The sequence below is a fragment of the Cervus elaphus genome, chromosome X, assembly GCF_910594005.1.
Source record: "Cervus elaphus chromosome X, mCerEla1.1, whole genome shotgun sequence".
Lineage (NCBI taxonomy): Eukaryota > Metazoa > Chordata > Mammalia > Artiodactyla > Cervidae > Cervus > Cervus elaphus.
The window spans coordinates 68592210-68664298 of record NC_057848.1 but is presented as its reverse complement, the minus strand read 5'-3'; the positions used below and the strand labels follow the sequence as shown (position 1 = coordinate 68664298).

The 72089-nt window shown below is 38.0% G+C and overlaps 1 protein-coding gene across 1 annotated transcript; it reads right to left on the bottom strand.

Moving 5' to 3' along the window:
* Positions 1-17014: 17014 nt before the first annotated feature.
* On the bottom strand, positions 17015-64506 carry LOC122690337 (RNA polymerase II elongation factor ELL2-like). Its single transcript, XM_043897384.1, has 4 exons — positions 64401-64506; positions 28512-28678; positions 24138-24238; positions 17015-18902 (listed from the first exon to the last, which is right to left on the bottom strand). Exons 1-4 carry the CDS (start codon positions 64504-64506, stop codon positions 17015-17017), a joined length of 2262 nt encoding a protein of 753 aa, XP_043753319.1.
* Between the last annotated feature and the right edge of the window lie 7583 nt (positions 64507-72089).

Genomic DNA, 72089 nt, shown 5'->3' with positions numbered 1-72089 from the left:
TGTATAGTCCATGGGGTCACAAAGAGTCGGACACAACTGAGCCACTTTCACTTTTCCTGATGCTCATCTTTACTTTCTTAAAGCAACTTGCTTCATTGCTTGGCCAGTTCCTGTTGGCATCACATACTAGGACTTAAAATCACGTCTTTACTCACTATACTTGTCATTTGTTACTTTTCTTAGTTCGTTTTCAGCTGTCATCTGAATGCACTTGAAGGCAAACCCTAGTATCCTTGTTTTCTATGTATTTTTTGAGGCTGCTTCTCTATCCCACAGTCAATTCTGTGGGATAACTGATCTTTTTGCTTAAGTCAACTAGAATTAGTTTCTGTTGTTTGCCATCAAGAACACCAACTGAGACTGAGAGCAGAACAGATACCATGCCACAGGTACCCAGGGATATACTAAAAGCTAGGATTATTCGGTGTAGACTGAATGCCCTGATAGAGCCTATGAATATTTACAGATAACATCCAGTTATCATGGCATAGCCCATGGCATGCCAGTAGCCCATGGCATACAATGACAAAGCGGATTATTAAATTAGGCATCTAGGCATCCAGAATGTGGTAATCAATGAAGGTAAAATTTGGGGGGAGTGGTGTCACTTTTTAGGACACAGGCAGACATTCAAGGACCCTGGGACAGAGGTGGCTGCTTCCAACAACTCTGGACACCTTATGGAAAAAGAACAAGATTTTCAAACCCCTACATCTAGAATCAAGGCAAGGGTTTATAAGACCATGATGCTAAACAAATCTATTGTCTCTCGCATTTATGGGGTTAAGAAGAAAACCCAATACTTAATGTGATCTTGTGAGTTGCCAAATCACAACTGCAGTTAAATACACAGCCTCACCCATTCCATACTAGAAACGTTATGGCAATGAACAGAAACAAGTTGGTCATAGATAATAGAAAGGATAATATCAGTGGATACAGAGGTCTCAGAGTATCCCCAAACTCAAATACCCACAACCAAAAATACCCCTGCCTCTCTTAGAAAATAAAAGTATGTAATCCATGGATACATAATCAAGCTTTTAAGATGATTAATTTCAAATGCTTAACCTAACACACAGTGTGGTGAACTGCACAGAGAGTTCACCACAATCAAGTATCATTGAGATTTATAGTTAGTCTTCAAACTTAAATTGGTTATGAAACTCTGTGAAAGGCACTCAGTCATATCCAACTCTATGAGACCCTATGGACTATACAGTCGATGGAATTCTCCAGGCCAGAAGACCAGAGTGGGTAGCCTTTCCATTCTCCAGGGGATCTTCCCAACCCAGGTATTGAATCCAGGTCTCCTGCATTGCAGGCAGATTCTTTACCAGCTAAGCCACAAGGGAAGCCTTGTGTCAATGTAAAAATAATTGTTAAAGAAGAGACATATAATGGTAAAACATGGTTCTTTGAAAGTAATGAATACTGATAGCATTAATATGGTTTATGAAATCCAGAGGTTGATGGGAGGAGAAAGAATTACATACAGTTTCTTTCACATGTTAAGAAAAAATTAGACAAAAAAATACAGAAACAAAACACCTTGAAACAGAGCAGTTGAAATCTCTGTTCAAGTCTTTAGCCTCCCAGTTGCTAACTGCTGCTTGCTTCTTTAGAATGTCGCCCTGCTTTTGTGCAGGTCTGGAGCAAGCTAATTGTATGTTTAATGGGAAACATATTGGAAGATTTCTCATTCTATAGTTCTTGCCTCTCTGAAGATTTTCCCCTTGGTATCCATTCACTCTAATAGTCACAAACTGGCTTCTAGAGGATCAGTCTAGTAAGGTCGCCACTTGTTTTCAGCCAAGTGGGAAGTGTTTTCAGCTGCTCATGCAAGCTCCCCTTTTTCTAGGGACCACATCCCTTAAAAGAGTTTCCTTTTCTCATCTTTTCCAGAACAATTCAGTCCTCAAAATAGTAAACGACCCAAGCAAGGCAGCTTCCCATGCCTGGAATCTGGAAGAAGCTATGGTGGCACAAGGAAAGGTGTCCAAGCCTGACTAATGTGAGGTGGATGTCACCATGGAAGGGAAGCCCAACCTGGGGAAGCAGAAAGCAAGTGGAAGAATGAGGGTATGTGCAAAAGGATGGCCAGTGCAGTCTGTCAGAACACAAGCAGAGTGGGTGTGGCATCCAAAGGTCATGATCAACAAGGTGTAGTATAAGACCTTAGAAATGGGAGCTCTGGATCTGACCCCTGGCTCTGTTGCATTGTCTATGACTTTGCCACCATCACTTAATATCTTGGCTACTTTTTTAGACATTGAGCCATATATATGCTGACCTTATCTAGCTCTGATGGTTGACAAGAGTTTAAAATGAAATTGAAGTAGCATCAGTACTTATACTCTATACATAATGTATGTACATATATCCTACATGTACCATATACATGTGATCATATAAATAAAATTATTTTGAGAATGGTAGTGCATTATACAAATGAGTTACTGTCTATTGGTAATAATGATTTTTCTCAGAAAAATCAGAAAACATCTTGCAAAACGCATCACCTATTACTATTGAGTTCTTTTTCAAAGGTTTGTGTAACTCCACAGGAGACAGATCACAAGCTTTGGAATTTGTATCCCAGCTCTACCAGCTACATGATATTGAGCAAGTTACTTAACTTTCTGAGCTTTGATTTTTATATCCAAAATAATTGCACAGCTTCATTATAAGAAATATGTTACAATATATGCACCCAGAAGTTAAGGGAAAATTATTACCAACTTAGGAAAGCTAATACCAATTTCTGAAAACTTAACTTACTACCATTGGGAAATTTAGGTACTAATTCATTTTTATGGAGGTTTTCAACATACTAATTAACATTGAATATTTCCCTATGTGACATTTTCTTCTATTTGTAAATGATCACTGTTTTTAAAACATCTTAAAAAAACAAAACATTATCTCATGTCCTTAAAGATCAAGAATTTGTGGAAGAATGTTAGAAAAATAATGCCTAATAATTGATTAATCCCAATTCAAATTAAGTAGAACATATGAGCAGAGCCAAACTAATAGCAAGAAAATAATGCTTTTCATATCTATTTTTAAAATGCCATTTGTGGATAATAACAAGAGACCAACCACTATTTGTTTGGCCACCTCATCATTTTGATAACTGCATGTCTGTTCATTTAAAATGTGAAAGGCTGACATTTTTAGTCAATAGTTTGAAATGTTAATGTTGTGTTAATCTGGGAGCAAATCATTTCCTATTTAAATGGATCGATTTTGTCCAGGAAAGAGTTGTAATCACTAATGATGTGGTAAGTCATTTAGAAATAATTTGAATGGCTGTGGAACCAAAGGGTCTGTCACTGAAAGAGAACAGGCGATAGTTTCAGAAAAAGGTTTAATAGAAAATACATGTCAATAAATGGTGAACATTTATTGTCCTTAGTAATAAATAATATTTATGTATACTAATAATGTGGTATTAAATAAATACAAACAATCATGGCAAGGAAAATGGTAAAGACTAGTACACTTGACTGACCTTCCAATAAAATTTCTCTTTTTCCCAGAAATTGCAATTATTCTTGGCAGGAAGCTCTTAAATTGCAAGAATATCAGAAGGAGAAACTAGCAGCAGTGCTTGTAAGAGATACATATTTAGTCTGAAGATGAAGCCTTTAAACAAAGACTTCACCTGCCACAACATCTGTTTGGCTCATCTGATTTTTTATTCTAATTGCCTCTAACTCTCATAAAACATCATGAAGTTATCATACTTAAGCACAAAGGAAACACAAATGCTTCTTATATGGATATTAGAACAACCATCCCTCACACATGGGGTTTCCCAGGTGGTGCTAGTGGTAAAGAACCTGCCTGCCAATGCAAGAGACTCAGGAGAGTGGGTTTGATCCCTGGGTCAGGAAGATTCCATGGAGGGAGGGCAGGGCACTCCAGTATTCTTGCCTGGAGAAAACCATGGATGGAGTAGCCTGGTGGGCTACAGTCCAAGGGGGTCACAAAGAGTCAGACATGACTGAAGTGACTTAGCACACACTTACGAACCCCCACATAACCTATACAAGTTCATCTATCTAGTACCAGGGACAGAGGTGGAGAAAGCAAGTGAACTGACTCAGGACCTTGTTGCCAACACATGAATATGAGAACATTCCATGGCAATATGTGAGACATACTATTCCTTTCAAAAAAAAAAAAAATCACTGTTTACGTGGAACCAAAATTTAACAGGTCATCCAGTTTTCCTTTTGAATTATTGTTGCTGCTGTTGTTGCTTTTGTTTTATTTTGCTTTTTGGCTGAATCTTCTAACCTTAAATCAGAAACTTTTGTTCTATACTTGACTCTGCTGCTTGTTAACAGTATGATCTTGGTTGAATTGCTTTCCCTTGGATTTCCAAGTTCTTCAGCTAGACTAATGATATGCAATTTCCAGTTTTATATTTTTACTCTGACGAAAATCTCTACACTTAGTGAATCATTTCCAGATCACTTATGGATGACTGCTGAACAATCTATTGATTATCTGAAGAAATGTTACAATTTGGTGGCTGAGAATAAAATTAACCCTGGTGGCTTTAGTTATTCAGAGGAGGAGATGACATCAGATTAACAGTCAATATTCTGTCTTTGTAATGACCTTGGAAATGGCCAAGCCTGCTCCCACTCAAACTATAAAATATTTTAATTCTATTATCCTCCTTCCCTCCCTAAATCTCCTTGCTTTGAATATCATGTTATCAGGTTAAATTACTCCCTGTTGCAACCATTTGTAGACATCAGTGTCACTCTCTATCATTACTGGAGATTTTATCTCTTGGCTGTCACTCTCTCCGTTACTACTCCAACCATAATTCTTCATAATTTCATTATCCACACGGATGATGCTTCAAATACCCTGAAAGTTCATTTCTTTGATTTCTTCTTCCCAAATGTTTTTGTCTTCCACCCTGTGTTATCCCCTTACTCCCATGGGTATACCCAAGATCTCATTAGAACTAAAGATGCAACCACTCCATAATCTCAGTTTCAAACACTCCATCCTGTCTACAGGATACATCCTATATTTGCAGTTCACTTCTTCCAGTACCCCAGCTCCAATTATTTCCTTCCAACCCAGGCCCAGTATCCTTAGTAACTTCTCACTATACCTTGCCCTTTTATGTCTTCATTTCCCTCTAGTTTAAATTTCACAGTCCATCAGTATGTTAGACATTACAACTATCTATTAATATCTGGTTTTCTTCCACTTCTGGAAACTGAGAAAGATTATCATTCTATACCTCTTGAAGTTAGTCAAGGTCCTTAATGCTGCTAGACACTTTAAAGGTATTTCTGTAATTCACTCCTTCCCAGACTCTCATATAAACTTATTTTGTGCATTATCCTTGTACTTCAAATATCCAACAGTTTCTTCTGAACCTTTTCTCAGATGATGGCATTGCTTGAAAAAAATAAAAGGGGGGACAGACAGATGAGTCCAGAAAAGAACCTCACAAGTTATGACAACCCAGATTATATATACCCAATAAATACGCACATAAGTTCTGCCTTTCTTCTTGTTAATACTAGCACATTGCCCACGTCCCACTGAAAGGTCATATCCTCCTCTTTGCCTCAAGACCCAAACTCAGGAAGAGAACAACACTCTTCCAATCCTCCTTCTTTCCAAAATCATAATTTTCTTCTCTGTTGGATTTATCCCATCAGCACACAAATGTGCTATAATTTCTCCTATCATTTCAAACTGTTTCTGACCTTACATCTACTTGTAGCTACACCTTTCTTCTCTGCTCCTCTTAAACCTCAAATTTCCTCAAATGGCTTGCCTACACTCCAAGTCTCCAGTTCCTCTCCTCCCATGCTATCTTGGGCCAATTTCAGTCAGGCCTTCAACCCTCACCTTTACACCAAAACCATACTTGCCAATGTAACAGATAACCTCCATGGATTTAAACCTGGTCATTGTCTCACTCCTTCTCTTATCTACCCTATCAGCAGCATTTGACACACTTGATCTATGAAACCTTTGCATAATCTCTTAACTTTGCTTCCTTGACACCATACTCTCCTAATATCCTTTCTATGGCTGTGGTCATTTCTCCTCAGTTTCCATAGCAAATTCCTCCTCATCTCACTAAACTTCCAAGGGTAGGAGGACCTCAGGGCTCATTCTTAGAATGTTTTATCACTTATTTGGTGATCTTGTCCATCCTTGCAGCTTTAAATGTAACTATCCACAGACAACTCCAAAATATATATCTTCATTCTGAACCTCTCCTGTGAAGTAAAAACTCATATATACTCTTGGATAAATAATGGCATCTCAAACATAACCTATACCAATCATGCTCCTTCTTTTTCCCAAGCCTGTTTCTCACATAGGTTTCCCAGTCTTAGCTCCATCCTTTACATTTCTCAAGCCAAAAACTTAAGAGTTATTATTAACTTTCTCATATCCCATATGCAATCCATTTGGAAAAATGTATTTGCTATACCTTGAAAATATCCAGAATTGAATTATTTTCCCCACTTCTTTCACTGTTTTTCAACCTAGCTGTCACTGTGCTTTGTCTGGGTTATTTTAGTATCATCCTAACTGCTGTCCCTCTTTTGATTATTGTCCCTTATAGTATATACTGAACACAGCAGCTAGAGAAATGCTTCTAAAACTAAGTAGATCCTAGCATTTCTCCTAGACAGCATATTACAAACCAGAGACATTGCTTTGCTGACAAAAGTCCATCTAGTCAAAGCTATGGTTTTTCCAGTAGTCATGTGCGGATATGAGAGTTGGACCATAAAGAAAGATGAGCACCAAAGAATTGATGCTTTTGAACTGTGGTGTTGGGGAAAACTCTTGAGAATCCCTTGGACTTCAAGGAGTTCAAACTAGTCAATTCTAAAGGAAATCAGTCCTGAATATTCATTTGAAGGACTGATTCTGAAGCTGAAGCTCCAATATTTTGTCCACCTGATGCAAAGAACTGACTCCTTGGAAAAGCCCCTGATGCTGGAAAAGATTGAAGTCAGGAGGAGAAGGGGATGACAGAGGATGAGATGGTTGCATGGCATCACCAACTTGATGGACATGAGTTTGAGCAAGCTCCGCGAGTTGGTGATGAACAGGGAAACCTGGCGTGTTGCAGTCCATGGGGTTACAAAGAGTCGGACATGACAGAGTGATTGAACTGAACTGAGCATTTCTCCATTAAAACCTTCCAGTATCCCTTCATCTCACTCAGAAAAACCAAAGTCCTTGCAATGGCTATAAGGCTTTCTGTGATCTGGCTGTGTTATCTCTTTCACAAGCCAACTACTTACTCTGTTTTCAGAAACACTATTGTTTCTGAAGTCAGTCAAACACTTCAGAAACGTATTTCTCTTCTGTGGCCGTTGCACTGACCCTTCGCTATACCTGAGTACGCTATTTCTCCAGTTAGCTGCATGACACACTCCAATGCTTCCTTGAAGTTTTATTCAAATATCAACTTCTCAGTGAGGTTCTTCCTGGCCACCCTATTTAAAGTTGGAATTTCTGTCCCACTGACTGGCACTCCCCATCCTCCTCTACCCCACTTTAGTTCTCTCCATAGAACCTTATAATATAAAAATAATACAAGTTAGAAAGCATAGATAGAGGGAAAATAATTTTAAAGAGAAGCCACTCTCTTCACCAAGACACGTCCTTACCATCCTGATACTGCTTTCAGATTACACTGTAATACTGTATTAATACCTACTTTTCAGGTAACATATAAAAATCTTTCTGTTGGAATAAATATTAATTTGTCACATCATTCAGTTCTTTTAAATTGTGGTAAATTATGTTTCAGCAAATTGTTGTCCTGCACTGTGTCATAGTCTCATCCCATGCATCCACAGGTCATCTGCCAAACCTTAAAAAGTTTGACACATAAATATAATTTGAATATAAAAATAAATAACATCTTGTAACAATCTTGTAATTATATAATATATAATACAATATAATGTATGACATAAGTATAAATAGAATACAAATATTATTAGAATATCATATGCATTTTATGAAGCTATTTAACCCTTATTCACAGAGATGAAATTTACTACTTGAAGATATGCACAAAGTAGCTATTGAATCTGACTTTTGCATACTGAAAGGCATGTTTACTGCAATGCCTAATTTTGTCAGACATATACTGCTAGGTATACTCATTGTTAATGAGACACACACACTACATTTTAATAATTGTAAACAATTATTCTAGCGAGGGACAATATGACACAGAAATGTGAAGACCCAAATTTCAAGAAGTTTCTTTTGAAAATGTGCAGATAGAAAAAAGCGAAGTTGACAAACGTAAGTGATTTATTGAAAAGAGCCCCGATTGTTTACACCGGGAAGACCCAGAGGGATGGGATGAGGAGGGAGGTGGGAGGGGGGATCGGGATGGGGAACACATGTAAATCCATGGCTGATTCATGTCAATGTATGACAAAAATCACTACAATACTGTAAAGTAATTAGCCTCCAACTAATAAAAATAAAAAAAAAATAAATGGAAAAAAAGAAGTTTCTCTCTTGGCACACTAAAGGTGCTAACTTGATACCTACCCTCACTTAAAGTACCAACACACATGTAAGGTAACGTAGCTGAATAAGAATTACATCAGAGTAGGAGTCAGGAGGCCTTGAACTCCATTCCTAACTCTTGCAGCTATTCTGCTGTGTGACCTGGGGCAGTGGTTTTCAATTGGAACCTATTTTGCCCCCCAGGGGACAGTTAGAAATATCTGAAGACAGTTTTCATAATCACGATTAGGGTGTTGCCACTGGGATCTAATGAATAGAGGCCAGAGGGGCTGCTTGATATTCCACAATGTGCAGGACATACCCACACTTAAGACAAGGAATTACCCAGCTCAAGACGTCAGTAGTGCCAAGATTAAGAAACCCTAAATTAAGCAAATCATTTTCTTTCTCTAGGTTTTGGTTTCCAAAAGATTTTCACCATGTCTCAAAAGTGAAAGTGTGAAAGTGTTAATCGCTCAGTCATGTTCAACTCTTTGTGACCCCATGGACTATAGCCCACCAGTTTCCTCTGTCCATGAAATTCTCCAGGCAAGAATACTGAAATGGGTAGCCATTTCCTTCTCCAGGGGATCTTCCCGACCCAAGGATGGAACCCGGCTCTCCTGCATTGCAGGAAGATTCTTTACCATCTGAGCCATCAGGAAAGCCCATGTCTCAAAAACTCTTCACTAATAAGCTCAATATAATGACTGCACTTGTGGGAGAGTATTATGACATTCAATAGAGTTCAAAATGACTTAGAAACAGCAGTTATTTTCAAACCCATTTCAGAAGCATCTGATACAGAGACAGGATAAATGTGACTTGCTTGAGAAAACCTGGCAAAAGAATAGAATGCTGGTCTCTGGGGTTCCCAGTCAACTGGACTGTCAGTCTCAGCACACAGCTTCCAAGAGACAATGTGACATTGTGAGAAATGCCCGGCCAGAAATATTTGCTAATGTTTTGGTAACAAACTGTTAATACAACACAATACCTGTTTTGATTCTTTGATCTGTATAGAGTGAGTAAAGTTTTCCTTCTCATTTCTGGATTGTCTTCAGAGACCTCAGGCACTTGAGTTTATCCAACAGTCCATTTGATTTTCTTCTGTGTTGCTAATTCAAGTGTTTCTCCATAAACCCCAAGCCACCATACTATTAAATAATTGATCGCACAGATCTACCTTTCAAGTTTTACAGAGCAGTATCAAAAGTTTCATGTCCCATGGAGTTCTTTTATGGAAAATGTTAACATTGGGTAGCATATTTTATTTATCTACTACTGACTTGATTAATCTTTTATTAGGGAATTGACCATATATACAAGATCCTACAAGCTGTATAAATTGTAGTCATTTTAAAAGTACTTTAAGGGGACTTCCCTGGGTGTCCAGTGATTAAGACATGCTTCCATTGCAGGGGGCATGGGTTCGATCCCTGATCCAGGAACCAAGATCCCACATGCCACACCATGCGGCCAAAATAAAGTACTTAAAGAGGAATAGCTCCACACAAACTGACTCTTCCTGTTAAACCATCAGAAGCCCAATAAAAATACAATTTAGAGTGCTTAGCTGTTCAAAATATTTGTACTGTATATATACACTTTTGTTGTGAGAAACAGATGTATAGGTTTCAGAAGTCTATCATATCTAGGTAACCAACTTACTCTGATGGCTTTATGGGAAGCATAGGTTACCAATTATCATCTCTCTATTGTAGCTGAATTACCCTTATTAAATAAAGCTAGAAGATTCAAGACAGTGATAACTAACTGCTCCTGAACTAGTTGTGACAGATTATTTAGTTTCAATTTTAAAGTCACCCATTATTTGACAAAAAGTGTCACTGAAACAGGCAGCTGAGACCATCACTATTTCTATTTTATTTTTAACTGGAGGTTACTTTGAGATGTGAAAAGCAAAGGGAGAAATACACTTTTCAGGTCCAACATCTTTAATGGATAAGGAAAGCCAGCTTTGTATCAAGTAAGCACCCAATTAGACAAATGGCAGACAAGGACATGGATCTGAGAAGGGTGATTTTATTTCACTTTTTAAATTGAATTTATTTCTAAAATTTACTTAAATTGAAGGATAATTGTTTTACAATGTTGTGTTGGTTTCTGCCATACATCAACATGAATAGCCATAGGTATACATGTGTTCCCTCCATCCTGAACCCCCTTACCACCTCTCATCCCATCCCACCCCTCTAAATTGTCACAGAGCACTGGGTTTGCGCTCACTGCACCATGCAGCAAATTCCCGCTGGCTATCTATTTTACATATGGCAATGTATATGTTTCAATACTACTCTTTCAATTCATCCCACCCTCTCCTGCTCCCTCTGGGTCCACAAGTCTGTTTTCTATGTCTGCGTCTCCAGAGAAGGGTGATTTTAAGTTGGGTTTTGATATCTCATCTTCTTGAGAGAAGGACAGACATTCCATTAAAGGGATAGCTTGCTGGGCTAACAAAGAGGTGCCACTTGAAACTTCAGCTATACCTGGGAAAGACTCATGCATGTGCAAAGAGAAAAAAAAAATCACATTTATGATGAAAAACTACCCCAAATGTAATTACAAATAATTAACTTCTAAATTCTAATGTTATATTTTAAACAGGAAGTGTTGCATGCATGTGGCTAAGCAGATTCAGTCATTTCTGACTCTGTTTCCTATGAACTGTAGCCTGCCAGACTCTTCTGTCCATTGGATACTCCAGGCAAGAATACTGGCATGGCCAGGCTGGATGCATGAGACAAGTGCTTGGGCCTGGTGCACTGGGAAGACCCAGAGGAATTGGGTGGAGAGGGAGGTGGGAGGGGGGTTCGGGATGGGGAATACGTGTAAATCCATGGCTGATTCATGTCAATGTATGACAAAAACCACTACAATATTGTAAAATAATTAACTTCAACTAATAAAAATAAATTGAAAAAAAAACCTAAAACAAAAACAAAAACAAAAAAAGAATACTGGCATGGGTTGCCATTTTCTTCTCTAGGGGATCTTCTTGACCCAGGGATCAAACCCAGGTCTCCTGCATTGCAGGCAGATTCTTTACCCCTGTGCCATCAAATTAATTATTGAAAATTTCATGCGAAATTCAGATATTTAATTTTTTTTGCCTTTTTTTTCTTTTAAAATTGTTATTTTGTATTGGGGTATAGTTGATTAATAATGTTGTGATACTCTCAGGTGAACAGCGAAGGGATTCAGCCATACAAATACCATTCTCCACATACAAAATCCATTCTCCCTCAAATGAGACAAAATAGTTTCAATCCTCAACTGCCTGTGAAATACATTCAGGGATAGCCTATTTAGAGATGATAACACTGAATTTAAGCTGATTAGTATAAGAAACTTTGTAATCTGAAATGATATAATGCCATCATTATAATTAACACACTTAATTTAACCTTTTTTCAGCAAGATGAAGAAGTGGGGGAGGGGTATTGGGGAATCATGGGCCTTTTTATGCATTAAGTTTTCTATATAATGCTTCCAGAGCAGTAACTGAGCAGTCCACCCAGTGCTTTTACTTTTGTGTTTGTTTTTGTTTAGTCAGTAAGTCGTGTCCAACACTTTTACAACCCCTGTGGACTGTAGCCCGCCAGGCTTCTCTGTAAATGGGATTTCACATGCAAGAAAACTGGAGCAGGTTGCCATTTCCTTCTCCAGGTAGATATTTCATATCTTTTTAATTAGGTAAATATATTGAAAGTTTCTGAAAGTGAAGTCAATGTAGATTTTTATTTATGTTGGGGAAACATGAGGGATCCTAATAGAGTTGTGTGACATCTCCATGGTTCTGCATCTTCACGCTGCTCTCTGGGGAACTGATCTTAAGTGTCTTGACTTCTTTGTATCAGTTGCAACTGTGGATTACCTTCTCACTTTGGATCCTGGTCACTGAAGTTTTCATTCTCCTTATCTGGCCATTCTGCTCACTTCTGTTCCTCCTCTTATACCCTAAATGTAGGTGCCTTCTTCAGCACAGAACAAGTCACTGACTCTCTTCTCAATATTGTGTTCCTTAGCAGTTATAGTCTCTTATCTCATAGCTTCAACTACCACTACTGTCAGTAGCATATCCCTCATGCTACCTCACACAGCTATGCATCTCTACTAGCTCTTCCATCTAATGTGGTCATCACTACATTGGTACATCGACATAGCCCTGTTAAATGTCTTGTTTGAAAAAACTGAGCAAAATAAAATAGAATGTTGATCACCTGAGTCACCAATCAACTGGACTGTCAGCTTTCTCATATTGCTTCTAAGAGGTGATGTGACATTGTAAGAAAATGCCTGGCTGGTATGCTGTGCTTAGGTTTTGGTATGAACTAGAACAAGATCTGTGGTTTTTTTTTTTTTTTTTCTGTATAGCCTAGGGGAAGCTTTCCTCCACAAATTTATACTGACTTCAGAGACAGCATTCACCTGATTTCATCAAACAGTCCATTTGATATCTTTTCCATGTTGCTAACTCAAGTGTTTTCTGTATGAATCCCAAGCCACAGTAAATATTCCTTGTTTTTCAGATAACTTGGAAGCTAATCCTGCTGCTAACTGATTTGTATTTTTATCTCCCACAGGGAAAAATAATCATATCAAGATCAGCTCTTTTTTTCATTGATTGCTTACCTTGCACTAGACACAATTACTCTGTGAGGTGAGTGGTTTTTTTTTTTTTTTTTTTTTGAGTTGAGTATTATTATTACCAACATACAGATAGGAAAACTAACCTCCAAAGCTATCATGCAACCTCTCCAAAGTTGCATAGAAAGTGGCAGGGTCGGGATTCAATTCGAGTTATGAATTCAAAACCTAGTCCCCTGCCACAATGTATTAGCAGGCAAAGAGTCTTTGTTGTTAATTGTCCTGATTACTTGCTCATTTAGAAGGTCTCTCAGTAGCATGGCTGTTGGATTACCTCATGTAGGAGTTTAAATTATAATGGGGTTTGAATTTTAGGGAAACAAAAAAATTATGTGACTTGCTTTATTGCAATATTCGCTTTGTTGCAATGGCCTAGAGCTGAATCTGCACTATTGCAGAGGCATACTTGTACTGCCAATGAAAATAATCATCAACTTGGAATTCTTCAATTTAATAATTAACATGTTCTTTAAAAGGAACGATCGATTAAAAGGATATACAAACTAAAAAACTGAGAGGATTCACTGCCAGTCGACTCATATAAAAGAATAAAAGGAGCTTTCAAGGAAAAAGAAAATCATATGAGCCAGAAATAAGAAAATAGAGGGAAGCCTGAAAACCAAGGGAAAATTCATGTAAAACTAAATAAATAGTGATCAGACAGAAGCAGTAAGTTCCTATGGGCTATAAAATAAAATTAAATGAAAATAAAAGCACAGATGATGGAAAAGGGTAAATTTGCAAAAAATGTTCACAGCAACATTGTAATAACAACAACAACAACAAAAAAAAAAAAAGAGAGAGAGAGAAAACCCAATCTGTAGTAATAAGAAAATGGGTGGCTAAATAGTACGAAAGGCATATGATGATCCAACATATAAGTGAAAAAATAAATAAGCTACTTATAGACACATCAGCATAAATAAATCCTAGAAATATAAGGTTGGCTGAAAAAACAAGATGACAACTAGCTACAGTATGACATCATTTTCCCAAAGATTAAAAAAGTGAACAATATACTGTTTAAAGATGCTTATAAATATAGTAGATATTAGAGATACCAAGAAATTAGAGATACCAAGGGAACATTTCATTCAAAGATGGGCACAATAAAGGACAGAAATGGTATGGACCTAACAGAAGCCAAACATATTAAGAAGAGGTGGCAAGAATACACCGAAGAACTATACAAAAAGATTTTTATGACCCAGATAACCACAATGGTGTGATCACTCAACCTAGAGCCAGATATCCTGGAATGTGAAGTCAAGTGGGCCTTAGGAAGCATCACTATGAATAAAGCTAGTGGAGGTGATGGAATTCCATTTGAGCTATTTCAAATCCTAAAAAATTATGCTGTGAAAGTGCTGCACTCAATATGCCAGCAAATTTGGAAAACTCAACAGTGGCCACAGGACTAGAAAAAGTCAGCTTTCATTCCAATCCCTAAGAAAAGCAATGCCAAAGAATGTTCAAATTACTGCACAATTGCACTCATCTCACACGCTAGCAAAGAAATGCTCAAAATTCACCAAGCCAGTCTTCAAAAGTACGTGAAACATGAACTTCCAGATGTTCAAGCTGGGTTTGGAAAAGCCTGAGGAACCAGAGATCAACTACCAACACCACTGGATCATAAAAAAAGCAAGACAGTTCTGGAAAAACATTTACTTCTGCTTTATTGACTACACCAAAGTATTTGACTGGGTGCATCATAACAAACTGTGAAAAATTCTTCAAGAGATGTGAATACCAGATCACCTTACCTGCCTCCTGGGAACTCTGTATGCAGGTCAATAAACTACAATTAGTGCCACACATGGACAGACTGGTTCCAAATTGGGAAAGGAGTTTGTCAAGGCTGTATATTGTCACCCTGCTTATTTAATTTATATGCAGAGTACATCATGTGAAATGCCAGATGAAGCACAAGATGGAATCAAGATTTTGGGGGAAATATCAATCATCTCAGATATGCAGATGACACCACCTTAATGGCAGAAAGCTAAGAAGAACTAAAGAGCTTCTTGATGAAAGTGAAAGAGGAGAGTGAAAAAATTGGTTTAAAACTCAACATTCAAAAAACTAAGATCATGGCATCTGGTCCCATCACTTCATGGCAAATAGATGGGGAAACAATGGAAACAGTGAGAGACTTTACTTTCCTGGGCTCCAAAATCACTCCTTATGGTGACTGCAGCCAAGAAATTAAAAGACACTTGATCCTTGGAAGAAAAGCTCTGACCAACCTAGACAGCATGTTAAAAAGCAGAGATGTTACTTTGCCAACAAAGGTCCGTCTAGTCAAAGCTATGGGGTTTTTCCAGTAGTCATGTATGGTTGTGAGAGTTGGATCATAAAGAAAGCTGAGAACTGAAGAATTGATGCTTTTGAACTGTGGTGTTGGAGAAGACTCTTGAGAGTCCCTTGGACTTCAAGGAGTTCAAACTAGTCAATTCTAAAGGAAATCAGTCCTGAATATTCATTGGAAGGACTGATGCTAAAGCTGAAACTCCAATATTTTGTCCACCTGATGCTTAGAACTGACTCAATCGAAAAGAGCCTGATGCTGGAAAAGATTGAAGGCAGGAGGAGAAGGGGACGACAGAGGATGAGATGGTTGGATGGCATCACTGACTCAATGGACATGAGTTTGAGCAAGATCCAGGAGTTGATGATGGACACGGAGGCCTGGTGTGCTGCAGTCCATGGGATCACGAAGAGTCAGACACAACTGAGCGACTGAACTGAACTGACTGATTTAAAAAGAAAATCAAAGGTAAACATAAATTTGGGGGAGTGTTTATCACTTTCAGGGGAGGCGGGACAGGGATACAGGAAAGATAAGAGAATAAAGGTACCTGCAAAGGACTTGGGAATCCTCTGCTTCCTAAATTGGTTTTCAAGTTGTTAAGTGTTCATTTTATTATTAACCTTTCTATTGTACAAAACTGTCATTCTTTGGTATGTACTACCTTTCTATTAGATGATGGAAACAAACATTTACTAAAGACAATATTCATATTTTGGAAAACATTTAAAGACTTAAATTTACAAACATAATATTCCCCTGTTTCAACTGGCAGTACTTTGAAGAGATAACGTAGAATTGTTAAAAGCTTTGCATGTTTGACCACATAAGTTGTGCTCTCTAAGATAAAATCAAGTTTCATGCTTCATCAACAAATAAACTTAATGAAACGAAAATGTGTACTGCTTGAAGAATCATAGTATTTTCTATAATTTTCTAAACATCTGTGTTTTAAGGACAAACTTGCATAAGTGTTAAAAAAGCAAAAGAGGCTATATTTATTCAAAAGCACTTTCCATTGCTCATTATAAGCTTTTATTTTTTAAATGTGTACAAGTTTGTTTCAAAGTCACTGGATCCTCAGAATATTTTGAAAAGAACAAAAGGAATGAAAACAAATTTTGAGGTAGAAGGGAACAGATGAAACAACTTCAGAAGTACATAAAAGAAAGGCAAAAGAAAATAAAAAGTAAATGATACGAATAAATAAAAAGAAACTTAAAAGCAAAAAGAAACATAAATCAACATAAAACAAACGAATCAAATAAAAATAAGAGAAACATAAAGCTAATAAAATAAAAAAAAAACAAAAATTAAAATAAACATAAAAAGAAAAAGGAAAATTACAATAGTACTACTGATTGTTTCAACCGCGAAGCTTCATCCTTTTAGAATCTTAGAGCAAGTAATTTGGAATTTTAAATAAATAAGCTTACATTTATTTACTCTGGTCCTAGAACTATTCTCAGGCTATGACTGTATTCACTGCTGGTCATAATTATTTATCAGCTCTTTAATGTGAGCCAGCTTATTGTAGAGATATTGGCATCTGAGTTTTTCTTCAAAATAATTGTGATTCATCTCTTTCATCTTCTGATATTCTAATGAGATTTTTTTATTAATAGCTTCATATTCTCTTGAATCTGGAGTAAACTGTTCCTTTTTTGAAGTTAGAGAAACAAATATTTTAGAAAAAGGCAGCAACTTTTCATGCAAGGCCTTATATTCCTCATAATCTACTCTAAATTCCTGCTCATAACGCTCACGTTGCTCAGAGGAAATTATAGTTATATAGCTAGTCAGATAATCTGGAAGCTCAGATGTTGAACAAGTCTTCTCAGTGGGAGTGCAAACCTTTGCAACTTCTTCACTTGAATTTGGTTTTGCACCTTCATCTTGTCTTTCACTATCTGTCTGTTGTTTCTCCAAAATCTTAATACTGTGCTCTTTGCTTTTTGCTTTATATTCCATAGATTTGTATTTGAATTTCTCACCAGTCAGTGAATGTTGTTTCTCCATATGCTTCGGATAATTCATTGTAACCGAAATAGAGGCTAATGTTTGCAGAGAGTGTTTACCCTGCTGGCACTCAAAAATTTTACTGCTTTGACTAAACCTGTCAACACGTGGGTCTTGAGTCTCAGGTCCTTCTGTAATGCTAGAATAACTACACTTAGAATAGACAGGCTGAAGAGAATTTGAAGTCGGAATGTGGATGTTGGGCAATGATGGAGAGCTAAGACCAGTGATAGATTCAAAGCATGGTGGGTGACCCAGGGCAGACATTTCACTGGCGTTATTCAAATGACCACTTGATGCTGACTGTTGTTTAGTTGTCAGGTGAGATATTCTAACTTTTTTGTTCTTTGAATAATCAATATCAGCTGAATTGTAAAGCTGTTCCTGAGAAGGAAAAAATATTTCATCTGTACTGGAACCTATAGAAAATTTTGGATGGTCAGTACCAGTAACATTGAGAAATGGATTTACTTTTCTGGCAAGCACTAACTCCAATGCCTGCCTGTCCAGCTCATTGTACCCAGGCCAGTCTCTTTGGAGCTCTTTAAAAACACAATTCTTTAAAGAATATGAAAGATCCTGAGTATTCAGATGAGCTACTTCCTGCAAAATTTTTCCAAGGGAGTCCTTGTCCTCTGCAGTCATGCCGTCTCTCTGAAGTCGAATAAGAAGTTCACGTTTCCTGTAGTCCTTCAGTGCTAATAAGTGAATCACTCTCTCCCGATAGGGCCGAGTGTGAACACTATTGGGCACGCGTGATTTACGAACTGTGTAAGCCAGGTTAACAGGAGCTGTTCTTTTTCTCTCAGGCACTGGATCTGGAATGACTTGAGGTGCTTTCCGAATTGGCATTCTTTTTGCTCCACGTGGTCTTATGTATTTCCACTTGTTGCAGGATTCCTCATCTGCCTGTCTCTTTCTCACCTGCATCAACAGCTCAGAGTAGATTGCTGTACACTCCATGTCTTTATCTTGCAGCAAATGCAAGCAACTGGGCTGTAAAGGACAATAGCTGGAGACATCTTGTTGCATATGGTCTTGATGGTTGTCTTTATCCACATTCGACAACTGAAAGTGAAACCTGTATCCATCAGTAGGTGAAATGTCTGGGGAAATTTTCATAAGCTCTGGGAGTCCTTGGAACTGAAGATAAGACTGAGGCATTACTGTGTTTCCATGGTTGCCACAGGAATCAATTGCCTGAATGGCTGGCCTGGGAAACTGCCTGGATAGCACAAAGTCATGGACTTGCCTTGGCTCTATACAGACTACCTTATCCACTGCCACCTCTCCTTCCTGACGTACCACTTCTCCCACTTCTCTGTCTCTGGAAGCCTTCATATAGTCACATCTGTAAAGATCAAAGTTTACACAGTAAGATACTTTAGAAAAGAATGCCCTTCTTTGGCTGAAAATGTTTCTCCTAGGCTGTTGTTTATAAAACTAAGAGACTTTTCGCCCATGTAACAAAAGCAAGAAGTGCCTGGTTGACATAGAACTTGGAGAGGTAAATGTGGTGGAATGATCTAATCACTTTCCAATGTTCTTCCTTTCACATTTTTCATTCCTCTTCAGGAGGAACTGTTAACCTTAAGTGGAAAGTGTTGAATTATTCTCTGAACTCAGTACATAATCTTTTCCCAGTAAACCTAACATCAAGTAGAAGTACTTAATAGGAGGATTAATAGAGGTCTCAAGCTTATGGAAACTAGAGGAGAGGGCTTCCACATAGTATAATTAACATTTACTTCCCCTTGTATTTACTCTGACATGCATGTGGGCTGTTGAATCCTTCTTGGGATTGGAGCCTGCCCTATCAACAGGCAATCTCACTTGATAGCTAAACATGCTATTTTGTTTAAATAGTGGGTAAAAGCCAACAGTTTAGAGGTGGTCATTTCTCTTTCTCAACTAACCATTACCAATGAGTGGAAGGACTTTTCAGCTCCTTAGCTCGCCCCTTCTGCCCATTATTCTGCTTCTTTACATTCTTCCTAAAGATGATCCTCAACAGATCACAGGATTACCCAGGTAAATTTGCCCATACTGAAAGAAATCTTGCAGCCACTCATGCTAGAGATGTACAGTGGAATTACAGAATGTACACAGATTATAAGAAATTCCAGCCAGTTCCAACAAATTTCACCCTAAACAATATAAGGCACAATTCTCCTTCCTCAACGTCTTCACATTCCTCGCCCATCTTATTCTCAGATTTGTCAACCTTTACTGATGGCAGCATCTTTCACCTTATCACACAACTAGAAAACCTCAACATCATCTTCTGCTACCCCCTCAAATATACTTCTCATTAATTTCCCTCCAAAACAATTATTCAGCCACCAAATATCATTCATCCAATAGATAGTTACCTAATATCTATCATGTGCCAAACAGTATTCTAGATGCTTGGGAATATGGCAATGAACAAAATTGAAGCGAACAAAAATCCTTGTTCTCATATTGCTCATATTCTTATCAAGTCTTTCTGCATAACATTCCAATCAACCCCTTCCTCTCCCACACCACAGCCATTGTTCTAATTTAGGCCAAAAGCATCTTATCCAACATCATGTCCTCTCTTCCTAACTTGATTTCTTGCCTGCCATCTTTTCTTCTTCTTTCTGTCTTCAAAATATCAACTATAATTCCAATCAACTTTACTCGAAAACAAGTCATTGTTCTCATTACTTAAAGAATAAAATTAATGAAAAGGTGCTCAATATCACTAATTATCAGGGGAATGCAAATCAAACCACAATGAGCACCTCAGACCTATCAGAATAGCTATCATCTAAAAGACAAGAGATAACAAGTGTTGGTCAGGATGTGAGGAAAAATGAACATTCATGAACTGTTAGTGGGACCATAAATTGGTACAATTACAATGAAAGACAGTATGGACGTTCCTTAATCAGTTAAAAATAGAACTACCATGTGATTCAGCAATCCCACTTCTGGGTATATAGTCAAAGGAAATGCGAATGAGATCTCAAAGATATATCTCCATTCCCATGTCCATTGCAGCATTGTTCACAAAAGCAAAAAACATAGAAACAACCTAAATGTCCATCACTTGTTGAGCAAATGAGGGCATCATCAATACTCTCTACTTGTCTCATTCATCTTAGGTTCAGCCCATTAAATTTCTACTCAGCCTTAGAAGTCCCCCTCAAATGTCACATTCATCCATAAGACCTTCCTCTACTCAAAACTAATACTTCCCCCTTCATGACAGTCCCAGAGCACAGTGGATCTATGAAAAACACCACACATCTTATCATTTATTACTCATGTGTCTGTCTCCTCTATTAGATTCTGATTCTATACCTGTGGCAACTACATTCTACACAAATTTGTATGACCCTTCCTTTTTGTCCCTAGTACCTCCCTCTAGAATTAGCAGGTGCACAGTAGAAAGTACTCTCTAAAATATTTGTCAAAAGAATGAATAATAGTACATTTGCTTTTCTCCTGGCAAAGATATATTACAGTCACACCAAGAGGTTAGATTGTCTGTTAATGACAGTGAGATGTTCTGTTCCTCTTCAAGAATTTTTTCATATTCTTGTTAATGTCCCAGTATTTTTATATTTTAAAAAACTGAAATCACTGTTGCAGGGAGAATGCAAAATACTTCAGAAAAACCAATGAACTTCTAAAATATATTCAGCAATATAATGCTCTAATGTATGCACACATACTTTTTTTGATTCTTCTTGGAGACCTCTAGTAGGCACAGAAAGTAATCATATATCCTTCACTATCTTTATGCAAAATCTGGAAGAATAAAATACTTCTAGGATAGTTCTATTCCCACTGGAAATAACAACAACAGAATTTTACTTAGTAAGAAACTGGAAAGGGAGGCATAAATATCAAAATAGTACTAACAGACATAAAAGAAGACTTGAAAACATGAAGAAAGATTTCATGATTTCTGAAAAGATAATGGAATATTGTAAGGATGTCAAATATTTCCAAATTATTACATGCATTTAGCAAAATCACAATAAAAACATTAGCAGGATTATTTTCTTTAAATCTATCAAAACTATTATAAAATTCAACTGCAAGAAGAGCTAATAGAATTCCCACAAAGGAGCTGATAACATGAAGCTACAATAATACAGTAAGGAACTAGCATAACACTTTGAAAATGAGTAAAAGTGAACAGATATCTGAGATAGTCCAAGAATTTACTTAATAAACCATTTAAAAGACCATCAGTAATCAATGTAGAAGGGTAGATCATTGCATGAACACTGCTTAGACAAGTTGTCAACATTTTAGGAAAAATACTATATTGGAGTCTTCTTTCAAAACATTGTAAATTCCGATGTATCACAGAGTTTAAAAAAAAAAAAAGCATAAATATACCTGAAATACAACATTGCAAATTAACCATAGTTCAATAAAATAGTTTTAAAATAATAATAAATAAATGTTCATATACACACAAAATAAAACCATAATATAACAAAAAATTAGAAGTTAAGCGTATTGGCAACAATAACATGGAAAAAATGAACATAATTTATTGCATACACAATAATTGTCATATTAAAGTACACTCAAATTCTATCTCATCAAGGTCAAAAATTGGTATCAAAGTAAAGAAAGCTTGAGAAATAAAACCAGATTTCTCTGGAGGCACACAGGACTGTATAATAATTGCTGCTGAAAAGTTATTTGTACAGGCTTTAAGAAAAAGCTAATCAAAATCAAAACCACAATGAGGCACCATTACACGCCAGTCAGGATGGCTGCTATCCAGAAGTCTACAAGCAGTAAATGCTGGAGAGGGTGTGGAGAAAAGGGAACCCTCTTACACTGTTGGTGGGAATGCAAACTAGTACAGCCACTATGGAGAACAGTGTGATTTCTTAAAAAACTGGAAATAGAACTGCCATATGACCCAGCAATCCCACTTCTGGGCATACACACTGAGGAAACCAGATCTGAAAGAGACACGTGCACCCCAATGTTCATCGCAGCACTGTTTATAGTAGCCAGGACATGGAAGCAAACTAGACGCCCGTCAGCAGACGGATTGATAAGGAAGCTGTGGTACATATACACCATGGAATATTACTCAGCCATTAAAAAGAATTCATTTGAATCCGTTCTAATGAGATGGATGAAACTGGAGCCCATTATACAGAGTGAAGTAAGCCAGAAAGATAAAGAACATTACAGCATACTAACACATATATATGGAATTTAGAAAGATGGTAATGATAACCCTATATGCAAAACAGAAAAAGAGACACAGAAGTACAGAACAGACTTTTGGACTCTGTGGGAGAAGGTGAGGGTGGGATGTTTCGAGAGAACAGCACGTATATTATCTATAGTGAAGCAAATCACCAGCCCAGGTTGGATGCATGAGACAAGTGCTCGGGCCTGGTGCACTGGGAAGACCCAGAGGAATCGGGTGGAGAGGAAGGTGGGAGGGGGGATCGGGATGGGGAATACATGTAAATCCATGGCTGATTCATGTCAATGTATGACAAAACCCACTGAAATGTTGTGAAGTAATTAGCCTCCAACTAATAAAAATAAATGAAAAAAAAAAAGATACAGAAGGTAAAAAAAAAAAGAAAAAGCTAATCAATCAAATTATTGAATACTATCCTAACTTTCTTATTAAGTAGGTAGCAGTAATAAATTATATTCTAAAAATTGACTTTCTCTTTCAGAGGTCCCAAGATGGTGGAGGAACAGGATGGAGAGACCACTTTCTCCCCCACAAATTCATCAAAAGATCATTTGAATGTTGAGCAACTTCCACAAAACAACTTCTGAATGCTGATAGAGGACACTAGGCACCTAGAAAGGCAGTCCAATCTCTTCAAAAGGAGGTAGGACAAAATATAAAAGACAAAAACAGAGACAAAAAATTTAGTGACAGAGACTCATCCTGGGGAGTGAGTCGTGAGGAGGAAAAGTTTCCACACAGTAGGAAACCCTCTCACAGATATATGTAGGGGGAGTTTTGGAATTTCAGAGGGCAACATAACCATGAGGAGGAAAAAAAAAAAAAAAGCACAGAATATACACCTAACCACAACCACTAGGGTAGACAGAGAAGTGGCCCAGATGCTTGTGTCCGCACCAGTGAATGGGGACTGGGCAAGGAGGCACACACTGAATCATCAGTCCTTAGGGTAAGGACCAGGTCTGAATGCCCTGAGGACAATCTGAGGGAGTAATGTGAGACAGCAACCCAAACCCTGGGATCACCAGAGAGACAAAAATAAAGAACCATTCCCACAAAACACTCTAAGGCCTCACAATGATCCCTGCTGCACTCACAGAACAAAGGATTGAGCAAACCAGCTGCCATATAGGGCCCTACCTCCTGGAGGCAGAGAGGCAGTTGTGCAAGGGCTAGAAGGCAAGGGGCTGCTACAATCTTCACCCAAGAGACTGCATCTTCCACCAAACTGTGAGCAGGATCCCAGTTGCTAACCATATATTCCTAGGATCCTGGACAGTTGACATCTGCCAGGAGGGTCAGAGCCTGAGATCAGATGCCAGAAGAGACACATGGCACACCTGGGACTGTGCTCTCGTGGCGCACCCAGGAAACTGAGTGGCCAGGACCAGGGAGGTGAATAAGATGCATGGCCCACCTGAGACAGTGTGCTCGCCAAGCACCCGGGTCACCTGAGCTGTACGGACCTGGGAAGGGCACAAAATGCACAGCCCTTAAGGGTCTATGCCCCTGTGGAGCACATGAGAACCTGAGTGCTTAGTCCTGGGAACTGTATGAAATGCAGGGCCCACTTGGGACAGTGCCCCTGCAGAGTACCCTGGAGCCTGAGCAATGTAGACCTGGGAAGTACATGCTGCCTTGGGCTGTGGCAAACCCAGTGTGGTCCATCCACTGCGAACACTCCCCACACATGCCAGTGGTATTTGTTTGCAGTGTTCCTCCCTCCCCACAATACAACTGAACAAGTGAGTCTAAATAAGTGGCCACCTTCGCCCCCTAGTGTCAGGGCAGAAATTAGACACAGAAGAGACTTGCAAACAGAGGAAGCCAAAATAAACAAAGAAGGGAGAACTGCTCTGGAAGTGACAGATGCATCAGATTAAACCCTGCATTTAACACTGGAGACTGTGCATTTGAGGGGCACCTATAGACCTTGAGAACAACTACAAGCTGTAACAAGGGACTGTCTGACACTGAACTGACCCCACACTACCTACAATAGCTCCAGAGAAATTCCTACTATTTTTTACTATTATATTATTATTTACTATTTATTATTTAATTTTACTATTATTATACTATTATTTACTATTATACTATTATTTTCCTATTATTTTTACTATTATCACTTATTAAATTGTTTTAAAAATTAATTATTTATTACTTCTTTAAATTTCATTTTTATAGCCTACTACTACCTTTCAAAAAAACCCCTATTTTTAAAAACAAATTCCACATATTTTAAAAATATTTTTGTGATTGATTATGTTTTGTATTTTTATATTGTATTTTTGAGAGTCTAAAATTTATTCTAGGTTTTCAATCTCTGCTTTTTGACATTTATAAATCTTTTACCTCTAAGAATCTAATCTTCAGTATCAATTTTTCCTGAGGGATTTGATAACCAACTTGATTGCTCTCTCCCCTTTTGACTTTCCCTTTCTAATCCCTGGTGGTGCAAATGGTAAAGTGTCTGTCTGCAGTGCTAGAGACCCAGGTTTGATCCCTGGGTTGGGAAGATCCCCTGGAGAAGGAAATGGCAACCCACTCCAGTACTCTTGCCTGGAAAATTCCATGGACTGAGGAGCCTGGTAGGCTACAGTCCATGGGGTTGCAAAGAGTCGGACACGGCTGAGTGACTTTGCTTTCACTTTTCTAATCCAGGTCACCTCTATCTCCTTCCTTCCTCTTCTCTTCTCTATATAACTCTGTGAATCTCTCTGGGTGTTCCTGGCTGTGGAGAATTGTTTTGCCAATAACCTAAGGGTTTTACCTTCTAGGCTATATGGATGGAGAAGTCTTGAGGCTACTGTAGGAGGAGGACTGAAAGCCAGAGGAAGGAAGCTTAACTACAAAACTTTATAACATCAGAGAACTCCTGACTCCAAGGAACATTAATAGACAAGGGCTTACCCAAAAGTCTCCACACCTACACTGAAACCAAGCTCCAGCCAAGAGCCAACAAGTACCAGTGAAAGACACACCATGTTAATTCTTCAGCAAAACAGGAACACAACCCTGAACATGAAAAAAATGGGCTGCCCAAAGCTGAGCCAAACCTATAGACACTCCAAAACTCACTACTTGACACTTTACTGCACTCCAGAGAGAATACATCCAGCTCCATCCACCAGAACACAGACACAAGCTTCCCCAAACAGAAAGCCCTGACAAGCCATTAGTGCAACCCACACACAGGGAGCAGACTCCACAATTAAGAGGAACAGTGAACTTGCAGCCTGCAAAAATGGAACCCCAAACACAGCAATCCAAATAAAATGAAAAGACAGAGAAATATTCAGCAGGTGAAGGAACATGATAAAAACCCACCAAACCAAAACAAAAAAGTAGGAGATAGGGAGTACACCTGAAAAAGAATTCAGAATAATGATAGTAAAGATGATTCAAAATCTTGAAAGCAAAATGGGGTTACAGATAAATAGACTAGAGACAAGGATTGAGAAGATGCAAGAAATGTTTAGCAAGGACCTAGAAGAAATAATGAAGAATCAATCAATAATGAATAATGCAATAACTGAGATAAAAAGCACTCTGGAGGGAACCAACAGTAGAATAACTGAGGCAGAAGACAAGAAAAGTGAGGTGGAAGATAGAATGATGGAAATAAGTGAAGCAGAGAGGAAAGAATTAAAAGAAAAGAAGACAGCCTCACAGACTTCTGGGAAAATGCTAAACACCACAACATTTGAATCATAGGTGTCCCAGAAGAAAATAAAAACAAAGGGCATGAGAAAATACTTGAGGAGATAATAGTTGAAAACTTCCCTAATATGGGGAAGAAAATAGCCACCCAAGTCCAAGAAACCCAGAGAGTCCCAAACAGGATAATCTGAGGGTAAAACACCCAAAGACACACATTAATCAAACTAACAAAGATCAAACACAAATACTAAAAGCAGCAAGGGAAAAGCAACAGATAACACACAAGGGGATCTCTATGAGGATAACAAGTCCTCTCAATATAAACCCTTCAGGCCAGCAGGGAATGGAAGGACATCCTTAAACTGATGAAAGAGAAAATCCTACAACCAAGATTGATCTACTCAGCAAGAATCTCATTCAGATGTGAAGGAGAAATCAAAAGCTTTACAGACAAGCAAAAGCTGAGAGAATTCAGCAACATCAAACCAGCTTTTCAACAAAAGATAAAGGATTTTCTCTAGACAGGAAACACAGACAAGGTTTACAAAAATGAACCCCAAACAACAAAGTAAATGGTAAAGGGATCATACTTATCAATAATTACCTTAAACGTAAATGGGTTAAATGCTCCAACCAAAAGACAAAGACTGGCTGAACGGATACAAAAACAAGACCCCTATATATGCTGTCTACGAGAGACCCACCTCAAACCTAGAGACACATACAGACTGAAAGTGAAGGGCTGGAAAAATTTATTTCATGAAAATGGGGACCAAAGGAAAGCAGGAGTAGCAATACTCATACCAGATAAAATAGACTTTGAAATAAAGACTGTGATAAGAGACAAAGAAGGACACTACATAATGATCAAAGGATTAATCCAAGAAGAAGATATACCAATTACAAATATATATAAACATCTCATCATGATAATAATGGGGGACCTTAATACCGCAATCACAGCTTTGGACAGTTCAACCAAACAGAAAATTAGCAAGGAAACACAAGCTCTAAATGATACAATGGACCAGTTAGACTTAACTGATATCTATAGGGCATTTCACGCAGAAACAATGGAATTCAACTTTTTCTCACATGCACAAGGAACATTCTCCAGGATAGATCACATCGTGGGCCATAAATCTAGAATTGGTAAATTTTTAAAAACTGAAGTCATTTCAAGCATCTTTTCTAATCATATTGTGGTAAGATTAGATATCAACTACAGGAAAAAGACTATTAAAAATACAAACAGAGGGAGGAGCCAAGATGGCGGAGGACTAGGACAGCGAGACCACTTTCTCCCCTACAAATTCATTGAAAGAACAATTCAACACAGAGCAAACTTCACAAAACAACTTCTGATCACTAGCTGAGGACATCAGGCGCCCAGAAAAGCAGCCCATTGTCTTCGAAAGGAGGTAGGACAAAATACAAAAGATAAAAAGAGAGACAAAAGAGCTAGGGACAGAGACCCATCCCGGGAAGGGAGTCTTAATAGAGGAAGTTTCCAAACACCAGGAAACCCTCTCACTGGCGGGTCTGGGGGAAGTTTTTGAATCTCGGAGGGCAACCTAACTGGGAGGAAAATAAACAAATAAATAAATAAACCCCACAGATTACGTGCCTAAAAGCAACTCCCAGCAGAAAAGTACCCCAGACGCCCGCATCCACCACCAGCAAGTGGGGGCGGAACGGAGAGGAGCGGGTGGCATTGTTTAGGATAAGGACCGGGCCTGAGTGCCCTGAGGGCAATCAGAGGGAGCTTTTGTGAGATACCAACTTAAACTGTGGGACAGCAAAAGAGAGAGAGAAAATTAACCGGCCCGAACACACTGCCGGCCGTTCGTAGAACAAAGGGTCTGAGCAAGTCCAGAGGAGCTAGCCGGCTGTGGACCGGCCCAGCCCCGCCGGAGGCAGGAGGCTGGGGGAGAGGAAAAGGGCAAACTCGGCCCCAAAGACGGAATCCCCTACCACACTACAAACAGGCCTCCAGTTTCTAACCAAAGACTTCCTGAGATTCTGGATGGTCGACATCCGCCAGGAGGGTCACGGCTAGATACAGGGCGCACGCACCTGACCAGCATGGGCAGGGACTGGGGCTGGGGACGCGGAGGGGAGAAGGCACACCGCATCCGGGGAGAGTGCACCCGTCAATCTCCTGGCTGCCTGAGCTGCTCGGGCCAGGGAAGGCAAAAAACGCAGGTGCAACCGAGTCCGCGCTTTTGTGGAGTACCCAAAAACTGCGCACGCAACGCATGCAATGCAGGTCACGCTCCATATAGAGCAGCCGGGAGCCTGAGCAGCATAGACAGGGAAAACAGCACCCTACACTTCCCTGCAGCGCGACGGAACTAGCGAACCTGAACAAGAGACCACCTCCGCCCGCCTGTGTCAGGGCGGAAATTAGGCACTGAAGAGACCGGCAAACAGAAGCCAAATAAACAAAGGGAACCGCTTCAGAAGGGACCCGTGCAACAGATTAAAATCACTGTAGATAACACTGACTACACCGGAAGGGGCCTATAGATATCGAGAAGTGTAAGCTTGAATGAGGAGCTATCTGAAACTGAACTGAACCCACACTGACTGCAACAGCTCCAGAGAAATTCCTAGATATATTTTTACTTTTTTTTCTAAATTAAAAAAAAATTTTTTTCTTTTCTTTTCTTTTTTATTTTTTCTCTTTTATTTTCTTTTAAAATTCCCTATTACTCCCTATTACTCCTTAACTTTCATTTTCATATATTTTTACGATTTTTTTAATCAGGAAAAAAAAATTTTTTTCTTGTTTTTTTCCTTTTTTTTTTTTCTCATATTTCCTTTTAAAGTCCTCTATTACTCCTCTACTACTCCTTAAGTTTCATTTTCATTTCACTATAACCTTGAAAAAAAAAAAAGAGAGAAACCCTATTTTTAAACCAAACTTCATATATATTTCTAAAATTGTTTTGTGTTTTTGTTTTTGTTTTTAACATTGTATTTTTAAGAGTCTAACCTCTACTCTAGATTTTTAATCGTTGTTTTTCAGTATGTGATATAAATTTTGGACATTTAAGAAGTCAATATTCAGTTCCCATTTTTACTCAGGAGGGTGATGATTACTCTCTCCCACTTTTGACTCTGAGTTTTCTACCTCAGAACACCTCTGTTTCCTCCTTTCCCCTTCTCTTCCCAATTCAATTCTGTGAATCTTTGTGGGTGTCTGGGCTACGGAGAACACTTTGGGAACAGACAACTGTGTAGATCTGTCTCTCTCCTCTTGAGTCCCCCTTTTTCTCCTCCTGCTCATCTCTATCTCCCTCCTCCCTCTCCTCTTTTTCATGTAATTCTGTGAACCTCTCTGGGTGTCCCTCATGGTGGAGAATCTTTTCACCATTAACCTAGAAGTTTTATTATCAGTGCTGTATAGTTGGAGAATTCCTGAGACTACTGGAAGAATAAAACTGAAATTCAGAGGCAGGAGACTTAAGCCCAAAACCTGAGAACACCAGAAAACTCCTGACGACATGGAACATTAAGTAATAAGAGACAATTCAAAAGCCTCCATACCTACACTGAAACCAACCACCACCCAAGAGCCAGTAAGTTTCAGAGCAAGACATACCATGCAAATTCTCCAGCAACGCAGGAACATAGCCCTGAGCATCAACTTATAGGCTGCAGTATCACACCTAACACATAGACCGATCTCAAAACTCATTACTGAACACTCCATTGCACTCCAGAGAGAAGAAATCTAGTTCCATGCACCAGAACACCGACGCAAGCTTCCTTAACCAGGAAACCTTGACAAGCCAATCGTCCAACCCCACCCACTGGGTGAAACCTCCACAATTAAAAGGAACCACAGACCTCCAGAATACAGAAAGCCCACTCCAGACACAGCAAACTAAACAAGATGAAAAGGCAGAGAAATACCCAACAGGTAAAGAAACATGAAAAATGCCCAACAAGTCAAACAAAAGAGGAGGAGATAGGGAATCTACCTGAAAAGGAATTTAGAATAATGATAATAAAAATGATCCATAATCTTGAAAACAAAATGGAGTTACAGATAAATAGCCTGGAGACAAAATTGAGAAGATGCAAGAAATGTTTAATAAAGACCTAGAAGAAATAAAAAAAGAGTCAATTAAAAGTGAATAATGCAATAAATGAGATCAAAAACACTCTGGAGGGAACCAAGAGTAGAATAACGGAGACAGAAGATAGGATAAGTGAGGTAGAAGATAAAATGATGGACATAAATGAAGCAGAGAGGAAAAAAGAAAAAAGAATCAAAAGAAATGAGGACAACATCAGGGACCTCTGGGACAATGTGAAACGCCCCAACATTGGAATCATAGGAGTCCCAGAAGAAGAAGACAAAAAGGAAGGCCATGAGAAAATACTCGAGAAGATAATAGCTGAAAATTTCCCTAAAATGGGGAAGGAAATAGCCACCCAAGTCCAAGAAGCCCAGAGAGTCCCAAACAGGATAAACCCAAGGCAAAACACCACAAGACACATATTAATCAAATTAACAAAGATCAAACACAAAGAACAAATATTAAAAGCAGGAAGGGAGAAACAACAAATAACACACAAAGGGATTCCCATAAGGATAACAGCTGATCTATCAACAGAAACCCTCCAGGCCAGAAGGGAATGGCAGGACATACTGAAAGTAATGAAAGAGAATAACCTACAACCTAGATTACTGTACCCAGCAAGGATCTCATTCAGATATGGAGGCGAATTCAAAAGCTTTACAGACAAGCAAAAGCTGAGAGAATTCAGCACCACCAAACCAGCTCTTCAACAAATGCTAAAGGATCTTCTCTAGACAGGAAACACAGAAAGGTTGTATAAACGTGAACCCAAAACAACAAAGTAAATGGCAATGGGGCCATACCTATCAATAATTACCTTAAATGTAAATGGGTTGAATGCCCCAACCAAAAGACAAAGACTGGCTGAATGGATACAAAAACAAGACCCCTATATATGCTGCCTACAAGAGACCCATCTCAAAACAAGAGACACATACAGACTAAAAGTGAAGGGCTGGAAAAAAATATTTCATGCAAACAGAGAACAAAAGAAAGCAGGAGTCGCAATAAACATATCAGATAAAATAGACTTTCAAATAAAGGCTGTGAAAAGAGACAAAGAAGCACACTACATAATGATCAAAGGATCAATCCAAGATGAAGATATAACAATTATAAATATATATGCACCCAACATAGGAGCACCGCAATATGTAAGGCAAACGCTAACAAGTATGAAAGAGGAAATTAATACTAACACAATAATAGTGGGAGACTTTAATACCCCACTCACAACTATGGATAGATCAACTAAACAGAAAATTAACAAGGAAACACAAACTTTAAATGACACAATGGACCAGCTAGACCTGATTGATATCTATAGGACATTTCACCCCAAAACAATCAACTTCACCTTTTCTCAAGTGCACATGGAACCTTGTCCAGAATAGATCACTTCCTGGGCCATAAATCTAGTCTTGGTAAATTCAAAAAAATTCAAATCATTCCAGTCATCTTTTCTGACCACAGTGAGGTAAGTTTAAATCTCAATTACAGGAAAAAAATTGTTGAAAATTCAAAAATATGGAGGCTAAATAACACGCTTCTGAATAACCAACAAATCATAGAAGAAATCAAAAAAGAAATCAAACCATGCATAGAAACGAATGAAAATGAAAACACCAAAACCCAAAACCTATGGGACACTGTAAAAGCAGTGCTAAGGGGAAGGTTCATAGCATTACAGGCTTACATCAAGAAACAAGAAAAAAGTCAAATAAATAACCTAACTCTACACCTAAAGCAATTAGAGAAGGAAGAAATGAAGAACCCCAGGGTTAGTAGAAAGAAAGAAATCTTAAAAATTAGGGCAGAAATAAATGCAAAAGAAACTAAAGAGACCATAGCAAAAATCAACAAAGCCAAAAGCTGGTTCTTTGAAAAAATAAACAAAATTGACAAACCATTAGCAAGACTCATTAAGAAACAAAGGGAGAAGAACAAAATTAACAAAATTAGAAATGAAAATGGAGAGATCACAATAGACAACACTGAAATACAAAGGATCATAAGAGACTACTACCAGCAGCTCTATGCCAATAAAATGGACAACTTGGAAGAAATGGACAAATTCTTAGAAAAGTATAACTTTCCAAAACTGAACCAGGAAGAAATAGAAGATCTTAACAAACCCATCACAAGCAAAGAAATCAAAACTGTAATCAGAAATGTTCCAGCAAACAAAAGCCCAGGACTAGACGGCTTCACAGGTGAATTCTACCAAAAATTTAGAGAAGAGCTAACACCTATCTTACTCAAACTCTTCCAGAAAATTGCAGAAGGTAAACTTCCAAACTCATTCTATGAGGCCACCATCACCCTAATTCCAAAACCAGACAAAGATGCTAAAAAAAAGAAAACTACAGGCCAATATCACTGATGAACATAGATGCAAAAATCCTTAACAAAATTCTAGCAAACAGAATCCAACAACATATTTAAAAAATCATACACCATGACCAAGTGGGCTTTATCCCAGGAATGCAAGGATTCTTTAGTATCTGCAAATCAATCAATGTAATACACCACAGTAACAAATTTAAAGATAAAAACCATATGATTATCTCAATAGATGCAGAGAAAGCCTTTGACAAAATTCAACACCCATTCATGATTAAAACTCTCCAGAAAGCAGGAATAGAAGGAACATACCTCAACATAATAAAAGCTATATATGACAAACCCACAGCAAGCATCACCCTCAATGGTGAAAAATTGGAAGCATTTCCCCTGAAATCAGGAACAAGACAAGGGTGCCCACTCTCACCACTACTATTCAACATAGTTTTGGAAGTTTTGGCCACAGCAATCAGAGCAGAAAAAGAAGTAAAAGGAATCCAGATAGGAAAAGAAGAAGTGAAACTCCTGCTGTTTGCAGATGACATGATCCTCTACATAGAAAACCCTAAAGACTCTACCAGAAAATTACTAGAGCTAATCAACGAATATAGTAAAGTTACAGGATATAAAATTAACACACAGAAATCCCTTGCATTCCTATACACTAACAATGAGAAAACAGAAAGAGAAATTAAGGAAACAACACAATCCACTATTGCAACAAAAAGAATAAAATATTTAGGAGTATATCTACCTAAAGAAACAAAAGACCTATACATAGAAAACTATAAAACACTGATGAAAGAAATCAAAGAGGACACAAATAGATGGAGAAACATACTGTGTTCATGGAATGGAAGAATCAATATTGTTAAAATGGCTATTCTACCCAAAGCAATCTATAGATTCAATGCAATCCCTATTAAGCTACCAACGGTATTTTTCACAGAACTGTAACAAATAATCTCTCAATTTGTATGGAAATACAAAAAAACTTGAATAGCCAAAGTAATCTTGAGAAAGAAGAATGGAACTGGAGGAATCAACCTGCCTGACTTCAGACTCTACTACAAAGCCACAGTCATCAAGACAGTATGGTACTGGCACAAAGACAGAAATATAGATCAATGGAACAGAATAGAAAGCCCAGAGATAAATCCATGAACCTATGGACACCTTATCTTTGACAAAGAAGGCAAGGATATACAATGGAAAAAAGACAACCTCTTTAACAAGTGGTGCTGGGAAAACTGGTCAACCACTTGTAAAACAATGAAACTAGAACACTTTCTAACACCATACACAAAAATAAACTCAAAATGGATTAAAGATCTAAATGTAAGACCAGAAACTATAAAACTCCTAGAGGAGAACATAAGCAAAACACTCTCCGACATAAATCACAGCAGGATCCTCTATGACCCACCTCCCAGAATATTGGAAATCAAAGCAAAACTAAACAAATGGGACCTAATGAAACTTAAAAGCTTTTGCACAACAAAGGAAACTATAAGCAAGGTGAAAAGACAGCCCTCAGATTGGGAGAAAATAATAGCAAATGAAACAACAGACAAAGGACTAATCTCAAAAATATACAAGCAACTCCTGAAGCTCAATTCCAGAAAAATAAATGACCCAATCAAAAAATGGGCAAAAGAACTAAACAGACATTTCTCCAAAGAAGACATACAGATGGCTAACAAACACATGAAAAGATGCTCAACATCACTCATCATCAGAGAAATGCAAATGAAAACCACAATGAGGTACCATTACATGCCAGTCAGGATGGCTGCTATCCAGAAGTCTACAAGCAATAAATGCTGGAGAGGGTGTGGAGAACAGGGAACCCTCTTACACTGTTGGTGGGAATGCAAACTAGTACAGCCACTATGGAAAACAGTGTGGAGATTTCTTAAAAAACTGGAAATAGAACTGCCATATGACCCAGCAATCCCACTTCTGGGCATACACACTGAGGAAACCAGATCTGAAAGAGACACGTGCACCCCAATGTTCATCACAGCACTGTTTATAGTAGCCAGGACATGGAAGCAAACTAGACGCCCGTCAGCAGACAGATTGATAAGGAAGCTGTGGTACATATACACCATGGAATATTACTCAGCCATTAAAAAGAATTCATTTGAACCAGTCCTAATGAGATGGATGAAGCTGGAGCCCATTATACAGAGTGAAGTAAGCCAGAAAGATAAAGAACATTACAGCATACTAACACATATATATGGAATTTAGAAAGATGGTAATGATAACCCAATATGCAAAACAGAAAAAGAGACACAGAAGTACAGAACAGACTTTTGGACTCTGTGGGAGAAGGCAAGGGTGGGATGTTTTGAGAGAACAGCATCGAAACATGTATATTATCTATAGTGAAACAGATCACCAGCCGAAGTTGAATGCATGAGACAAGTGCTCGGGCCTGGTGCACTGGGAAGACTCAGAGGGATTCGGTAGAGAGGGAGGTGGGAGGGGGGATCGGGATGGGGAATACCTGTCAATCCATGGCTGATTCATGTCAATGTATGGCAAAAACCACTACAATATTGTAAAGTAATTAGCCTCCAACTATTAAAAATAAATGAAAAAAAAATACAAACATATGAAGGCTTAACAACATGTTTCTGAATAACCAAGGGATCACAGAATAAATAAAAAAGGAAATCAAAATATGCATAGAAACAAATGAAAATGAAACCACGACAACCCAAAACATATTGGATTCAGTAAATGCAGTGTTAAGATGGAGGTCCATAGCAATACCAGTCTACCTCAAGAAACAAGAGAAACATCAAATAAACAACCTAACTTTACAACTAAAGCAAGTAGAAAAGGAAGAAAAGAACTCCAAAGTTAGTAGAAGGAAAGAAATAATAAAAATCAGACCAATAATAAGTGAAAAAGAAATGAAGGAGACTATAGTAAAAATCAGCAAAAATAAAAGCTGGTTCTTTGAGAAGATAAATAAAATAGACAAACTGTTATCCAGACTCATCAAGGGAAAAAGGGAGAAGAATCCCATCAATAAAATTAGAAATGAAAATGGAAAAAACATAATGGACAACACAGAAATACAAAAGATCATAAGAGACTACTATGAGCAACTTGGAAGATATGGACAATTTCTTAGAAAAGTATAACCTTCCAGGAAGGAAGGTTATATATAAGGTTATAACTGAACCAGGAAGAAATAGAAAATCTTAACAGACCCATCAAAGCATGGAAATCGAAGCTATAGTAAAAAATCTTCCAACATACAAAAGCCCAAGACCAGATGGCTTCTCAGGTGAATTCTACCAAAAATGTAGAGAAGAGCTAACAACTATCCTACTCAAACTCTTCCAGAAAATTGCAGAGGAAGGTTAACTGCCAAACTCATTCTATGAGGCCACCGTTACCCTAATACCAAAACCAGACAAAGAAGTCCCGCAAAAAGAAAACTACAGGCCAATATCACTGATGAACATAGGTGCAAAATTCTCAACAAATTCTAGCAAACAGAATACAACATATTTAAATATTTTAATCATGACCATGTGGGCTTTATCCCAGGGACACAAGGATTCTTCAATATTCACAGATCAATCAATGTGATATACCATATTAACAAATTAAAAGATAAAAATCATATGATTATATCAATAGATGCAGAGAAAGCCTTTGACAAAATTAAAAACCCATTTATGATATAAAACTCTCCAGAAAGCAGGCATAGAAGGAGCATACCTCAACATAAAAGCCATATATGAAAAACCCACAGCAAACATTATCCTCAATGGCAAAAAATTGAAAGCATTTCCTCTAAAATCAAGAAAAAGACAAGGGTGCCCACTCTCACCACTACTATTCAACATAGTTTTGGAATTCCTAGCCATAGCAGTCAAAGAAGAAAAAGAAATAAAAGGAATCCAGATTGGAAAAGAAGTAGAACCATCACTGTTTGCAGATGACATGATCCTCTACATAGAAAACACTAAAAACACCACCAGAAAATTACTAGAGCTAATCAATGAAAATAGTAAAGTTGCAGGATATAAAATTAACACACAGAAATCCCTTGTATTTCTATATACCTACAATGAGAAAACAGAAAGAGAATTTAAGGAAATAATCCCATTCACCATTGCAAGAAAAAGAATAAAATACTTAGGAAAAATTTTACCTAAGGAAACAAAAGACCTACATATATAAAAAACTATACAACACTGATGAAAGAAATCAAAGATAACACAAATCAATGGAGAAATATACCATGTTCTTGGATCAGAAGAATCAATATTGTGAAAATGAGTATACTACCCAAAGCAATCTATAGATTCAATGCAATCCCTGTCAAACTACTAAAGGTATTTTTCACAGCACTATAACAAATAATTTCACAATTTGTATGGAAACACAAAAAACCTTGAATAGCCAAAGCAATCTTGAGAAAGAAGAATGGAACTTGAGGAATCAAACTGCCTGACTTCAGACTATACTACAAAGCTACAGTCATCTATACAGTATGGTACTGGCACAAAGACAGAAATATAGATCAATGGAACAAAATAGAAAGCCCAGAGATAATTCCACACACTTATGGACACCTTGTCTTTGACAAAGGATGCAAAAATATACAATGGAGAAAATACAATCTCTTTAACAAGTGGTGCTGGGAAAACTGGTCAACCACTTGTAAAAGAATGAAACTAGAAAACTTTCTAACACCATACACAAAAATAAACTCAAAATGGATTAAATATCTAAATGTAAGACCAGATACTATAAAACTCTTATAGGAACAAGATAGGCAGGAGACTCTCCGACATAAATCGTAGCAAGATCCTCTATGTTGAGCATCTTTTCAGCCCAGGTCGGGTGCATGAGACAAGTGCTCAGGGCTGGTGCACTGGGAAGACCCAGTGCATGGGGTGGGATGGGGAGGGAGGTGGGAGGGGGGATTGGGATGGGGAACACATGTAAATCCATGGCTGATTCATGTCAATGTATGGCAAAAACCACTACAATATTGTAAAGTAATTAGCCTCCAACTAATAAAAATAAAAATGATCCTCTATGACCCACCTCCCAGAGTAATGGAAATATAAAAGCAAAAATAAACGAATGGGACCTAATTAAAATTAAAAGCTTTTGCACAACAAAGGAAACTATAAGCAAGGTGAAAAGACAGGCTTCAGAATGGGAGAAAATAATACCAAATGAAACAACTGACAAATAATTAATCTCCTAAATATAGAAGCAGCTCATGCAGCTCAATACCAGAAAACTAAACAACCTGATCAAAAAATGGGCCAAAGAACTAAACAGACATTTCTCCAAAGATACAGATGGCTAATACACAAAAAGATGCTCAACATCACTCATTATTAGAGAAATGCAAATCAAAACCACAACGAGGTACCATCTCATGCCAGTCAGAATGGCTGCCATCTAAAAGTCTACAAACAATAAATGCTGGAGAGTGTGTGGAGAAAAGGGAATCCTCTTACACTATTGGTGGAAATGCAAACTAGTACAGCTACTATGGGGAAGAGTGTAGAGATTCCTTAAAAAACTGAAAATAGAACTGCCATATGATCCAGCAAACCCACTGCTATGCATAGACACCAAGGAAACAAGAATTGAAAGAAACACATGTACCCCAATGTTCACTGCATCACTGTTTACAGTAGCTAGGACATGCAAGCAACTTAGATGTCCATCAGCAGACAAATGGATGAGGTAGTTGTGGTGCATATACACAATGAAATATTACTCAGCTTTAAAAAAGAACATATTTGAGTCAGTTCTAATGAAGTGGATGAAACTGGAGCCTATTATACAGAGTGAAGTTTGTCAGAAAGACAAACACCAATACAGTATATTAATGCATATATATGGAATTTAGAAAGCTTGTAACAATGACCCTTTATGCAAGACAGCAAAAGAGACACAGATGTAAAGAACAGACTTATGGAGTATGTGGGAGAAGGTGAGGGTGGGACGATTTAAGAGAATAGCATTGAAACATGTATATTACCATATATGAAATAGATGATCAGGGCAAGTTTGATGCATGAAGCAGGGCACTCAAAGCTGGTGCTCTGGGACAACCCAGAGTGATGGGGTGAGAAGGGATGTGGGAGAAAGGATGGAGGGACACATGTACACTTGTGGCTGATTCATGATGTATAGCAAAAACTACCACAATATTGTAAAGTATTTAGCCTCCAATTAAAATAAATTAATTTTAAAAAAATTTAAAAGTAATTGAATTTCTCTTAAAGTGTCTAGCTTGCCTTGTTATTACCATGTAATCAATGTTTAGTTCACAAGGCCTTGTGTGATTTGTTGAGATGACAAGCAAAATGACTACACATTAATGTATTTTGAAAGGCCACTAGACAATCACTGTCCCATTTTGGCAAGCCAACATAATCCTACCTGGCTCTCCAGCAAATGCTGAAGCAGCTAATATGACAAAACATTATGAATCAATCTTAGTATGCTTTGGTGACGCTTCAAAACCTGCTTTTGACCACTGTTCTTCACTCCAGTCAATCTAACAAGGCTGACAAACTCTAAACTCTGGACAGTCCTCTGTAAGAGAGTAGGCATCATGGGAAGCTATTCCTCCCCCCTTACACCAGGTATCCTCAATCTTACTGATATCCATCCCATACCATTTACTAGTTTTGTAGTCAAACCGAGTAGTACCCAGTTAGATCCAGTCTGAATCATCTGCCAGTTATCAAACCTCTTCAGACCTGGCCTAGTTTAGAACTAAATTCTACCATTTCTCACCTATCCATTGTCCTGATACAAATTCTGAGCTCCAGAAGAGCTCTACTATTTCCTCCTTGTGTCTTCACACTGTTAAGAACTTCCTTTGGTATAGAACCAAGTACATTCCTTCCCTTCTAGAACTCTGACATCACAGTTAGCAGCCCCTTTCTAGCATGACTCACCTCCCACCTTAAAGTGAAATTCCCCTTTCCCATAAGATGATGCTTTAGCTACAACCCTCTCAAAATGAGCCCACTTCTTTTCTCTGATTCTTTGTACCTATGAGTTGGAAAATGAGAACATTTCCTTTCTTGCTTTCTAGTGATAATAGGAGAACAACTGATTGCATGGGGAGCTGTGCCTCCTCCCTTACACCAGGTATCCTAGATCGTACTGATATCCATCCTATACCATTTACTAGTTTTGTAGTCAAACAGAGTAGTAACCAGTTAGATCCAGTCTGAATCATCTGCCAGTTATCAAACCTCTTCAGACCTGGCCTAGTTTAGGACTAATTCTCCCATTTCTCACCTATCCATTGTCCTGATCCAAATTCTGAGCTTCAGAAAAGCTCTACTTTCTTCTCCATGTGTCTTCACACTGTTATGAACTTTATTTGGTATGGAACCAAGTATGTTCTTACCCTTCTAGAACTCTGACATCACAGTTAGCAGCCCCTCCTCTAGCACGACTCACCTCCCGACTTAAAATGGAACTCTCCTTTCCCATAAAATGCTGCTTTATCTACAACTCTCTCAAAATGAGCCCACTTCTTTTCTCTGACTCTTTGTACCTCATGTTGGAAAATGAGAACATTTCTTTCTTGCTTTCTAGTGTTAGTGATAGGAAAACAATTGATTACTCATTCACTCATGAAGTTACGCCCTCTGCTGAGGTGCAAACCAGTTAGTTATAGTCCTTATACCATCAAATTCCTAACTCTGGTCTACTGTCTCTAGTTTACTCATACTACTCTTTTCTCAGCAATATTGGCTTCAGCCATACTGACTTTTCTTTGTTTCCCTAAAACATACCAGTCTCATTCCTGCCTTGAGGATTCTGTATATTCTGGTTCCATGCTGGCTGTATTCTCATTACCAATCTGCCTCCTATGCCTCCACAGACACCTCCCTCTGTCAGCGAAGCCCCTAGTAATCTTCTTAGTCCCAGTTTAAACATTCTTAATAAAGCATCTAAAAAAAAAAATAAAGCATCTATTAGTCAGGGACTCAGCAAGAAACAGATGGCATGTCCAAACCAGAATAATTAAAGAAAGTTAGGTTAACTAAGACAGTATTTACAGACATGGACATATGAAGGCAAACTTCAAGAGACTCCACACCCTAGGGCAACTAATACCACTATAGCAGGAGACAAGGCAGGAGGGAATTAAATGGTAACTGTGACATGGAGAAGCACAGATAGTTAAGGGACAAAACCAGCCCAAGACAGTCATGTGAGGAGGGAGCTAGAGAAATGAATATATCTACCTTTTTATGCTGTCTTGTTCTATTCTACCAAACAATCACCACTAGCCAAACTCAACCAGAAATTAGAGAACACTGTGTATTCCACACAGGTCAGCTTCCTGTAACAGAGCAGATCTTCACTGATACTCTGGAACAAATCAGTTTTCCCTATTAAACACCATGTTGCACTCTGTATTTCTTTTCTTTATAGACAACTAAGTATATACTTTGTCCTTTTAGTAAATATACTCATCCTGAGGTATTCAATTCTTGGAAGGGATTTTATATATTTTATAATATACAGTCTATATATTTTATAATATGCAGCCTAATGTTTTAGCTCACAAATATGAATTTGTGACAACATTCACATTTCTCTTGCTACATATATACCAATGAAAGTGAAAGTTGCCCAGTCCTGTCTGACTCTTTGCGACCCCATGGGCCATACAGTCCATGGAATTTTCCAGGCCAGAATATTGGAGTGGGTAGCCTTCCCCTTCTCCAGGGGATCTTTCCAACCCAAGGATCGAACCCAGGTCTCAAAGTCCTCCACAACACTGCAGAGCATGGTACCAACATTGATGGCTTCAAGAGGCAATATTTCCATCAAAATTTGAAGGCACAGACTTGTGTGTATTAGGCTTATGCTTCTGTATGCATATGCACTGATTATAGATTAACCTTATTGTTTGTAATGTTTCTTGTTTTTTTGATTCAGAATTTCATAGCTTTATGGAATAAATTCTTCTCTGTACTCAAATTCCTTTCCCTAGATTTTCCACAGTAATCTGCTGCAGTACTATGGTCTGTTTTCCTGAAAATACCATGAAATAGAATATAAGTCCACAAAGACAATTGGAAATGCCCTCTGTGAAGCAGTGTGTGGAGTATGATTAATTCAGTACTTCTCTTGTGTAGAAACCATTTCAAGGGAAGATTATGCTCCCACCTTCCTACCTCCCTGAAATTGCCTGACTCAGTGCTGAGACCTTTGTTCCTACCAAAGACATGTTGTATCTTTTTCCCCCCTAATTCTCTAAATAAAGAGTGAGAAAAGTCAAATATTAAGATCCATCCTCTACAGGAACCTGAGATAGTAGCCATTCTCTTGTATTCTGATAGATCTCCTCAACACTGACAGCCATTTACCTTTTGATTTTTAAGAAGTTTTGCTTTCCATTCAGAACTCAATATTACAAATGCAAATGTTCTTCAAAGCCCTGATTAGAGTTCTAAAAATGCCTCCTTGCTAAATGAAATACCATTAAGACTGAAATTTCCCAAATCATGTTATAATGCTTAGCCCATTCTCAAATGACCTTTTGGACAACTGTAGGCACTCTATGTGCTGTCCAGTAAAGACCAGCATGCATAGGGCCAAACGGGTGTTTGCTGAATCAGTGCAGTAACACTGTTTGTGTTTTATCACTGTTTTTAGCAACCAAGACTACACAGTCAAAAAGGAAATATTCTAAACAGTGACTCCATTTTGTTAGCACAACTTCTGAATGTAATTTAATCTGTTTCAGATTTTTGGCTCAAAGTCACTTTAATGTCCTCATATTTTTCTATATTATAGTCTATTTTATGAGCTTTCATGAATTAAAAAAAATACCATTAAATAAGTATTCTGGTGTTCTTCCTGATGCTTTCAATTTGAGATTACATCTTTATCAGATTAGGAGAACCATCAAAGAGGGACAAACCCATTCAGATAATTTGGGGGACTAGCCATATTTTTAAAGTAATGTTAAGCTGGTGTTTTCATCCACTGAACCGATTCCTTGTGTTGATGATGTTTTAGAGATGGTTAGCTGGATTCAACATATTATATAGAATGTTCTATGAGTAACCTCAAAGGATAACAATGTCTCTCTATGACCTTACCATGAACTGAACTGCAAAAATCTGACCAGTATTATCAAAAGTGAGTAATTACACAGTATCATTCCTCAGACATTAGTGTGACTAATTATGCGGGTGAATATACCACATGTTTCCTTACTATTCCTTTATACTCAAAGAGACAAAGCTTGAAAGGACTTCAGCTTATTTTAGCCAATCCCTTCCTTTTATAACTGAGGAGGAAACTGATGTCCAGAAAAGAGAAAAAAGATACCGTAGATAACAGTATTTTCTATATCTCAGGTTATCCTATTCCTCACTCAATGTTCTGTCCACATTTAGAATATGAATGAAACCAGATAATGGTAAAGAAGAAAGTTATAGTCATAGAAGTAAATTTAAAAACTCAAAGCAAACAGAAAAAGAGACACAGATGTACAGAACAGACTTTTGGAAGCTGTGGGAGAAGGCGAGGGTGGGATGTTTCGAGAGAACAGCATCGAAACATCTATATTATCAAGGGTGAAACAGATCACCAGCCCAGGTTGGATGCATGAGACAAGTGCTCGGGGCTGGTGCACTGTAGTTGGGTTTAGAGTGTTCAACATGGAAAGAAGTCATTTCAGTTGATCCAACCAACTCCTCACCCTGCTTCTTAAGCCCAGAGTGGCATGAATGAAACATTCACTATGATACAGTCACCTGTTTGCATAGATCCATGAGTAATGTACTGTAGTAATACTGACTTTGCTATATGTGGGGACATCATAAAAAATCACAAAACATTGGATCAACCACACATTTATGTTATATACAATTCTGCCAGTGTCAGAAGTACATGGCCATAAATGCCCAGAGATGAACTGAACTGAATTTATGGAAAATTTGACCCAAATATGTCTTTGAACAATGCAAGTAAATTTTTTTCAAACTCACCTCTTAACTTTGATGAAATTCTCTTTTGAGGCAATCTCAAACATAATTCCAACACCAATTTCCACAAGCCAAATAAATTACAAGGCAATTACTTAGGAAACACTTGAAAGATTAAGGATAGGAACAGCGACAAAAATTAATTGATTTTTGACTTCAATAATCTGTGACTGGATAAATCAGATGACAGGAGCCTCGGGTTTCAAACTAAACTAGATATCTTGAGAGAAATTTAAAGTAACATCCATGAAAAAGCTCATTAAGTGTGAGTTTCATATAAAGGCTGCAATTTGGTATTTTATATATAAAATAGAATGGAAAATAATGATATGTGCATGTAATTACCAACTTCTATTACCAGAGTTACTATTTATATTATGAGAGGAATACATATTATAGCAGAAAGATCCCAGCTCTTCAATTAAGACAGACCTGGCTTTAAAATTCGACTTCATTCCATATTGTGAAATTAATTAACTTCCAAGAAGTAAAAATTCCTCAGCTATAAAATATAGATCACTATATTAACTCACCAATTGCATTTTTGCATCAAATTTTTCAGTAAATGGTAACTGAATCATGTTTAATGAATAAAATCAACCTAATATCATTTCAGTCACTAAAATAAAAAAAGATGCTAGAAATGCCAAATATATAAAATAAAGATGAGACATTTTTAGCACATTGATATTTCTCTACTTGCTGATCAGAGTGTTTCATTACTTTTTGAGAGTAACCTCTCTATGACCATTAAGCCAACTTAAGTACTTATTTTTGAGTTATTCACTTTTCTTTCCAACATAAATCAAAGACATCAAGTTGAATTTGAAGTATATACTAAATACATACACAACCTTATGCAAAATATTTTCTTTGAGTCACATCTCAAATTATTGGGAACTGAATAACCATGCTGGTGTGTATTTTGTCTTAATAAAACAAGAAGAGAAAAACATTAGGGAGGGTTAGACTGAATATAAAACTGTTAAAATGTCTTATTCCTTAGTACTTTTCATAGGCTACACAATGTCCTGAGAGGATTCATTATGAGAAAAATATCATTCACAGCTTTAAGACCTTACTCTGGAAGGAACTAATGAGAAAATAAAATTAGAAAGTGAGACTTCATCTTCACTTTCAAATAAGTGGTCTTAAGTTTTCTTCTTATGGAAAAACTTTAAATTATTTTGTTACAAACATATGTGAACCATTAATTTTTGAAACTTTCAGGTGAAATCCAGCACTTCTTTACACAAATCAATGTGTAAGAGTGTAGAGGCCATGTGATCTTAAACTGTGACATTATCTGTTCAAGTCTTTGACCTAATCCATTACCCGAGGAGTTTAGAAAATCTTTCACTACTAGACAATGTATTTTGTAGCCTATTTTCAGTCTTTCTTATGACAATAGTTTGGACTCTGGTTCAGTCCTGGAAGAAAAGAAAGAAGGAGTCCATTGGTCTGGACTCCAAAGGTGAGCATCTTAACACCTTTTACAGTATTCAGAATAAACCCTGAAGCAAAATATTCTCATCTCTTACCTTATTTTTTATGAAGTATCTTAAGTCAGAAATTGGAAAGGAATTTAAAGGCAAGCCAGTATTAGAATGGAAAGAGCCTCATGCACACTTTCCCAACATCTCTCTGAACATTTTGAAAGGGTCTTAGAATAGAGACAGAATATGACTCAAAATACATTGATGGCCTTATAGGAAAAAAATGATGTTTCCGCCCCGGCCCCCACACCCCATCATTACACACTGGAAGGAAAGAGTCTCTCAAAACAGGCATTTGTACACATTCTAAACTGAAATTATATTGGAAAAAAGTATCCTGTCTTAGCTAAGAAAACAAAGGGGAAATGTAATTATGATTAATCAACAAAGATGCTCCAGAGGGAAATAAAATACCAATTTCCAGTCCTTACCCTTAAACACACAACAAGAAATTTCTCAAACTATAAGAGGAAAACTTGAATAAGGTGAGCACTATAATATAAACCTTAAGCCTATCATAGTTACACAAAATCAAATTTTTCAGGGGTGGTTACCTCTAATAATTCATGAACATTCCCCATGTTCTGGCCCATAATAACCATCCTCAGATCTTTAACCAAATAAATAAATAAATAAAATATTTCCTCCTTTGTGATAGCACACTCCCTAACTTCATAGAAAGAGATTTACTATGCAAAAACAAAACAAAACAAAAACGCCAGGTGGTAAAGGGATCTCCTGATCATCTCTTTCTCAGAATCATTGAAACTCCTTTATTCATAAGATTAGAGCTACCCTTGTGTCTAAATCAAGCCCAAATGGAAGATCTCAAAGAGGTAAGAGCCTTTTTTTGAGGGCAAAATAATCTGATATAGGTAGGATTATTGGGACTGAAACCATGGACGTTCAGACTGCCTGATTTAAACCTGTACCCAAACTCATATGATACCCACATAAACCATAAGCTACAGAAGTACAGAATAGCTAGGAGCCTATTATAAAAAGTATCTAAATTTTCTATCAGTCTTGTAACACTCCTAACCTGGTAGTCAGAAAACCCATTGTGCAGAGATGTAGATTTGTTTGCAGCTTCAGAGTCATAATTAAAGTAGCCATTCTCTGCTCTCCTACAGCACACAAACCAAATACTATTTTCCAATAGCAAAATATTTCTAGGTGGCCAAACTCATTGTACTCATCAGAGATTGCCTCTTAGCTAGAGGTGAGAGGGTAAATATATATACCAGTAGCGGATAGAGCTTGGGGGTTTGTTCACGATCTTGGAATGCTTCAGAAACAGCTAACATTTCTGTCTTTAGTGGAAACCCAATTATCTGTGGTCAACAGATAAATAAAAATTAGACTTTAGAGGGGTCTTCATCTCTAAGCCCTCACTAAGATCCTAACCCCTATTATAACTCAAGAGACTAAATCTTTAGAGAAGTTCAAAGAGAATATTATAGAATGCCAGACCTTGAGTCTAAGTCAAGAAAGGATTGCTAAGAGAAATCTGTACTCCAACTCCACAAGGATTACTCTGACTGACGATCCCTACCAGAGACCTCAACCTTCTACCCAGGACTTCTGGACCAAGTTGATGACCAGCTTCCATCCAAGATCAATGAAATGAGATGATATAGTGTTATGTTTTAATCTACTTTTGATCTTAATTTTCGTAGCTATATTCTGTCCTCTTTTACTGTAGTAGGGCTATTTCTAACTATGCTATTTAATGATTTTTAATCACTTCTTGATGTGAACCCAACAACTAGTTACAATTTACATGTGAACTAGGTAACACATAAAAACCACACTGACTGTTTGGTTGATGCACATTTTCCTTTGAGTACCACCTAATTTCCTTTGGAGACAGATCCTTGAAATAAATCAGGTGATTTCCTGGGTAACTGAACTTAATTGTTTAGTGACTTTTAAGAGTCACACACACCAAAAAAAAAAAAAAAAAAACTACCTTTTTTAAGAAAGAGGAGCATAAGTTAAAAAAATATGATTTGATATTTCCTTTTTTTTGGTCATGATTTGATATTTTCAATTTTTGAGTAGGGGAAAGAAAGTGAAGTTGCTCAGTCGTGTCTGACTCTTTGCAACTTTATGGACTATAGCCTACCAGGCTCCTCCATCCATGGGATTTTCCAGGCAAGGGTACTGGAGTGGGTTGCCATTTCCTTCTTCAGGGGATCTTCCCGACCCAGGCATCAAACTCAAGTCTCCCATATTGCAGGCAGACGCTTTACCATCTGAGCCACTAGGGAAGTGTGATTTTTATTAATAAGTAGGGAAAATTATTAATAAAAATCACACTCATGCAAGTACTCACATAATTTTAGATGGACAGTAAAAGTTGGATTATATTTTTTTTCTGAAATGATATGAGTGCCTATTTGTAGATATTTTTCATTTGGTTTTGAGAAAATCAAGGGTGAAGATAATAAAATAGAAAGTTCACTGTCATATAGCCAATCAAAAAAGACTATATTTTCAGGGACTTTGATTCACTGGTTCAAGAAATTTTAATAGTTTGACATCTTAAATGGCAGGCTTCACTGGTGGCTCAGTGGTAAAGAATCTGCCTACCATGCAGGAGATCCAGACTCGATCCCTGGGTTGGAGAGGTTCCCTGGATTAGGAAATGGCAACCCACTCCAGTGTTCTTCCCTGGAAAATCCCATGGACCGAGGACCCTGGCAGGCTACAGTCCATGGAGTTGCAAAGAGTCAGTCACCAATGAGCACACACACATACATGCACACACACATACTCATACACAATCCTAAATGGCAATGCTTTCTCCTGAAAAAAAGTGGAGGAAACATAGGCTTTGTGTTAAAGGTAAGCAATGGACAGAGTGTCAGGAGTCCTGGGTTTTGGTCTTACCTTAGACTCTCTAAATGTGTCAACTCAAGTGATTTTTTCTTTAACCTCTTTTGGACTTAGTTTCAAATTCTAAAATATTAGATGGTTAGACTAGATGGTCGACATGGACCGTTTTAGTTCTGCAATACAATGAATGGTTATGAATATTTAATTTCAGTTTCTTAGTCATCTGTAAAAACAGTTTTAAATACAAGCTCTGTGGCAGGAAATTTTCTCTGTGGTAGCAACTACCAGGATTGTGTTACTTTGTGACAGCAGAGCTGGGAGTTTTCAGCACAGGTGAAGATGCTTATTATCTTACCACTGTGTACCATCACAAATACAGGCAGATGGCATTCCTGAATCAGAGACAGTAAAACAAGGTGCTTGTAAACAAAGGGGAGAAAAACCATGGACTCTATTTATTCTACCTGAACCAGAGTTCACTTTTCTTTAGCCAGTCAACAAACAGACTGCATAATCAAGAGGGTTTTAATTGTTGGGTATACAAAAACCAATGGGAACAGAGGAATCGGGTGGAGAGGGAGGTGGGAGGGGGGATCGGGATGGGGAATACGTGTAACTCTATGGCTGATTCGTATCAATGTATGACAAAACCCACTGAAATGTTGTGAAGTAATAAAAAAATAATAATAAAAAAATAATTAAAAAAAACTAATAAAAAAATAAATTAAAAAAAAAAACCAATGGGAAATGTCCATTGGCTTTGAAGATTCCATAGTATCATGAGGAAAGGAAAAAATGAATTCAACTAGATGTAATACAAAACTGTTATAAATGTTATCATGGAGTTAAAACACAGCTTATATGAACACAAGTTAAAGATAGAATAAAAATTCCTTATCTGTTATATTTAAGAGGGGTAATAGCCAGGAGTGTGCCTCTCTCTTATGTTAACTCCAACCATACCAGTCACTTTACCTACATGGACCCTATAATTACGCTATACTAAATTTGCCATATTCCCCTTTTATAACTATGCCATTATATACATCATTCCCTCTAAAATCTCTACCCATCCCTACAATTCAACCATCTATAACCAGAAACATATCCTGATTTTCTTAGGCAGTAGCTTACCACCTCCAGCTTCTTTCTTCACTTACAACCCTATTAGGTCATTTACCAGATTACATTATACTTTATCTATTAACATATCTGCATCAAGCACCTCCAGTCAAAATTATAGTAAAAGCCATCAAATTTGCAAACTATCTTTTGTTACTAGAATTCAATTCACTTTATGTGTTAATTTTACTCCAACTGTTACTATTCTAATCAAGTAGTCCCTTTGCACTAACCATAGTATTTTGATAGTTTTGCAACAAATATATTTATAGAAATGCTTAAATATCCTTATAGGACAGAGTTTAAATAAGTTTTTTTTTTAAAATGAGTTACTTGGAGTCAGGAAACATGTGATTATTACAGCACAGTTTCATATATTAAATAAAGAAATTAATGCTACTTTGTAAATAAATTTCAAATTTGAGTAAGTAAGAAAAGCTTCATGGAAAATAGAAGCTTTGAGCCAGAAGCTGAAGTCTGGGTTTTCAGCATGCCTGTGAGAGTAAAAGAAAGGGAATCTAGGTAAAAGGGGTAGGTAGCCTGAGCAAATGTGTAGGCTGTGATTATGAAAAGGGAAAAGGATGATTAGCCTCAAGTGGTAGTTAACAAAAGACCCTGGTGCAATGGAATGGGAAGTGAGGCTAAAGAGAAGCTATGAGATACCTTAAATGCCATGCTGAGGAATTGACAGTTAATTCTGTAAGCAATGAAGAACCTTAAGAAGTTTATAAGGAACCATGCTAAGAGGATATACATATTTTTGAAATTCCATTTTTCTAGAATGGGGATTTGATTGGAAAGAGTCTGAATGGAAGCCTAGAGCATTAGAAAGGTATGAAAATAATTGAGGAAAGAAGTTATGGTGGCCTGTCCTGAGACAGCAGTAGTGGGGATGGAGAAAAAATATATATAAATAATGACATGTGTAACACTTGGTCATTAGATGCCAGTGGTGGAGAAGATGATGGAGGAGTCAACAGTGACTATGAGGGATTTTTCACCTTTTTATTTTGAAGTAATTGTAGATTCACAGAAAGGTACAAAGATAGTATGGTAGTAGAGAAAGATGCCATGCAGCCACAACCTTCACATGGTTCACCCCTCCCCCTTGGCCCATGGTTACACCTTATATAATTAGAGGACAATATCAAAGCCAGGAAATTAACATGTGTGTGAAGTGTGAATATATTACTTTGTCATTTCATCATATGTGTAAATTTGTGTAAAGTTCACCATGAAAATCAAGACACAAACTATTCAATCACCACAAACGTCACCCTCATACTACCCCTTTATAGTTAAAACTATCTCTCTGAGCCTCACCACTCCTAAACCCTGGGAACTTCTAATGTTCCTCTAGCTACACAATTTTATCATTTGAGAATATTTTATAAATGAAGTCATGCTATTTGGGACCTTGCAATTCTCACCACCTAGGGCTCTCACAATTCATCTGAATCCTGACACCTCTACCTGGAGTTAATATTTAATATCAGAGCCCATAAATTTAAGGGCTCATTTTCACAAGACTAACCTCAGCTTCAGATGCCAGTCACAAAGGGTACCCAGGCTACCCAAACTTCTGCCCAGCCAACTACAAATTTGAGGGTGCCCACAGTCACCCTTTCAGTTTCATTAATTTGCTAGAATGGTTCACACAACTCAGAGCAGCACTTTACTTACGTTTGCTGCTGTTATTCAGTCACTGAGTCGTGTCTGACTCTTTGAGACCCAATGGACTGCAGCATGCCAGGCTTTCCTGTCCTTCACCATCTCCCAAAAGTTTGCTCAAACTCATATCCACTGAGTCAATGATGCCATCCAACCATCACATCCTCTGTCATCCCCTTCTCCTCTTGCCCTCAATCTCTCCCATCATCAGAGTCTTTTCCAATACAAGTTTCTTATAAAGGATATTGCTCAGGAACAACCAAGCTGAAGCCAAATGCATAGGGTGAGGGTTGGGGGCTGGAGAAGGTGAAGAGCTTCTCCCCGTGTAGCACCTCAAAGTGTTCATGCACCCACAAGCTCTCTGACTCTCACTGTCTAGTTTTTATAGAGCTCAAGGTCCAGCCCCTCCACCACCTTCTCACAAGTAGGGGGTGGGCATAAAAGTTCCAACCCGCTAATCACTTTTTCTGGTGACCAACCCCATCCTGAAGCTATCTAGGACCCCCATCCTAGGTCATCTCATCAGCATAAATGCAAGTGTGATTGAAAGGGTTTGGTATGAATAACATGAGTAACAAAATACTGAGTTGGCCAAAAAGTTCATCCAGGTTTTTCTGTCAGATGTTATGAAAAACCCAAAAGAACCTTTTGACCAACCCAATACATTCCCTATTGCTCAGGAAATTCCAAGGATTATAGGAGCTCTGTGCCAGGAACTGGGAACAAGGTGGCCCTTGTGGTAGAGAACTCGCCTGCCAATGCAGGAGACATAAGAGACGTGGGTTTGATCCCTGGGTTGGGAAGATCCCCTGGAGGAAAGCATAGCAACCCACTCCAGTATTTTTGCCTGGAGAATCCCACGGACAGAGGAACCCGGCAGGCTACAGACCATGGGGTTACAAAGAGTAGGACATGACTGAAGCAACTTAGCACACACGCATTTTTATATATATATATATATATATACATATATATATCATATACCATATATATATATCTCATATACCATATATATATATATGTATATACCATGCATATATATATATACAATACCATATATATATATCTTCTTTTATATATACTATATATATAAAATACCATATATATATATATATATATATATATTATAGCATGGATCTTTTGAAATTGACTTTTTCACACAGCAAAATGTGCCTGAGATCCATTCAAGTTGTTGTATCAACAGTTGGTTTATTTTCCTTAATTTTATGCCATGGTATCTATGTACCATATAGTTTGTTTAATCATTCATCCATTGGTCAATACCTGAATTGTTTCTTGTTTGGGGCTGTTATGATTAAAATAGCTAGGAACATTCACCTACAGGTTTTTAAAATTTTATTTATTTATGTGTTTTGGTTGGTGGCTCAGATGGCAAAGAATCCACCTGCAATGTGAGAGACCTGGGTTCGATCCCTGGGTTGGGAAGATCCCGCAGAGGAGGGCATGACAACTCACTCCAGTATTCTTACCTAGAAAATACCCATGGATGGAGGAGACTGGTGAGCTACAGTTCATGGGGTTGCAAAGAGTTGGACACAACTAAGCGAGATGGATACTGTGTTTTGGTTGTGCTGGTTCTTCCATGCTGTGCTTTGTCTTTTCTCTAGTTGCAGTGAGCAATGGCTTCTCTTGTTTCAGAGCACAGGCTCTAGGTTCATGGACTCAGCAGTTGCAGCGTGTGAGCTTTAGTTGCATGTGGAATCTTCCTGGACTAGGGATCAAACCTGTGTCTCCTGCATTGTCAGGTGGATTTTTATCTACTGCGCCAACAGGAAATCCTTCAACTACAGGCTTTTGTGTGGACATAAATCTTCATTTCTCCAGAATAAGAGTTGTCTTTGAGGGCCTTTGTCAGATCGTGTAGTAACTGTATGTTTAGTTTTATTTAGTAACTTGCCAAATTATTTTCCAGCATGGCTATAGTGTTTTACATATTTTTACATATAGTATTTTACAGCAATGTATGAAATAGCTTCTTCACATCCTCAAAAGTTTGTGGTATTGGCAAGCTTTTTTTTTTTTTTTTTTAATTTTAGCTGTTAGATGTAGTGATGTCTCATTATGGCTGTAATTTGCATTTCCATAATAGCTAGTAATCCTGTACATCTTTTAATGTGCTTATTTGCCATCTGTATACTCTCTTTGGTGAAATGTCTCTATGTCTTTTGTCCATTTTCTTACTGGGTGTTTGTTTTCCTGTTGAGTTTGAGAGTTTTTAAATATATTCTAGATATAAGTAATGTGTAAGATATGTGGATTACAAATATTTTCACCCAGTCTATAACTTGGTTTTTCATTCCCACTGCAGGGCTTTTTATAGAGAAAAAAGTTTTATTTATTTTTTTATGAAGTTCAATTTATTGTAATAAAAATGGGCCATGTTTCCATGTTGAGGAAAATATCAGAATCTAGGGACAGGTGAAGCGTTATATCACAATACTTTTTGAGTAAAAAAATGTATTATACGGACAGAAATAATGTCTGTATCCCTTGTATATTACTTCAAAATTGTTTTCTTATGTGGATGCTGAAATAACCATTCTGGATAAGAGTTTTTCTAGATGTTTGAAAACAGATGAGTACAAATATCTGGAGAGGTGGGAAAAGTGAGTAGTTCTGAAACAGTGATCCACTTGTCCCACTTCTATGTACTTGGCATAAACTGTAAGTCCTGGGTAACAGAAAACCTTTGCAGTATGGCTATAAACCAAAACAATGCAATTCAGATAGTCCTTTAAAAAAGTTTATGGAGTGGGAGTTCAGGGTTAGCAAATGTAAACTGTTATATAGAGAATGGATAAATAATAAGATCCTACTATATAGCACAGGGAACTTGACTCAATTTTCTATGATAAACCATAATGGAAAAGAATATTTTAAATGAAGATTGTGTGTTTATATATGTGTGTGTGCATGTGTCTCTAACTGAATTACTTTACTGTACAGCAGAAATTAACACAATGTTGTAAATCAACTTTACTTCAATTAAAAATTGGGAAAAATTTATAATATGTGATTATGTTCATAATTTACAACCTCATCATACCCTGTTATTTTAGGTGGCTCCAAATAGTACATTTAACTTGGAATAAGACAACTGTAAATGTATTCATTGATTTATTTTTTCATTCATTCTTCTACTTATTTGTACAACTATCCACTCAACTCACATTCTTTTAACATCTAAAATATTCCTGCCATTGTCCTCACTACTGGGAACATAGCAAAGCACATCTTTGCCTCATGATCTGTAAGCTCACAAACCAGTAAGGGAAATGAGATGTATATATGTATATACAAAGAATTACAGCTCAGGCAATATAAAATATGAAGATTTATCATTTTACATTCACTTATTGAGAAAAATTCCTGACCATCTATTATATACCAGAGGTTGTGCTAAGTGCTGGGTGTACAGACACTGATACTTTTTGAATGCATTTTTGTTATATAAAGTTTTCTAAAGGATAACTTTTATTGATTAGAGAAGTAATATGAAACCATGTAATTATATTTAGGATGATTCAAAAAAAAAAAATATCCCCATACTGGTCATTAACTTAAGAGGTGCTCCTGTAGAGTATCTCTAGGGTGACTTTTAGGGAGAATAAGGGTTATTGGATGACTTTTAGAGACTGAGTCAAACATATCTCTTCTATCACCCTTTCTGCTTCTTAAACTTGGCTGTGTCAAATATATGTGGCCTACACAAGGTCGGTATAAAACAACTAAAAGAAACCATTACATGCTTGTAGTCAGGAGAAATAATGTCTGGTGAAAGATGAAGGATCTTCATTTCCATAATTTATTCACAATGGAAGATTTTCTTTTTTAGATTAAATCAAAACTGTTAAACACTCTCTTCCTCAAAATAATTCAGAGATTAATAATACTTTCTCATTTATACAGAAAAAAATGGACACAGTGAATAACAAAGAGGGCTCTAAATTGACAACTTTAGAGACTGTCCACTGGAGGAAAACCAACCTTAGAAATACAAATAAAGACAATAAAGACTTTGCAGTCAATGTACAAACTTAGGTAACTGCAGGCAGCATGACCAAGAATTCCCTACCACCAATATAGGAAAAAATAATATGAAGCAACAGTCACATCAATGCAGACAGTAACAAAATGCAGACTATCATGAGGTACAGAAGACAACTGATAAATAACATATAACCAAAACAACCACACAACTAGACCCAGACTTGAATTGTGTGTGTGTAACATATATATGTGAATATGTATATGTATATGTGTGTATACATATTATATATTAATATAGTATATCTTACTATGTATTTTACATACACATATATATTCACACCCATGTGTGTGTGTGTATGTGTATATATATATATATATATATATATATTCCACTTTATATATCCAACTAACCTCATAGTAAAATAGTTTAAGTTATTACAATATTGCTTTCAAGAGTCTGGTAAATGAAGGGGTAAATGAGATAATCAGCCTATTTTGTAATAATTTTTTGTAACAAGATTTAGTCAAGTTTATGAGGGGCACTCATTGCCTAGCACTGGCAAATAAATCCTTGGTCTTTGTGCTGCCTTAAGAAATCTTTTTGGGATTTATTTCTTCAAAAATGCTGTTCTAGTGCTTCTTAATATATAATGTATTGAAATAAAGAATTCTACCCTAAAGTTTTTGCAAGAAGGCTAAGGGAAATGGATAGTCTTGTCCCTATGTCAGGAAAAAGAGGAATCTCCATGATGCAGGGGTGACCACAATGGCAGCTTGTTACAGCAGTTTCCAATAATGGGAAAGTTAGTAAATATAACTGTTAATACTATCAAGTAAGATGACTGTCAGCACAGATTCAGGTCCTGGAAGGTAGTCTGGGAATCTTCCATTTCTAGGAATGAAGTAATAGAATGTTACTATTCTAATAGAAATAGAAATAGAATGAATTTCTTGAGGGACCACAAAGGAAAATTAGGCAGAGAAGCAAGAAAATATTCCAAAAGAATAATGCTAAAGCCCAACTAGGGCTTATCACTCTTATTCTCTCACCATGAAGCTCCATTTCCTGTCTAAAATATTCTCCATTGTCCACTTAGCCATACATCCTTCTGGGCTCAACTTGGATACCATTCCCTCTGGATAAGATTACGATGATCCACAAGCTCTGGGTAAAGTGCTCTGTTCTATTCTCCCCAGTACCCTGTCTTCTACCATAACAATATTGCATGCATTGTAATTGCCTACTTATTCATTTGCATACTATTCTAATTTATAGTATATTGCTATATTATACAAATGGAGTAACCCTCATAGTCAACAAAACGGTTGAAAATGCAGTACTTGGGTGCAATCTCAAAAATAACAGAATGATCTCTGTTGTTTCCAAGGCAAACCATTCAATATCAGAGTAATCTATGTCTATGCCCCAACTACTAATGCCGAAGAAGTTGAAGGTGAATGGTTCTATGATGAACTATAAGACCTTCTAGAACTAACACCAAAAAAAAAAAAAAAATGTTCTTATCATCATGGGAGACTGGAATGCAAAAGTAGGAAGTCAAGGGATACATGGAGTAGCAGGCACGTTTGGCCTTGATGTACAAAATGAAGCAGGGCAAAGGCTAACAGAGTTTTGCCAAGACAACAGAGTGGTCATAGCAAACACCCTCTTCCAAAAACACAAGAGATGACACTACACATGGACATCAGCAGATGATCAATACCAAATCAGATTGATTATATTCTTTGCAGCTGAAGATGGAGAAGCTCTATACAGTCAGCAAAAACAAGACCAGGAGCTGACTGTGGCTCAGATCGTGAACTCCTTATTACAAAGTTTAGACTTAAGTTGAAGAAAGTAGGGAAAACCACTAGGTCATTCACTTCAGTTCAGTTGCTCAGTCGTGATGGACTCTGCGACCCCATGGACTGCAGCATGCCAGGCTTACCTGTCCATCACCAACTCTGGGAGTTTACTCAAACTCATGTCCATTGAGTTGGTGATGCCATCCAGCCAACTCATCCTCAGTCATCCCCTTCTCTTCCTGCCTTTGATCTTTCCCAGCACCAGGGTCTTTTCAAATGAGTCAGCTCTTAGGATCAGGTGGCCAAATTATTGGAGTTTAAGCTTCAGCATCAGTCCTTCCAATGAATATTCAGGACGGATTTTCTTTAGGATGGACTGGTTGGATCTCTTTGCAGTCCAAGGGACTCTCAAGAGTCTTCTCCAACACCACAGTTCAAACGCATCAATTCTTTGGTTCTCAGCTTTCTTTATAATCCAACACTCACATCCATACATGACTACTGGGAAAACTAGAGCTTTGACTAGATGGACCTTTGTTGGCAAAGTAATGTCGTCTGCTTTTTAATATGCTGTCTAGGTTGGTCATAACTTTCTTTCCAAGGAGCAAGCATCTTTTAATTTCATGGCTGCAGTCACCATCTGCGGTGATTTTGGAGCCCCCCCAAAATAAAGTGTGTCATTGTTGCCATTGTTTCTCCATCAATTTGCCATGAAGTGGTAGGACCCAATGCCATAATCTTAGTTTTCTGAATGTTGAGTTTTAAGACAACTTTTTCACTCTCCTCTTTTACTTTCATCAAGAGACTCTTTAGTCTTTTGCTTTCTGCCATGAGGGTGATGGCATCTGTATATCTGAGGTTATTGATATTTCTCCAAGAAACCTTGATTCCAGTTTGTGCTTCATCCAGTCCAGGATTTCTCATGATGTATTCTGCATATAAATTAAATAAGCAAGGTGACAATATACAGCCTTGATGTGCTCCTTTGCTGATTTAGAACCAGTCTGTTGTTCCATGTCCAGTTATAACTGTTGCTTCTTAACCTATATACAGATTTCTTAAGAGCAAAGTAATGCTCAAAATTCTCCAAGCCAGACTTCAAAATTATGTGAACTGTGAACTTCCAGATGTTCAAGCAGATTTAGAAAAGGTAGAGGAACCAGAGATCAAATTGCCAACATCCACTGGATCATCAAAAAGTGAGAGACTTCCAGAAAAACATCTATTTCTACTTTATCGACTATGCCAATGCCTTTGACTCTGTGGATCACAACAAACTGAAAAATTCTGAAAGAGATGGGAATACCAGACCACCTTACCTGCCTCCTGAGAAATCTATATGCAGGTCAAGAAGCAACAGTTAGAACTGGACATGGAACAACAGACTGGTTCCAAATTGGGACAGGAGTACATCAAGGACATTCAGGTATGACCTAAATCAAATCCCTTACAATTATACAGTGGAAGTGACAAACAGATTCAAGGCATTAGATCTGATAGAGTGCCTGAAGAGCTATGGACAGAGGTTGTGCCATTGTACAAGAGGTGGTGATCAAGACCATCCCCCCAAAAAAAGAAATGCAAAAAGGCAAAATGGTTGTCTGAGGAAGCTTAGAAATAGCTGAGCAAAGAGGAGATGTGAAAGGCAAAGGAGAAAAGGAAAGATATACCCATCTGAATGCAGAGTTCCAGTGAATAGCAAGGAGAGATAAGAAAGTCTACTTAAGTGACCAATGCAAAGAAATAGAGGAAAACAATAAAATGGGAAAAACTAGAGATCTCTTCAAAAAAAATTAGAGATACCAAGGGAACACTTTATGAAAAGATGGGCTCAATAAAGGACAGAAATGGTAGGGACCTAACAGAAGCAGAAGATATTAAGAGTAGATGGCAAGAATAGACAGAAGTATACAAAAGTGATCTTAATGACCCAGATAACCACAATGGTGTGATCACTTACCTAGAGTCAGACATTCTAGAGTATGAACTCAAGTGGGCCTTGGGAAGCATCAGTATGAACAAAGCTCGTGGAAGTGATAGAATTCCAGCTGAGCAATTCAGTTTCAAACCCTAAAAGATGATGCTGTGAAACTGCTACACTCAATATGTCAGCAAATTTGGAAAACTGAGCAGTGGCCACAGGACTGGAAAAGGTCAGTTTTCATTCTGATCCCGAAGAAAGACAATACCAAAGAATGTTCAAGGTGAAAATGAAAGTGAAGTTGCTCAGTCGTTTCCGACTCTTTGCGACTCCATGGATTGTAGCCCACCAGGCTCCTCCATCCATGGAATTTTCCAGGCAAGAGTACTGGAGTGGGTTGCCATTTTCTTCTCCAGGGGATCTTCCTGACCCAGGGATCAAACCCAGGTCTCCTGCATTGCAAGCAGACTCTTTACCATCTGAGTCACCAAACTATCACACAATTGCATTCATTTTACACACTAGCAAAGTAATGTACAAGATTCTCCAAGCTAGGCTTCAACTAGCTTGTGAAATGAGAACTTCACATACTAGGCTTCAACTAGTATGTGAAATGAGAACTTCCAAATGTTCCAGTTGGATTTAGAAAAGGCAGAGGAACCAGAGATTAAATTGCTAACATCCGTTGGATCATAGAAAAAGCAAGAGAGTTCCAGAAAAGCATCTACTTCTGCTATATTGACTACACTAAAGCCTTTGCCTGTGTGGATCACAACAAACTGTGGAAAATTCTTCAAGAAATGGGAATACCGTACCACCTTACCTTGGGATTCCCTGGTGGCTCAGAGAGTAAAGAGTCTGCTTGCAATATGGGAGACCTGAGTTCAATCTGTGGGTAGGGAAGACCCCTTGGAGAAGAAAATGGCAAGCCACTCCAGTATTCTTGCCTGGAAAATCCCATGGATGGAGGAGGAGCCTGGCAAGCTACAGTCCATAGGGTCGCAAAGACTCGGACATGACTGAGGACTTCACTTTCACTTTTACTTGCCTCCAGAGAAATCTGTATGCAGGTCAAGAAGCAACAATTGCTTCTTGGAACCAATTGGTTCCAAATTGGGAAAGGAGTATGTCAAGGCTGTATATTGTCAGCCTGCTTATTTACCTTATATGCAGAGTACATCATGTGAAGTATCGGGCTGGATGAAGCACAAGCCAGAGAATCATGATTGCCAGGAGAAATATCAATAACCTCAGATATGCACATGACATCACCCTAAAGGCAGAAAGTGAAGAGGAACTAAAGAGCTCCTTGATGAAGGTGAAATAAGAGATGAAAAAGCTGGCTTAAAACTCAACATCCAAAAAAAGAAGATCATGGCTTCTGGTCCCATCACTTTATGGCAAATAGATAGGGAAATGATGGAAACCATGACAGACTTTCTTTTCTTGGGCTCCAAAATCACTGCAAATGGTGACTGTCGCCATGAAATTAAAAGACGTTTGCTCCATGGAAGAAAAGCTATGAGCAACCTAGAGAGCATATTAAAAAGCAGAGATATTAGTTTGGCAATAAATGTCTGTATATTCAAAGCTATAGTTTTTCCAGTAGTCATGTATGGATGTGAGAGTTGGACCATAAAGAAGACTGATTGCTAAAAAACTGATGCTTTTGAACTGTGGTGTTGGAGAAGACACTTAAGAGTCTCTTGGACTGCAAGCAGATCAAACCAGTCAATCCTAAAGGAAATCAGTCCTGAATAATCATTGGAAGGACTGGTGCTGAAGCTGAAGCTCCAATACTTTGACCACCTGATGTGAAGAGTCGACTTATTTGAAAAGACCCTGATGTTGGATAAGATTGAAGGCAGGTGTTGAAGGGGTTAACAGAGGATGAGATGGTTGGATGGTGTCACCAACTCAATGAACCTGAGTTTGAGCAAGCTCCAGGAGGTGATGAAGTACAGGAAGCCTGTCATGCTGCAGTCCATGGGGTCACAGATTTGGACTCAACCAAGCAATAACAACATACCAAGCTCTGGTGTCTACAGAAGAAGGAAAGACTTTTTTCTTGTTTACCATTGTATCTAGCACAGTACTCACTCCACAAGAAATTATTACTAACCATTTGCTGAATGAGAAGAAATGAATTATTCCTCTATATGCCAAGAATCACTCTGGGTACTGTGCCTGTTACCTGATTTAAATACTAATGTCCAGCTTTTGACTTCAGGATGTTGGGGACAGTTTTGGAGGTATCTACTTAGTATTCCTGTCTGTGATACCTCTTAACAAGCCAAATATACTATTTGGATGTTACTCCAATTAACAAGTATGTCAACTTCAATCAAACTTGAGAAGTGGAGTAATGAACACTGAGTAGTTTCTGGAGAACCAGCAGATCCACTGTAATCAAGACATTAGCCAGTACTTCATTTATTGGGTTACAGGAAAACCCAAATGAAGTCTTTGACCAACCCAATATTACCTGGCTTAGAAGTCCCTACTCTAGCAAGGGAATCATGATGATATCTCAGGTTTCCAGATATTAATGTCTACTCAAAATGTGTGCCCATGGGAATTCCTTGATTGTTCAGTAGTTAGGACTCCATACTTTCACTGCCGAGGGACTGGGTTCAAACATTGGTCAGGGAACTAAAATCCCATAAGCCACGCAGCATGGCCAAAAAAACCCAAACCAAACCAAAACCAAACCAGAATATATGCCCAATATTCCATAAAATGTTGAGTATTCCCTTTTCCTCAGTGTAAATTCATCCAAGTAAAACTGGCCACAGGTCCACTTAGGCAAGGCCTGGAAAAATCATTACAGTATACATGGCCATTGTGTGGCATGGTCATTACTCCTAGAGATCCTTCAAAGTCTTCAGTTAATGGGTTATACATCTGAAATTGGCTCAGATTCAGGCACTGAGCAAGGGATCGTGAATTTTTATTGGGCCAATGGCCACCAGCCTCCTGTTCCTCCATTCTTGCAATTTTTTTAGTTGTATATATTAAGCAACACCCTTTTGTCTACCTTCTGTTTTGTTCTTATTACTAGTTCCAATATGCTCTATTAATCTCTACAGATTCTTTAGGTCAAGCCGCTTGTTTGCTTCTCCAAACTTGGCCATCATTGTAGTAATTTTATCATCATGGCTTCTGGCAATTAAGCACTACCACCTAGCCGCTATTATTTGGGAGCCTCATCATTCCCTTGAATATTAAAACAAACAAACAAAACTCATCTCTGATCACTTCTATAATCATTAGCCCTGGTCTGCGGAAGCGAGTCAGCACTTACTGGTGTCCTTTCATGAACACATAAAAATGTGTCATCTGGGCCCTTCTGTGAAAAATCACCTTATAGAAAATCTTTTGGCATCATGTATCATATCTGTTCAAGCATGCTCATGTCCCTAAGATTTTTTTTTTTATTTCTTCATTGTCATCTTCCAGAGAAACTTAGGAATTTCTATTTCATTCTATGTGTGCCATTGCTTTCTCCTGGTCTCTAAAGAGTCATCCTAACAGCAATTTTGCTCCATCCATTCAAGTCCTCACAAAAGTGTTAAATTCCTTGTTTTGAAAAGTAAAATGCCCCCATGCCCCACGTCAATGAATTCTTATCTAGTATTCTGATCTGAACCTGTTGATCAAATACCTCCCAAGTCCAATCCTTAGCTCCTGCCAGTACACACTAGCTAATTCTTACAGCTCTTTTGATTGGTAAACTCTTTCCTCCATTATCAATCCCCAATCTTCCCTAGCTATATCTTGCTGGGACTTAGTCCTAATTATTGGTCTGGCAACCAAGAAAATGGGTGGTGGCTGTTCCTAAAGGGATCACCTCTTGCCTGCATGAACAAGGTCTCTATAGAATCCTCTGTAGAGAAGGGAGGAGGTTGCTTTTTCATATTAGTGAGTTCTGGGAGACCTCTACAAGCTCGGATGTTTCAGGGGTGTCTTCAGAGCCAAAATTCTAAGGGGCATACACTTAGACAAACATCCTCCTTTCATATTTTAGGGGCCAAGGTCCTGACCTTAACATAACAAACTAACCCTGAATAAGCATAAAAATGTCTCTGGAACTCTGGAACTTCAGCTATCAAGTCTTGAGTCTGTCTTCAACTGTTTGCTCTTCCACTGTAGGAAAAGACTTCTTTGTAAGCTATCAGCAAGATTCTCTGGCTCATACTCTTAGATCATAACTATTTTTTAATTATCCTCAGTAAATCCTTCTTCAAGGTGGTAAAGAACTAAAATATTGCCTGCCATATCAGTAAACAAAAGATGTCACAGTCATCAGCAATTGCAAGCCCGTGAACAGTAAGCTGATGAGCCCTGAAGGGATTCAAGGAGGAAAATAACACCTGTCACCTAGCAGTCAGCTGCTGCAGCCACCCCACAAGATGCACCTGGAAGAAACTCAGGATGATAAAGCAAAGTATGCTGGCCCCAGATAGCTGAGGTGCATATCTGAGGAGTGATTTCAGTGATCCCAGACTCTTGCATCTTCCCATACATAGAAAAGAGCTAAAGTCCTTAACTTGAGATGCCTGGTTTTCTTTTATTATTAACAATAATCATTTGATGTTCGAACTACCTGGTCTTTTATTTTATTGCAGAAACTCCTATATATCCTGGCTTCCCACCTTGCCTAAACAGTTTATCAGCATTATCTGAGATGCTGTGTCCTGGGCTTAAGTCATCAGTTTTGTTCACCAAATAAAATATAACTGTCAATTTTTAGGTTGTGCATTTTTTTTTCAGTCAACAGTGGTGTACATGCTAAGTCACTTTAGTCGGGTCCAGCACTTTGTGATCCTATGGACTGTAGCCTGCCAGGCTCCTCTGTCCATGGGATTCTCCAGGCAAGAATACTGGAGTGAGTTGCCATGCTTTCCTCCAGGGGGTCTTCCTGACCCAGGGATGGAACCTGTGTCTCCTGTGGCTATGAAATTAAAAGATGCTTACTCCTTGGAAGAAAATATATGACCAACTTACAGATTATTAAAAAGCAGAGACATTACTTTGCCAACAAAGGTCGATCTAGTCAAAGCTATGGTTTTTCCAGTAGTTGTGTATGGATGTGAGAGTTGGACTATAAAGAAAGCTGAGCACTGAAGAATTGATGCTTTTGAACTGTGGTGTTGGAGAAGACTCTTAAGAGTCCCTTTGACTGCAAGAAGATCCAACCAGTCCATCCTAAAGGAAATCAGTCCTGAATATTCATTGGAAGGACTGATAATGAAGCTGAAGCTCCAATATTTTGACCACCTGATGCAAAGAACAGACTCATTTGAAAAGACCCTGATGCTGGGAAAGATTGAAGGCAGGAGTAGAAGGGGACAACAGAGGATGAGTTGGTTGGATGGCATCATTGACTCAATGGACATGAGTTTGAGTAAACTCCAGGAGTTGGTGATGGACAGGGAGGCCTGGCGTGTTGCAGTCCATGGGGTCACAAAGAGTCGGACACAACTGAGTGATTGAACAGAACTGAACTGAACTGAGCATCACCTAGGAGGACCCCATCAGTGCCAGTACGATTCAATGATGCATAATCAATTCTACTGTTTTTCTAGACATTGCACCCTTCCCCACCACACACACACCCCTACCAAATCTTTCAAATGCCTGAAACTTCTCTCTAGCTAGTGCATTCCTCTCACCAGTACATCCTCTGATATCATCACTGATGAAATCTCCAGTAACTGGGCCTTCCATGTCGTGCTCAGGCTTGTCCTTACCTCATGTTTCACTCAGGAAGGCACTGATCTTGTCAGCCAGGCAATGAGTGAGCCAGGCTCCAAACCCATCTTACTATTTTTTATTTCTCAGACCACTCCTGCCCCCTGCCCCATGTCAATCTGGGTCCTTTGACAAGTAGATGTAGAGGTGAGATTAAAAACATGCAAGAGATATATTGATAAACAGGGAAGGGGTGGGATAAACAGGAAAAGAATTTAGACTGACAACAACACAGTACTGAGAAATTCTCAACCTCATCAGTGAAGGGGCTCCAGGCAAAGTTTGTTCATTAGAGGAGGCCCACATCAGACAAAGATGCTGGCTCTGGGACCCCTGTTGTTATCGGAGCTTAACTGGAGGAGTCCCTGGGGGAAGTATAGCCTAGAACAAAGTACCATTAGTGAATCCAAAGACAAAGCAGACAAAGGCTGTCAGGCTACTCTGAGCCCTGCAGCATGCTCTCTTGAAGGGATATTTGAGCAACAGATACATGTGACAGCCACACCTGGAACATGCTCTGTACTATTTCCCAGGAAGGTTCCTGCAGCCTCACAAATGGATCTATTTTAAGTTTCTTCTCCAAGCAGGAAAGTCTCCTCCTTTAGAATGAGGCTTTAAAATATTACTCTTGAAGAGAGAAATCAGTTACCACATAAACTGCAGCTCAGAGGATTCAGGTGAAATAGCAGAAAACTGCTGAGTCATCCTTGAGGTCTCAGGCTAAGGCCAGGAATGCTGTCATTGCTAAGAAGGCTGAAGTAAGCAATGGCCATCTCAGGGAAAAATCAGCCCACATCACGAGGAGCAAGACTAATTTAGAAAGCCAAATGCAAGATACAGACCATGTCAGGATTATCCTCTTAGCAGTAAAACTCTGAAGATGATCACATGCACACCCTCCAGAGTGATGAGACACTGCCCACCAAAAAAGCCCAGCCTGCACACTTGCAGGATACTGGGTGACCTTCACCGGCTAGGGTGAAGGGGATATAGACATAAAGCAATGACTGATTTTTTTTTTTTTCATAATGGTCACTTTTTTGCAACCTTACCATGTGCTGCCCATGGCCTCTGTCAATGAGTTATAGTCACCCACAAACCCCCACAGAGGTGCTCAACCAATCATGGAGCATCCTCCTAAGGTCTTTGATTCTACACTCAAAAAACACCTACCAAACACAAAGTATTTGCTGCATAGCGTGCGAGGCACTGGGGATACACAGCATTGCCCTCGAGGAGATCAACAGAATTAGAAGTTGGCAGACTTGTTCTCACTGGAAAAGACTGCAGTTAATGGGGTCGCAAAGAGTTGGACACGACTGAGTGACTGAAGAACAAGACTGGTTCTAGCCTAATGTGTTGGTGTGGCTAGCTCTCACAAGTCCTCAAAATTATATTGCTAAAGGTAATATTTTCTGTTTGGTTTTTGTGAAGATCAAATGAGACATGAAAATATCTGGAAACTAGAAAGTTCTATACACATTTGAGGGGTAAATAGTATTTATATGACAACTATTTTTTGATGACTTTCTGCTTATTTCACCAGCTCTATGGTCCAGAGCTCTGGAGCATAACTGGTCAAACTATTCATTTTAATTTTTTTAATTTAAATTTTTGTTTTATTTTTATGTCACACAACATGTAGGTTCTTAATTCCTCAACCAGGGATCAAACCTGTACCCCCTGTAGTGGAAAAACAGAGCCTCAACCACTGGACCACCAGGGAAGTCCTGGTCAAACTATTTTAGAGATTCTACATGGGTAAAATTTCTCTTATTAGTGAAAATGTTTTCATCAGATTGACCATTGCTGAATTATCAATTCTGTACACAGTTCAGACTTCTATTTTACTTTTAAACACTTTGGGGGATATAGACTATAATGTTTATACACTCTGACGAATTCAGATGAAAGGACAAATTGAAAACCTGAATGCTTTCTTTCCTCAACTGTTTACTCTGAAAAAGCTAATTCTAAAAAAACTCCATTAATAACATTCAAAATTAATAATTGGATTCAATTTCTAGCTGTTAAATGTGAAGAAAATTAGTTGCAAAAATAAAATAGCAAATATATATTTAATTATTTAATTTTAATTAAATTATTAAGTATTTTATAATTTAGTAAACTACTTTTCCTCACATTTCATGGCCAAAAATGAGCCAAAATACTTTTAGAATACAGTTTACATCTACACATGTGTAGAACGTCATGAGAACAGTGTAGTCAGGGTAGAGGAGGTTAAAGCAAAGTCACAGTGAACTCTCTAGCCAGATTTGCAAGGAGGGGAGCTATCAATTTTTGAGGATGAGCCTAATCTAAGATGTGATAGGTTTAGAGGACAAAATGCTGAAATATGAATTTCACTGAGTTGAAATTTGGTGGGTTGCAATATTTACTGGCTTCATATTTTCTTCTGGGAAATATCTGAGAAGAGAATAAACCTTCTGAGAACAAGAAATAAGTATAATATAATAAGGATCTACTGTATAGCACAGGGAACTCTACTAAATACTCTGTAATGGTATATATGGGAAAAATTTTGAAAAAGAGTGGATATATGTATAATTGATTCACTTTGCTGTACACCTGAAACTACCACAAAATTGTAAATCAACTATACTCTAATAAAAAAAATTAAACTCCCATTTAAACTTACATAGTAAAAATTCACAACCTGATGTAAACATAGGAATGAAGTTTTATTATTTGATTCTTGTTTGCTTTCAATGAGTCCGTATGATTAAATGAGTGGAAAGGCAAAAAAAAAAAAAAGAAGAAGTATAATATGGTACTAGAGAAATAGAGGTTTTTACTGTTAAAGAGTGCCCTCATTCATGGATACATACTCACTTTGGCAAGATAGGTGTGAAACATTCTGCTAGATTGTGGGATTATTTAGCTCTCATTGTGCTTGCTAGAGGTCCCACTTCTAATTTATACAGTCAGTTATCTTTGTCACAGCATGAGGTCTTACAGCTGGGCAAGCCGTTTTGGCAAAAAGTCTAAGGTACTGAGACTGAGGGGGGCCAAAGGGAATTAAGTTGGCTGGGGGCCTGGGTACCTCAAGGGCATCTCACACGAAATCAGTTAATTTTCAGTACTTATATAGATGTTAGTAACTTCCTGCCTCTATTTCTAAATGGGATAGGGAAATCTTGGCTGCCTGTGAACTTGTCATAGCAACAAAGAACGATTTCATTCATCTCACCCAGGAATAGCTTCTGGTGTGTATGTGCACAGTGATAGAAGCTCGTTCAAGTGAATATTGGTTTGGGAGCTTTGGGGATTATGAAAAGAGGGCACAGCTGTGATTCTTCAGTGGCTAGGTGAATGAAGGCAGCCATCTAAGAGGGGTGGAGGAGCCAGCTGGAATGGAAGCAGGAGCAGTAGTGGCAGGAAAGATAAAGCTTAAGACCCTGGGAACCAATACACACAAGCTTCCCTCTAGCTCTTTACTGTTAAGTAGATTTCCATTGGAGGCCATCCAGAAAGGATTCCAACCTCTTATGCAGTCCCTTACAGCAGAGAGAAAACTAATAGTGGGGGTGGGGGAGATTGGGGGAAGTGTGGAAACACCAGACAAGGAGTCAAGAGAACAGAGGGAAATTCTGCTTCCCTTAGAGAGTTTTGGCCAATTCACTCCACCTCCCTTTGCTTTACTTTTCTTCATAGATTACAACAGTTAATAAGGTAGATTCTAAAGCCAGATTTTACCAGTTCAGAGACCGGCCTTGACATTTGTCAGCTGTGCATCCTACAGCTAATAGCACCTTTCTAAAATGCGGATATAATAATCATGCCTCAATTTAAACTCCCAAGTTGTTGCTAAGTCGTTTCAGTCACATCTGACTCTTTGCTCCGAGTTGTTAGGAGGATTCAATAAGTGACTATGAAGTAGTGAGTGCTACAGAAGCATTTGTTGAAATATATAATATTGGGGACATTTGCCAGAGGAGATCATCTAGAACTTTCTATTCTCTTATCATGAGACAAAGCCATGAAATTATGAAAAACAGAGCACGAGAGGGGAAGGATCAGGGTGAAACCCTTTTCAAGATAGTAGATGAAAGATACTTTGCAGGGGATTTTGGAAGAGATTGACATATTTTACATTCTTTGTAATTCTCTGAAAGCCCAGACATGAAAACTGTGAGCAATTCTCAGCAATAATTATTAACAGCCACAATACAAAGATGCAACCATTTCTTTGTGAGATGAAATATGTGTATTACAGAGGAAGTTTACTTAATTCAAAGTTATTTCCAGACACAAAAATTCTGCCTAAGTTATGCAATCAATCACCATATGGAGTTCTATATTCACAATATGAGTTCAATTATTCATAGTGTCTAACTTACTTGATTTGGGGCCATATATTTTAAGGTTTTTGAAACCTAAATTTTAATATGACAGTTTCTTTTTCCTAAGTATCCAATATTAAATCATCTTACAATTTTAAAATATTACAATTGATGGCACATTGAAGGAGACATACCACAGACTCTCTCATTCACCAACAGCTCTATGTTGCAGAATTTCTATTTCTGACTGGTGCAACTTAAAGGACTGGGTCTCCCTTCACCTTATCAGCCTCTATTTATGTAGAAGCTTTACCCAAGATGAGGTGGGCCAAGTACTGTTATTGTTTAGTCTCTAAGTCATATCCAACTCTTTTCCAACCCCATGGACATTAGCCCACCAGGCTCCTCTGTCCTTGGGATTCTCCAGGCAAGAATACTGGAGTGGGTTGCCATTTCCTTCTCCAGAGGATCTTCCTGACCAAGGGATCAAACCAGAATCTCCTGCACTGGCAGGCAGCTTCTTTACCACTGAGCCACCAGGGAAGCCCAGGCCAAGTGTACTTGGACCCAATAGTCCCAGCTACATCTTGCTCATAGGGTGAAGGTTCCAAGCCAGAATATCAAGGTGAAATGACCAGGGGCTAACCATCATAGCCCAGTTCCCCCATTCAAAGACCAAGAGGACACTTCAGGAGAAGCAAGTCACTGTCCTTGCTTGCCCCCTCTCTGGTGCAGTGGTACAGAGGCTCTGCTCATGCGGAGAAGCAGGACATAAGAACAGAGATATCCATAGCTCTTCCTAAGCAAACTGACTTTATTTGGCATAGAATATAGGAAAGTTCATAGATAAGGGAATTATGGAAAACAGTGGAGGTCTAGGTGGTAACCAACAAATGAAACAGTAGATCCCACCTAGAATTTTAAGGGAGAACAACAGAAAAAGAAACCAAGAAGAGCCCTTCTGAAGTCACAGAAAGGCTCAAAGATTGGAAACTCCAAGTGTTTCAATCATGAATTTGGCTGTCCCTAAAAGGCAGGCCAAGTTTATGATGTTTTCCATCTATATTGAGATGTAATTGACATACAGCATTGGGTAAGTTTAAGGTATACAACTTCATGATTTGGTATACATGTATAGTGCAAAATGATTGCCACATAATGTTAGTTAACACATCCATTATCTTACAAAGTAACTATTGTTTGTGTGTCTAGTGAGAAAGTTTCAGATTTACTCAGCAGCTTTCAAGTATACAGTGCAGTATTGTTAACTGTAATTACCATACTGTACATAAGATCCCCAAACTTATTCATAGCATAACTGAAAGTTTGTATCCTTTGACTAATATATCTTCATTTCCCCTATCCCAGAGATCCTGACAACCACCAATCTACTGTTTCTCTGAGTTCAGATTTTTAGATTCCACACATAGGTGAGATCATACGGTATTTATTTTTCTCTGTTAGGCTTATGTCACTTAGCAAAACACTCTCAAGTTTTATTCATGTTATAGGAAATATCAGGATTTCCTTCTTTTATGGCTGAAAAATATTCCATTATATATGTGTGTGTGTGTATACACACACAACATTTTCTTTATGCATCCATCTATCCATTGACAGATACTTAGGTAGTTTCCATTTCTTGGCTATTGTTATTAACACTGCAATGAACATAGGATTGAAGATAATCCTTCAAATTAGTATTTTCTTTTCCTTCCAGTACACACCCAGAAGTGGGATTTCTGGGTGTGTAGTTTTATCTTTACAGTAGTTTTATCTTTAATTTTTTGAGGCTCCTCCATATTACTTTATTTGTAGTAACTGTACAAATTTACATTCCCGCCATTCACTTTTCTCCTCATCCTCAACAGCACTTGTTATTTCTTGGCTTTTTGATGATAGCCAATCTAGCAGGTGTGAGGTGATATCTCATCGTGGTTTTAATGTACATTTCCCTGAGATTAGTGATGTTGGGCACCTTTTTTTAAACACCTGCTAACCATTAGTTCAGAGAAGGCAATGGCACCCCCCTCCAGTACTCTTGCCTGGAAAATCCCATGGATGGAGGAGTCTGGTAGGCTGCAATCCATGGGGTTGCTAAGAGTCGGACACGACTGAGCGACTTCACTTTCACTTTTCACTTTCAAGCACTGGAGAAGGAAATGGCAACCCACTCCAGTGTTCTTGCCTGGAGAATCCCAGGGACAGGGAAGCCTGGTGGGCTGCTGTCTATGGGGTCGCACGGAGTCGGACACGACTGAAGCGACTTAGCAGCAGCAGCAGCAGCAGCAACCGTTAGTATGTCTTGTTTGGGAAGATGTCTATTCAAATCTTTGCCCATTTTAAAATCAGATCATTTGTCTCATTGTTATTGGATTGTATGGGTCCCTCATATAATTTGGATATTAACCCCTTCTCAGATATGTGGCTTGCAAACACTTTCTCCCATTTGGTAGGTAGCTCTTTCAATTTTTTTGATTGTCTCCTTTGCTGTGCAGAAGTTTTTTATAGTTTGATGTAATCCCATTTGTTGTTTACTGCTTTTATTGCTTGTAGTTTGGGTGTCATATCCAAAAAATAATTGCCAACGCCAATGCTAAGGAGCCTTTTTTTGTTTCCTTCCAGGAGTTTTATGGTTTCAGATCTTACATGTCTTTAATCCATTTAGAGTTAATTTTTGTATGTTGTATAAGATATGAGTCCAATTTTATCCTTTTCCATATAATTTCCCCGTTGAGTATTCTTGGCTTTCTTGTCAAATGTTAGTAGATGTTATATGTGTGGATTTACTTCTGTACTCTAAATTCTGTTCCATTGGTCTTGGTGTCTGTTTAATGCCAGTACCATACTGGCTTTTTATTACTATAGCTTTGTAATGTAGTTTGAAAACAGGAAATGTAATGCCTTCAGCTGTATTTTTTCTTACAATTACTTCTGGCTATTTAGGGACTTTTGTGATTCATACAACTTTTAGGATTGATGTATCTATTTCTGTGGAAAGTGTCATTGGAATTTTGATAGGGATTGCATTGAATCTATAGATGTCTTTGGACAGTGGATATTTTAATAATAATAATATTACTATTATTCTAATGTATGTACATAGGACATTTTTCCATTTACTTGCCTTTTCATCAATTTCTTTCATCACTGTGTTATAACTTGAGGTGTACAGACTTTTTAGCTCCTTGTTTAAATTTATTTTTAAGTATTTTATTGCTAGATGCTCTTATAAATATGATTTTTCTTATTTTT

Bases quoted from the DNA above. Each gene is read 5' to 3' on its own strand.
- LOC122690337 (XM_043897384.1), bottom strand. From the start codon at position 64,506: ATGGAAGGCCCAGTTACTGGAGATTTCATCAGTGATGATATCAGAGGA. The intron at 28,679-64,400 runs GTAGGGGTGTGT...TTGCGTGCGCAG, and splicing joins TCAGGCATTTGAAAGATTTG to TTTTTGGGTACTCCACAAAA. The intron at 18,903-24,137 runs GTGCGCCACGAG...TGATCTTTACAG, and splicing joins CTGGCCACTCAGTTTCCTGG to ATGTGACTATATGAAGGCTT.